General features: G+C 37.6%; 1 protein-coding gene across 1 annotated transcript; it reads left to right on the top strand.

Annotated features, from left to right (window-relative positions):
* The first annotated feature begins 1,048 nt into the window (after window positions 1-1,048).
* Window positions 1,049-57,855, top strand: LOC140240140 (uncharacterized). Its single transcript, XM_072319946.1, has 5 exons — window positions 1,049-1,240; window positions 48,801-48,978; window positions 51,874-51,920; window positions 52,316-52,511; window positions 53,006-57,855. Exons 1-5 carry the CDS (start codon window positions 1,175-1,177, stop codon window positions 53,170-53,172), a joined length of 654 nt encoding a protein of 217 aa, XP_072176047.1. The 5' UTR covers window positions 1,049-1,174; the 3' UTR covers window positions 53,173-57,855.
* The last annotated feature ends 6,782 nt before the right edge of the window (window positions 57,856-64,637 follow it).

Genomic DNA, 64,637 nt, shown 5'->3' on the forward strand with positions numbered 1-64,637 from the left:
TTTTGTCACAATCCCATACACATCTATATTTTATATACTATTTTTACACTACTAATCCCTCATTCTCTTTTTACTTTCATTCCTTCATTACATTACAAATTTTATTAACTAAATCACTAGCCCAAATATACTTTCTTTTCAACATTCATTCAATCCAACTTTATTGAAGTTTATTCTTAAAAAAAAAAAAAAAAAACAAGCACACAAACAAACATAAACCACCCCGACCACCCTTACCCCCGTCCATTCTCCCTCTTACTACCCTACCCCATTCCCCCTCACCAACAAAACCTCAAAAACAACTAAAACATGTATGTCCTGACATACATTGTAACACACATTTCAATACGAGTGCGTGGAAAGGCATTTCCTGGTGGATGTGCTGTAGGCCCTACTCTATTAAACAAAAGCAAAACAAAATCTCAATTCTTTTTCCAGTTTTCCTACTTTTGCAAATGTCTTGACAACGTATTACGTATAACGGCTAACTTTTCTTCTTCTAACTTATCCTGCTCTACAAAGCTTTTAATGAAATATTCCGTTGGGGATATCTTATTTTTCCTTCCTAAAAAAAGCAATTTCTTCACCAAAATCATAACATGGTTGACCAACTGGGCTTTTCCTTTATCTGGTAACTCTATACCAAAAAAAAAAAATCTCTTCCCAACTCAACTGTTGCAAATCAACATAATCAAAAAAGTACTGCATTTTTCCCAAACATTCCTAGCGAATTCACATTACTGAGTATTATCTGTGTAATCGATCAGGTACTAGTAGCCTTTCGCCAGGTCCATGTAGAAATCTACTGTGCATTGCGATCGGAGTTCGTTGCGAAGCCATCGAATCGTCTCCGCATCATTAACCAGCCGAGCGCAGCGTCAAGCGTGTCGCATAGCTCTAGTTGGTGCTCCGTGTTTGACATCGGTTGTGTGTAGGGCTTCCCAGAGAGTGCGCATACAAGACTGACAGCCCACATCCGCACTACACTGCATGCACACACCAAAGCAGAACCTCTTCGATGCACACACACTAACTGCAGCTAGCTGCATGCTACGATTGACTTCATGAGCCACCAAATGCGCCCTGTCTGCTGAACTGAGAATACATCGGTTTTGGACGTCAATATCAAAGGAATTAGGATTTCAGCGAAATTTTCTGGAAACCAGACAGGAAAATGCGAGTGTATTTGCTCTCATGGGCACTTTTTGTGGCCCTTTTAGGGACATGTAGAGGAGAAGTGGTAAGTTCTTGTTGTCGGTCTCCTGTGGCTTTGTTCATAACCGTACAAGTACGTATAACTCACACACCCTATCGTGTAGCCACTGAAAAATAGCAACGCAATTGAATATCAATGCCATTCTTGCCTGTCGTTGATTTCCCATCCGCTTGTGCCAGATCAACAACACAAGCGATCAAGCTCCACATGTACATGCGCGTGTGATTACGACCCCATCGTTTGCTGCCGAAAAGTCGAAAAGTCACTCACTTCAGTGGCTGACAGAATTCAGTAAGCATTTAGCAGCCATTTCTTTAAATAAGTCAATTGTGAATGTGATGTGCATGTGGCCAAAATACATGTGGAATAACAGATCTTCGAGAAGAAAGTCGTGCACTCGCCACACACAAACAAAACAAACAGCAGCAACACTGCCTAAATAATACATTGCATTGCATATTAGGAATTAACTATATACACAGCCCAGTCGCTGTACATACGTAGCGCGACATAGCGTATAAACAGCGTCTGGTCGGGCTAATTAGGAAATAGGCCTGCACACAAAACGGGGGTGTTTCATCAACGTTTGTCAGCGCTGACAACTTAAATCACCATAGTAACAGTCAGTGACCAGAGCATCTCGGCCAATCAAAACCAAGGATTTTGCTGAAATTGGTCAGCGCCGACACTTAGTGGCGACAGTTGTCGGCGCTGACAAGCGTTGATGAAACACCCCCCAGGGCCTACAATAGCTGCACGTACAAATGGCAATACTAAGACCGAAGTACAGTTGTAGAAATTAATTTACCCTCGGTAGTTTTACTCCTGTGGCTGTGAGTGCTGACTAGTACAGTACTGTGTGTAGTAGTATGTAATTTATAGACCGATGGTAACTGCGAAATGCAGCCCGAATGGCGAACACGAAGCTTTCGCTCCCACCCAAACACAGTAAAATAACTACAGTTGGACCTCGATTATCCGGCCTCCTTTTATCCGGAAATCTCTATTATCGGACGCGTTCACGCAGTAAAGGACTTTATTTTTTCATCCAAAAATTGAGAAAAATAGTGACTTTCATGCCGTGGATCTACTATTTCACTAATTTCATAAGATGTGCATGATACTTAGGTTTCTCAATATCTAATGTCATTGTGAGAAATGAGGTAAAACATGTATGATTTTCACATAAAGATGTACTTTATTTTTGTGAAGAAGGGACTACAATTTTGCGCAGACTAGCATACATGTAGATTACACCACTGTTGCGGGGTACGCTACCTGCCTAGCTGCCAGTGCACTGGGACGGCAGCTTGGATGGCAGCTATTGATTAACATTGTGTCTCCCATATCCAGCCACTTGGCTTATCCGGATGAGCGCCGGTCCCGACATGGCCGGATAATCGAGGTCGAACTGTTTTACTGTGTACAACAAGGTCAAGGAGCACCCCGGGGTTAAGACCAATGGTATCTCACTATCTGTCTCTTCACGGTGGGCTTCTTATCTGACGTAATCTACGGTCAGCCCCTGACCATACGATTCATCAAAACTTTTGACATTATTAAATTATTATTAGTATTAAATATTCGACAGCAGTCTGCATTTTTCTACCCATGTCGACAGAGTATGTGCCAAGGCAAATCAACTGCTGGGATTAATCAGGAGATCCTTTCCCTTGTCATTCACCTGAAATATGTGGAATTATGGTACAATAAACAGTCTTGCCATTGACATTGTGTACAAATCATTAGTGCTACTGCTACCAAGGAATTTAAAGAGATAACAGTCACAGCAGTCATATTCCCTTTCATCTCATCCATGTTTGATGCTGCTACTCAAAGATATCTGAAACACAGAGTGGCCTCACAGATAGGAAGGCAATTTATTCATGTGTCAAATTTTACATTAAGACCAGCCACTCGCGAAGGAAGACACATCTTTATAATGGTTATTACTTTTGCCATCCCTTCGTATTAAAGATGAGGGGTAGGCCTATATTGGAACTGACACAGAGATGCGTGAATAGTGTGCAAAAATTGATGAAATAATCAAAAGTACTTGACTTTACATGACTTTACATTAATCTGACATATAAACTAAGTCTAAAGAACTTTGCATAAATAAATGAAGAACTGTACTTGGAGATTATACTATATCAATATAATTTGTCAAAAGTGATTGAATAAAACGATAAAATTGACTTTCCAGTGAGCGTTTAGTTTCAGATATTTTCACAACATACTGCTCAAACTTGAGTTTTGCACATACACATATTTCTGGATGGAATTTATGTTTGCTTTAAAGGTAGGGGATACCTTTTACAGACCTCCCAAAATGCAGCAAAACATTAAATATGAACCTCAGGGGACTTGTTTAGGCCACTGCTGAGAAATCTGGAAGTCAACAGTTATCTACAATTTGAATAATGCACAAACCTCAACTACTCAGTAGTTCTGTGTGTCAGCCACACTTAAGCCTTTTTGTTGCAGTCTTCTGTATTTTTTTTATCTATAAACACAAATCTAAAAGTATAAGAGCTGATGTAATAGCATATAGAGTGTGTGGCAAGAATGTATATAGAAATGTTTGTAAGTTTTGATGAACTTTCTTCACAAATTATTTATGATGGACACACATGCAGTGCATGGGTCTGCAAAGGTAGCCTAGCAATGTACTGGAATTTACGGTGAGCCCCGAAAAAAATTCAATTCAAAATCTAACGGTCAATAAAAATGTACTAAATGTTACCTTCCACTTTCAATACTTTATGGGAGTTTCTAAAATTATACTCTCTTCAACATACCACTGTATTTATACAACTCTTCATTTAAGGCATGCAAATGGATTCCCTACCTTTAAAGCCTTTACATATTTCATTTTTAGATGAAATTTAATTTAATGAAATTTCAAATTAGCAAAATATGGCTGAAATTATGATAAGTTCAGAGAGAATCTTTAGATTGCTTAGAAAGACAGCAGCATCGAACCCCAATCATCAAAGGCACAAATGCACCCGTGGAATTGTTTTGTGCTTCCAGGATAGAAAACTGACAGCTGTTTGAATAATTAGGCCTATGAGCCAGTTGGAACTCTATCTGTAGTACTTCTGTGGTCCTACTGTGTGAGAATACTGTCTGCAACTTACATTGTATTTTCATTAATTGTTGATGTTTGTTTTGAGGCAGTGGAACTGAGAGGATTAAACTTCATGTTTATGTGTGTTTGCTTCTATTTGTTTGTTTTTTGTTATTCTGATTATCGTTATTACCTCCGCCAAGGGAGGAGGTTATGTTTTCGTTACCGTTGGTTTGTTCGTTCGTTCATTTGTATGTTTGTTTGTTTGTCCGTGTGCAAAATAACTCAAAAAGTAGTTGACGGATTTGGATGAAACTTGCAGAAAAGGTTTAGAATGATACAAGTAACAAACGATTAACTTTTGGTAGTGATCCGAGAATTTTTTGGGAATTTATGAAGGATTTTTGATATTTTGGCAGGTAGGGTCAATGAACTTAGGAGTTCAGGTTGCGCATATTTGAGGTTTGCCTGCGCACACTAAAGTGCGTGCTCTAGTTTCTGCTAGAGCGAGGTGCGCCGTGCAGCTGAGGGTTTATGACGTAACAGAGGCTTCTATATTGGGGAAATCGGACGACTTTCAGCACACGATGCTATAAGTACGTATGGGTGTGTTAAATCAGCGATATCTCTATGGAAGAACAAGATCAGTGGTGGAAATGAGCTGCATGCTTGGCGGAGGTCTGCGCTCTCAGAGTGCTTTTCTAGTTTACCCATGTTACCTTTTTTGTCTAACATTGGGCAGAAGTTGGCATATCTACAGTGTATGTTTGGCAGATTATGCTTGATTTCTTAAATGTTTAATGAGACCATAAATTGACCGTTATTATATCTCATTTGATGAATCATCAATTTTGATTTGTTTGAAATTGGTGGCATATAGATCTATTCAACAATTGCCTTCAGTACCTTAGTTCCCAACTGGCCCATGGTACTGAATGCCCTCTTGATATGAAAGCAGTACATAAGTACTGCAAATGTTTGGCATCCATAGCGCAAGATGTGGCCTTTGTCTGATGTGACCGCAAGTGCAATTTATGTCAATGGCAGTGCATGATGTGTGAACTGGCTGGTATAGTTGTTGTTGTTGTTGTTGTTGTTCTTCTTCTTCTTCTTCTTCTTCTTCTTCTTCTTCTTCTTCTTCTTCTTCTTCTTCTTCTTCTTCTTCTTCTTCTTTTTCTTCTTCTTCTTCTTCTTCCATGACTAGTATACAGTCCACTAAATGTGTATCAGCGTACTAGTGTGTGGGCAGGTGTGGTGCAGGCAAGTGTCATTAAAATGTCTACAAAATCACTATGTGCAGCTAAAAACACCCCTGGTTGTTAACGCAGTTGTATGTCTTGCACCCTCTTTTTGGTTGTGAATGACCAAGTAAAATTTCAAGTTGCTCCAAATCATGGACCCCAAATATGATGTCATACAGATTTGTAATAGTTCAATTGGGGGAAAAAAGCAAACTGTAAGATTGTAATAAGTGGTATTACTACCTTAGCCAATTTGTGTAATATGCATTTGAAAAAAATATTGCCATTTAGTGAAAACTCTTAGAACTAACATTCCAGATCACTATTGTGTCTCTTACAATTTTGATGAAGTTTCCATTACTCTGACTGATTTTACTCTGTTTGTTGAATGCCTGTTTTGGGGTCCCATTTTGATGGCTGTTAATCAACTCATTGATACTTACCAGGTTATACAACTTTTATAACTTTCTTAAGACCTATGCAATACCAGTGGAACTTTCAGAGTTACTGGTACTGCTTTGATGTCATCTGTTCTGTTCAAAGAACTGTCTGTTAGATAGAAGTTCTTTTCGTAGACAAATGTCCCTTTTATATAAAAGTCTGACATCAGGAATGGCGAGTCTATCGTATACTGTACTCTACAATGCCCAGTAATGCCATTGTTTTATTAAATGCCCTATTGTTTGATGGGCTAGTGTGTGGTCATATGCTCTGAGATCATGGTGGGAAAAAGACAGGATGTTTCCAGATAGTGGGTACATACAGATAAGCATAGTAGAATATTCTTTGTGAGTCATCAAGTCCATTTTTTTTGCAGTGTTTAGTGGGGGGAGGGTGGCTAATATTTCTTCTTGGGAAAACAAAATGTGTGGTCTTTGTGTAAATAAGGGAAAATACTTGTATTAAGAAAAATATAAAGCAGGTGAAGATGTTGATCCTGATCATCACAATTATAAAGCTGTAGATGCTTTGTGTTGCATTTTGTCACGATCCAAGACAATCTGATGCAATGATAAAAATTGATGATTAATAATGTCAAGCATAGACATTTTTGAATTGTCCAAAACTTTTCTAAGATCAACATGATGCTATGACTGACCTCAAGGTCTTTAGATGAAACTTAATAAGATCACCAGGGTTGCTGATACTTCCCGATTAAGATTACGATATGAATCCTTGACCAAATTGTGATAGTGGGACTGTAGCATTACTTGGAACAATATTGAGACAGTGGACCTGATACTGTGTGCACTGCATATTTTGCAGGGCTTTTATTATTTGTAAATTTGGAAGTTGGGTGCTATTTGCAAATTTTGTGTGTGCTTTGATGGCCAATTAGCTCAGAAAACCCTGAGCATTGTACACACTGTCCAGAGTGCCTGGCACAGAAAGGGCCAAGAGGGCGCATTCTCTCAAGTTATTACTGTCAAACAGCACTGTACATGCTATTAAGGTAATATTATTCCCTCTGCTTTTTGAACAAGGGGCCAGTCAAATGCTCCTTCATTATGCTAGAAAGTGAGAATACGTTCACTTCTCACTATGTTATATACGTGTATAATATACAAGGTATATTTTGTGCAGCATTGTAAATCGTTCAAGCACTGTGACATCTCAAACTTTTAGCGTTCTGATCTAGGAATGACAGCACATGAAAGCATAGTAGTGATGTCAAGACTCATGAACTGATTGTTTGATTTTCCTCAGACTTCACTGATAGTGTTCTAATTAGTCATCTACATTAGATACTGTATCCACAGACATGTGTACTGTATATTTGAGAGGTAAATATTCCCTCATGAGATTCTTGACCATACTTCAAGTCAGCAAGGGCAGCAATATGTGTGTTTGTGTTTTTTTTTTTGTGTGTGTTTTTTTTTAAGGGGTAAGGAAGCAAAGCCATTCATTTCAATCTTTAAGGGGCTAGTATGAATAGCACCACAAGCTTCACAAACTTCCAAGGCTATTCAAGTCTTATCCAAGAGCCTAGTTTATCCTCTTCAGTTGGAGGCCCTTGTATCCTCCTACTGATGATTGCTGGTTGCTTTAAATAAGCAACTCATCTGCAGTAGTTTGTATTCGTGTTAATTCTACTTACTGCCAGGTACTCTTGTACAATACAGATTATGGAAACTCATACGCTTTACCTTTAGTTTATTATTAAGTTGCTAAGTAGTGAATGCTGTAAAGATAGCTGGTAAAGAAAGGAAACAGTTTCAGGTTTCTTTAAGGGGAGAACAAGTTTCATTTCACCAGGTATCTTGTTTGGCGCCTTTTTTTTAACAGCTCTGTAGATTCTTTTCTGCTAATAACTCTGCACAGTTGGTGCTCTATACGCTTTTAAAAAAGGCCATTGTTACAAATAAATGCACACCAATTGAGGTAATGATGTTGTTGCCTCGAAAATTCCAACTGACTTGCACACATTGTATCATCATTAAACTTTCCCCTGTACAATCAGTTCAGGAGAACACATGAAATCAACTGCATAATATTTCTAGACATGTTATGATTACTGAGTGAGCAATTGTGAATTTCAAAGATGGCTGAACTTTAAGGAAAGTCTTAGAGAAGGCAATTTAACCCATAGCATGACCAAGGAATTTTATAAACAGGAATCTACAGTAATTTGGATTAAAAGGATTTGAGTAAATGTTTTGTATTAGTATTTCTCTCGTGTGAGAGTGTTATGGGTCAATCCTGCAGGTTGAAGTTTTAAGTCGGTGTACTTCATATTCATGGTATGTCTATTAACACAGCAGACAACCTAAGTACAATGTACGTGTATAGACCAATTCGGGTTCGTTGAGGGCAGCAGACAATTTGTGGCACTGGGCGCAGCCATAAGCTCATTTTGAGGTGTATTAGCAGACCTCCCCTCCTCTCCCCCACCCCACGGGCAACATGTTTATTGCGCACTTGTAACAAAGGTTCGCGCACTAAGCAAGCATTCGCGCACTCAGTACAAGGCGCCCATTGGCTAAAACAACCATGCATCAGTTTTTCATTCCGTGCGCGTGAGAGGGATGGGGAGAGAGGAGGGGGGTCGGATGATACACCGCAGTAATGGGGCTGCCCATGCCAAAAATACACATAGCGCGTCACAGAATCGGTCTATAGTAATGATGTGAGAAGGCTGATGCATCTCTTTTTAGACAATGGTAGTGTATTCATGTGACAGTAGAAAAATTTTTTGTTGATGACGTGTTATTAGTTTCACAATCCTACTTTTTTTTGGTGATAGAGTATTATTACATTAATATACAATATGCATGATCTATGTTTATTATATTACATCATAATGTAGTGTGAGAACTGCATGATTTCAATGTCAGACAAATCAGCAGTACGTGAGAAATAAAATGTAAGAATTGTGATGGGCATGCAATGTGATAGTGTGGTCTGTAGAAGAGAATTATTCACCTAATTACAGGATGCAGATGCATAATATATTAGAATTGGCAAGTTTAACAGCTCAGGTGAAATATCAAGGTCATATCATATAACACTACGCTATCATATAACACTACACTAATGCTTAATGCCAGTTTATAGCCATAGATACCTGTATGTATTACCTGGTAAGTACATTGTAGCAGTGACAGATAATTTGTATTTGTGCACACGAAAAGGAACTAGACACCAGGTTAGCTTGTATTCTTCTGCAACAGAAGACATGAATTGTCAAATTGTCTTTCATGTGACACCTCTGTCATCACCAACTTACCCCCGCTTACTGTAAAACCAGAAATATCTGCAGCATGAAATTTTCACATATTGCCACTGGCATTCAGTGCACAATGGTGTAAACAAGAACTTTCGCATGCATTTTGATTGCAGGTGTCTTGGCTGCTTGTGAGACACATAAATACTGTAGGGCAATTCCGCAGTTAGGTGGACATGACATGGATAAAAGAAATGTGCCTCTTTATCTTACCCTGTAATCTAGGTATCAACTAATGCCATGGATGTTCACCAATCATTAGGGTCTTTCAAATTCAGTAGATTTTATTTTTCGTATTCATTAATTTTGTGAGATCTAAAACCATCATTTAAAATGTACATGTGGGACTGGGGACGCTGAAATTCACTTAAATGCAAATTACAGTGGGTTCCTTTGAAATTTTTTCCTCAAAGTTTTGCTAAAGGGTAAAAGATGAATGCATTTAAATACTCCAGAAGTCATGTGACATTTTGTCAATTACAAAAGGGTGAAATGACCCTGCGGAATTACTCCGGACAAATGTAACATTACTAACCATGCTTTTGGGGGTCTAGCTAAAAAATTATTGGTCGAACTGCTAAAAAAATTTGCATGAACATTTGTCATGATGCAATAATTGAAATTAATGCAACACTTTGTTTGAAGTAACTTGAATTTTTGCACACTTTTTGTTACAAGACATTGATTTTTTTTGTCATGTCCTTTTTTCGTAACGTTACTAACCAGCCCTTTAAGTTGCTATAGCAATTCTAATATTTCTTGGATTGTGTTCATTCTTTTCTGTATCATAAACCTGGGAAGGATGAACATGTTTTTGACATAATTTTGACTTGAAGTGAATAAATGGTAATTTAGTGGTAAAAACAAATATCTAAATTTGTTCAAATGTAACGTTACTAACCGCGGAATTGCCCTGTAGTATTTCATGCACTAAAGATATCTGTTTTTACAATATTTTAAAGGATTCATAAAATGAGTACAGCGTGGACAAATCTTTTACCAACAGTTAGTATGATCTTTTGGATGTGCTTCATCATCGAAAGCACTATGAAAAATGAGTTGATGTATAGAGTGAGTGTAGTATGCAAATGTCTCTTACCAAAGCAGTAAGTAGCATTTGGATGTAACTTTGTGCTCTAGCTCAGGAGATTATTGAAGTACTTGTATTTAATATTCAAAGGAATCGGAAGTAGTCCGCAATGTGCACATGTCTGAAAAGCATACTTCTCATATTTTGGGTATATTTTTCTGTTGATTTGAAGGTTTCATTTATATGTCTTTTGAGCAACTCGTCTAAAAACTACATTCATCTCTGTTACTAGACTGATTGTGTGCTTACATGTACTACATAACAGTATGACATTAGTTCATTATTTTGTGCATTCACATACTGTATACGCCATATATTTCGCGAGTCTAAATTTTCGCGAATCAGGAATTCCCAACGATTTCGCGAGTGGTTAAATTCGCGATTGTGGAGTCCTGTACTGAACAGAGATTTATGTACACACATACGTCACATAACATCAAGAATAGAGTTGATATTTTCGCGTGTCTTTCATTTCGCAAATAGTACCTGACTCGCAAAATTCGCGAAAATCAAAACCTCGCGAAATATTCGGCGTATACAGTACTCTTGAACTTACATTCAAGAGAAATCTAAGAGCATCCTATCCTGTCTTTTGTTAGTATAGCACTGCCTTGTCAAAATTGCTACATTTATGATTGCAGCAGTGTAAGTAAAATGAAATGCAAGAAATTTTAGCTCAATGTAGACCTGTAGATGCAGTAGGTGGATTTTTTTTTTTTTTTTCATGGGAGTGTTAAAAATTAAAGCACTAGAATATTGGAGGAAAAAAAGCAATATATGAAACTGCTAGACTATATATATCCAAAAACGTGACTCAAGGTTTTTGTTCATTGTTCATTCCACTGAGTTCTGTTCCTCAGTTATTTAATGTCTACTCTGTAGTGAGAGGAAATGCACCAGTAGTTCAAGTTTGTGTAAACAGCATTCCCACACACACACACTCTCTCTCTCCGTCTTTCCTCTCCCTCTCCTTGACTCTCTTTCACCCCACTGCCTCACTGTGAAAATAAGATCAAATCAATATGCCTGGGATGCAGACCTTGTTGTAAAGCATTATGCACAGACTTAGCTACTGTAACCCAATGAGATTTTCTACTTGGTGTTGGAGCTTGTCAATGCTAGCATACAAGCATCCCTAGTGTTGAAGGTGCTCTTGTCAAGAAGGGCATGGATGGCTTGGTTGTATTAAATGAAAATAGTTCTATAGGCCTGTATAGTCATGACTGAAATATATGGCTGTAAATCAAGGCTCACATAAGCTATCACAATGTACAGTCTGTACATTTATATTTCATCAATTCATTGTCTGTTGTCCAAACTGTTTTAAAGATCTCAGTCTTGTTTGAAAACCCCTTGGTTCAGGGGTGTATATCCAGGATAACAAACTGTTAGATCTAACGTTAGTCCTTGGTGTAAATAACACCACCAAGAGATTTATCTTGACTACAAAAACATCGGAAATCCATAAAGCAGATACCTTACCTAAAAAATTCAGCACAGGAACAACAGTGCCTACAGGACAAGGGTCTAATATATGTTAGATCTAACGTTAGATCTGGAGTCTGGACTTTCGTCTGGACTTTCTTCAACTTCTGGCAGCAGAGGTATGTATACTATAATGTTACGCTGTGCCTTATTAGCGCTGTGCACATACAGCTGCAATGTCGATGGTTAGTGAGTATACTCATCAAAACTTGGACTGCCACATAGAATCTACTCCTTGACTGCTCAGTAGTCCTAGTCCTAGTTCTAGTATATCAGAGTCTATGTGTACTGGGTGCCGTCACAGTCACAGTGAAATGTGCAATCTGTGACTGTTTCTATTCATGCTCACATGACTTTCACAAAGCTACATGTAGATTCACAGGGAGCTGCTCAAATCTAAAGTTAACCTGTAACTATACCTGTAGTTAGTTTTGTTGATAGCGATACCCTAAGGGCCTCTAACTTTACGTTTAGAATGTGTAAAGAGAACTTGTGGTTGCTCTAGCTACATTGTAACTCCAAAGCAGAGGGGTGGGAAGAAAACCATAGCCACAAGAAATTGTGTGGATAAGATGCTTGCAAATCAATAATAATGGCATTCCTATCAAAGTGTGGCAGTAAGTGGGGTCAATGTGAACTTGAATGCAGTTTACAATAAGCTCATGCCATGGTTACAGATATAGTAGGCTTGACCCCTGTGAGAACTGAATTACTTCCTATGATGACAGCTACTCACAAAATAGCTCGTATGCATGTAATTGGGTTATTGCATGCTGGGCTTTGCATAGCACTTCCGGATTTCATTGTACATTTTAGCTCGCTGTGATCCAACTTTGATAAGCACCGTGTGAACATTACATGTTCAGTTGCTAGGAGCTAATTTGCATATCATCGATGACAGCATGACCTTGTGAACATGGCTAATTGTACTTGAGAAAATCTGCTTGGCAATTTACATGCAGCTCTGGGACATTACACAAATGCTAGCCTGTCCAGCTCATTCAACTCTTGTTTCTTGTGTGTCCATGAGGAGTAATCCAGATATTGAATGGAAGTGTTGTTCCAGGGAATAATTGTCCAACTCAGATTTGATTAGCAATTTCAGCTGATGAACAATATTTCACATGGTATCCTGTACACTTCTACGGAAGAAAACTGCTACACAAAAGATAGTTTGTGTAGCAGTGGTGTAAAAGTGCATAGCAAATTGCGATGCGATACCAGGAAAATCATTCCCTGTGTTCCAAATGTTGAGATTTTGTTTTCACTGCAGACAGCCCAGAAAACTATTCACAAAGTTAAAAAAAAAAAAAAAAAAAAAAAAAAAAAAAAAAAAAAAGTTCTGTGATGTATATCTGGTGATATTGTGGTTTTATCTGGTGAACTTTTGAAACAATTAAAATAAGCTACTCTAATTGTAATGTTGTGAGTTTTCTTATTTCAATATTGTGCTCTATTGAATGTGTACTGCCTTCTTAATGTTAAGGTCTAGGGTTTCAGCCCTTTGACAGTAGTTGTGTTGGTGGACAAATAGCTGTTTTCTCTTTATATAGATAGGTATGTGGTGGGAACCTAAGCCATAATTTTGTTGGATTTAGCATGTGTGTGCCGCTTGACTGGAATGCACCCTGAGGAATAGAGTGTGTAAACAGGTTTGGTTCCACAGACAGCAATATGCAAATGTTTTAAGTAATATGAGTACCACAATTGGCAGAAAAGCACTATATTGAAAACAACTACAAATTATTATTATTAATTTGAATACAAACCAAGTGACATGGATATGGTACTGCAAGTTGAAATCATCTCTTCTGGAAGATTTGATGATGGTAGCTTGCCCAGACACTGTCTGTAGCTTAGACTAGGCTATCTTCAGTGCCATGGTACTCTGATGCATCTAGTTCTTGTCTCTCCTCCCTGCTCAATATTTCATCAGCCTTATAACAGGCTCATTATTGGAGCCCTTAGTTGACATACGCAAATCACTACACCAGAGTCAAATTACATGCCTAATTTCACAAGCCCTCTTATGAATTTTCCACACAGGCATCACTCCAATTTCTCCAACATGGATCAATACTACAGGCACTTCAGAAGGTTTGATAAAGCACAAAGAAATTCATGAGATCATCAGACTTTCAGATATAATCATTTCAAGATATTAATGTGTTGACACGTTGTGTTTCTGTGTGTGCGACAGAAAGGCCAAATTGCGGTTGACGTCTGGATAGACCTAACTAATGATACATGACAGATGTACTTCCTGCTACGTAGACATGCAAATCTGTTTGAATGCAAATTGCTAATGAGTGTTATCAGAAAAGTGATACGAGTATGCTGTTTTATTTGAAGGTCTCATCAAGACATTTTTAAAACAAAACATGAACACTCATCATGACTGAAAAAAAAAAATCATGACACTTCATTGAAGTTTCAAGTTTGTTGCATTGATTTGCAAAGAGAACACTCACTACGAAAAGACTGATTTGTCACTTTACTCTCACTTGGATTGGATCTTTGCACTCCTTTATACGACCACCAAAAACCAGGCTATTATTTGCATCATTTAAAGGCAAATGGCATAACACTGTTCTTTATTATGACATGTTCTGACCTGTAAAATATTATGCAAATTACTGCAAACTAATTTAAGATTAGCACAATGGTTAATTCTCGTCAATTGACACACATTTGTATGTTACACGAATCTTTTTTCTGAGGTTGGGAGTTGTAATAACTGTTGAAGTCCATTTGCAACTTCATAAAATATTATTCATATTTAACTCGTTGAGGACGGGCTGATTTTTGCTACAAGACGCATTTCCCATAGACCCTTGCCCGAGTATACTTGGGACTCGTCCTCAACAGGTTAATATCTTTGAATGGACACTTTAAAGAAAAACAAGTCTGTTAGTGACATTCAATGCAAAACAATGAACTGGATGCTTCCGGAGGGTTAATTAAAGGACCATTCTGGTCGCCTGGTCAAAACAAGTTTATAATTTTTTGTTTGAACACAAATTCCATGAATCGTTATGTTGGGCAAGCTTACCAGTATGCAGCAGCAGGGCCTACAATTACATATACGTCGCTGTGATAACGAGTGACGTGCCTAACCTCCCGAGAGAGAAAATAAAGGGTTATTTGTACCCCACTACCAATGTGCACATGAGCTGATTACGAACCAGCTTATTGGTGAACAAAGCAGTTTGGGTTAATGAAGCACAACCTAATGTTAGTGTAATTCCATACTGCACATTACAATTATTGACAAATGCGCAAACTGCCCTCTTTCCCTATACATTCTGATGGCTTGATGAGCTAGCTCTCTTTCTCTTTGTGGGAACTTCCCACAGGTTTGTCAACTCAAGAGGCCTTTCCAGGAACAGAGGGAAACTGTATGTTGCTGTGATACTGACATTGCAACTATGTGAATCATTGGTGGTTTCTGTGCTGAGTAGTACTGTCTAAAAGGTTTCTCTTTTCTGTGTACAGAGTTACTCATCATTGTGCAAGATCTGTCATTCACGTGACACATAATGTATGGATGTAAGCCTACAGGTTCTTTGTTTAAAGTAGGTTATGTCTACAATTGATAATTATAAATTGTGTGAGTGTCAACCTATCCCATATCCTTTTCGACATTACAGGATTAAACTCCAGTATTAAATACAAAGACACAGGCTCAGAGAGAGAGAGGGAGAGAGAGAGAGAGCTCAGACACAAATCTACACACTGACACACACATCTCCTCATATCTACATGTACCCTGAATAGAACAGCATGTGATACAGCACCACATGCATACTCCCATGTTCAGAATGTACCGGTACATGTCCATGCATTACTGTCTTCACAGTACATGGTACACATTTGTACCTAGATTTCTAGGTTGATGTGTACTATTCTAAACTGAAGTTTCCTGATGATGATTTAATAGTCTGTTTTCTCCTTTTTGGTAGTGAGTGTGATATCTGTGGGTTTTAGATCAAGGCCATGAATGGTCTGTTGTATAATTTTCTTCTTTTTCATGTCTGCTCAGTGACTGTGCACTCAGAACGTGATTTCTTCACTGAATTTTCAGGCTGTGGAGTTTCACAGTTGAATTAAGCTACATTGTATTTCAAGGACGGGGTCAACAAGTGAATAGTAGGAAAGGGAACCTTTCGGCAGTGGGTCAAAAGATAGAGCTCTCTGGAATAATTCATCAAATTACCACTTTTGTGTATTAATATCAAAACACATAACAAGCATTCAGAAAAGAAAGTGACCTGTAACTTGTTGCCTTGAGTTGTTTGAAATACAGATAGAGCAAGTCATTGAACAGTGTAGTTGCATAATAATTGTAAGATATGGTTCAAAGCTCTTCATCAAAAGCCATTCTGATGCAGTTCCAGTCTGCACAGGTGTAAGGCTACCTGGGTACAAAGTTGCAGCATATGGCCCTTGTGGGTGCTGTGAATAGTGTGTTAGTTTCTTTCTCACTCATTTCTACATACTGTAAAACACAATATTTTAGCGGCATGAAATTTTCGCAAGTTGCCTCTAACATTCAATGCATGTAGTGTAGACAAGAACCTTCATACTGTATACGCCAAATATTTTGCGAGGTTTTTATTTTTCGCGAATTTCGCGAGTCAGCTGCTATTCGCGAAATTAAAAACACGCGGAAATATTGACTCTAATGCCGATATGAATGTGACGTACACGTATACATTTCTCCGTTCAGGACAGGACTCCACGATCGCGAATTTAACCACTCGCGAAATTGTCGGGAAGTCCCGATTCACGAAGATTTAGACTTGCGAAATATATGGCGTATACAGTATGCATTTCAATTTCGCGGATCTTGGCTCTCGCGAAATTCCCGAAGTTAAAATGCACCCGAACATTCCTTGTTTTACAGTATACGCTTGACTAAGTGCTATGTTTGTATCATACCCAATCGACTACTGTGTAGACTTGATTGACTTGTTTTGTAGCCAGCCACAGATCATTTGCTTCTGAATGTAGTGATTGTTGATATTAATGGTATCATGTAAATAATAGGCCTACATGCATGTATTGGACATAGTATCGTACTTTGTCTCTTTACTGTATTATAGTTTGTGTGAGATAAATTTGTATCTTGGGACTCTCTCATAGCTGCTATGATTTGCCAGGCACTGCTGTGGTGTATGATAGGGTATACGGTGTTATTGCCATGTCAGCTGCCTGGGCAAAGCTGTTTTGCATTAATGCATTCGGCAAATAGATGTGATGGCATCGCCAAGGACATAAATTCATATTGGGTGTAGCATTCCAGTGAATTGTTTCCAGCTTGATGCCCAGTTGAATTGTCCGTGCATGTGTGTATACGATATGCATAGTGTACAATGTATGTGTGTGCTTCAAAGAGGAGAGAATTTTGTGTGCTTGTTTGTTTGTTTGTTTTTTGGGGGGTCATAAAAGTGCATAGTTGTATACATGTGTCTAATGTTCTTTAGAAAAAAAAAATCAAAATCAAATTGACATTGACATTGAAATGTACCACAGCAAACATCTGCTGTATACATTGTACATCTACAGTATACAATATGTATCCATCAATAAGTTCATTATGGTTCCTGCACTTTAGTCAGATTGCTTGTTGCTGATACCTGGTACAGTTTTATTGATATCCTTTTTATACATAAGAAAATGATTGTGGACATGATAGGAAAACACACTTCTCTGGTTCCTGCAGTTAATGGCTTGTTCTTTAAAAGATTGGCTGCAGTCACATCTTCAAGCTGTTGATGGAGTCTTTCCCCTCATGGTTTAGATGTAACTTCCTCTTTGCTTTTCGATGGTCAAGGTACAATACAATCAGACAGACATTAGAATAGATGCATACAGTGTATATCATTGCCCTCAGCCAGCTGTCAAAGTGCAAAGGGCTATCCCATGTTGGTATCCCAGCATTCACATTGGTCCCTGCGACGTGGGGAAAGTCCCGTGCTGTGGGACTTTCTCCGTGAAAACCATTGTGTGAATGTTTGCTGGGACTAAATGTTCAAAATTGACTACTTATTGAAGTCAGATAAAGTGAAATAGTAGAACTCTCTTTGAAATCAGATGTAAATATTAGTAATCACATGGAATTTTACACTGTCTTATTTCTATTAAATAGTGACATTGGTCATAATGACCGTATCCGGGCAATTACCCCCAGAGGGCAATAGTTGATGTTTATTTGTTAAAACCATCAGGTAAACAGTATTATCTCATTTGATATGCATAATTGTAACTTTGGTGATGTGAGAACATGACAGACTTTAGGGATGGTATGGTATTGGTTGAGGTGAGGATTCAGTTTCAATATGTTGCGAGATACTTAGAAACCACTTAATGAAATGTTAAAAAGCATTAGGAATTTGCTTAGTTTTTAGATAAAAAGTGGTTTTGAAATGGCAAAGATATCCAAAAAACAAAGTAAAACAAAACAATTCTAATTAAAAGGTGGGTCCCAACTTTTATTAGGATTGCTTTGTTTCGGATATGTCAGCCATTTCAAAACCAATTTTCATCAAATGAATAAATTAATAATAAATTATCATAATAAATATTGGAAACCTGAAGCCCCATCTCAACTGAAATTGTATCATCCCTTTAAACATCCCATAACCTTCTCATCTTTATGTTTGATTTTAATTTAACTGCTATCAGTCTTTGTGTGTGCCTTTACTCTATTTACAGACATAAATCTACCGTTGTATTTATAAGTGGCGTTTTACAGTAAATCTGCTATTAGGCCAAGTATCAGAGAGATTGGCCTACTATAAATAAGGCACATATACATGCACTGCACACATTTGATATGGAAAATACCCCCCCCCCCCCACAAAAAAAAAAAAAGAAAAAAAAAGTTACACAAAGAACTGGAAGTGTGTGGGCCGAAAGCCAAAGTTCTGACCAATATGGGAAGCAGGCTCATTTCCTCTGTGGCTAGTGATCCTGGAAGATGAGGGAGTAAGTCCAGGAAACTGGCTCATCCTCTCATGGGTACAGCGATATGTATAGGATGTGCTTTTAGGTGACACCCCCCCAAAAAAAAAACACACACACACACACACCACACACACACACACACACACACACCAGAAAAAAAAAAGAATAAGAAAGAGTTGTTGACCTCATGTCAGTGTCATACAGAGTCTGTCTGTGTGAGTCTGGATTTGTAATAAAAGTGCTTCCTCAAAAGTGGTAACACACCCTTCCATCAATCTGATGTCAAAAAACTTGCCTGCTGGATTCTATGCTCTGACACATTAAGTCTGTGACCCATGCTATTATTTGCTCTTGAGAGATTATACATTCCAAAAGACATGTCACAGTTTTGGACAAAAATGTTAGATTTTAGTTAATCTTTAGGACAATCTGAAGTGTTCCTGAAAGCACTGGGATGAAAGCCTGATACTTTGTTTCTTATACTATTTAGCTATATGAATATTTCACTGAAAGCATACTGAAAAAGTGGAAATTTTTGTGCATTTTGTGCAGACTGAAACTAGCGTGAAAATAAAAGCAATGAATATCTTTGCTTGCCATATGTTCCAGCAGTTGATGACTTGATTCCGCGGAATTAAAAATGCACAAAACTCTTCTTACCCCGCCAAGCGCGAAAAATTAGTCGCGAGAAAATATCTACTTTTACAGTAGGCCTATAGTCAACTTGAGATTTACAATGTAGGCCAAGTAAAAAAGAAACTACCGATAGTTTCTCGTCCTCATGCCCAACCAATTTTGGTGCAGTGTCATTTTTTTAAAAAACATTTAACTATTTTTTTAAATGCCCCCCAAAAAATATTTAAAAATGTGTGTTTCACATCCCTGTTTGCATCTATTTTGAATTGCTACATCAACTTCTTGATATGTACTATGGCACATTGCATAGTCCCATACATAATCATGAGTGTTGGTTAGGCAGGTGATTCTCTTAAAGAATAATTTGCTTCTGCTAGCATATAGGCCTCACCCTGACTTCACTGCTTTATTTTTGTTAAAGATAGTGTGGCCTTATCACTGGCAAAAACTGTGTTTTTTTCCTTCTAGTAACAGTATTTTGCACTGAAAGCATAAAGACAATCTTGTGCCAGTCCATGTGTGGATAATAGACAGATTGGGAAAAGTAATGGCTAGATAACCAGAGTTTGACTATAGCCCTATCTTATAGTGGATGATGGTGCTGTAGTGGGAATTGTCTACACTTTTACTTGGCAGTCATTGTCCTCTGCAGGAAGTGACCTCTAACAATAGTCCTCTTCCACAGACAAAATTGGTTCACTACTCCAGAAAAGAAGCTTTCTTTCTTTTTCTTTTTAATTCTTTAGAATACTGCAGGTATCAGAGAAAGGTCTTTTCACCAAAGCTGCTCAGGGGAAGAATTACTGATCCTTGAGAGGATTTAGATCTTGAAGTCTTTGTAAGGTTGCAAGAGACCTGTGCTCAGCATTGCCTCATGTAAGCTTTACGATGTAGTTTCCAGACTTCTTTGTCTGATATTATAAAGCTTTTCTTTCAGTAAAAGATAATGCTGTCGAAGAGGATCTAGAAAGAAGTTAATTTGCTGGGAGATGCCAAAGTTCATAAATATTCAAACCTGTTCAGCAGTGCACTGAATGGTAACTTTGATATGACTTTCACTGAAACAGTGCATGATGAGAGCATGATATCAAAACTTGTCATATATTTGATGAGAAAGCTTACAACAATGCACAGAGAAACTTTCTTAACATTCAAAATATCATTGTCTCTGCAATGGGGTTATTTTTTCATGCTAGCAATTGTTTAAACACAAAGTTTGTCCATTTGTTCGCAATTTGTCACTTGAAACGTTATGAACGGACATTGATGAAACTTTCAGATTAGGTCCATTGTGGTAAAAGCAATAGGTGATTGGAGTATAGTGGTGATCAGGATTGTGATCTAGATCTAGGATAATTTTGAATGTGGGAGGGGGTATTTTTAGACTTTCTGCGTATTACACTGGTAAAAAGGGATGCAGCGCAAAGAAAGAAAGGGGGGGGGATCACAGAACAAAATCTCCAAGAGGTCTGTAAAATAAGTGGAATTCCGTGGGGGTGTTTTAGTGCAAAGAAATATGGAGCTTTAATAACTCATGCGTAAGTCTCCAAATCATGCGTAACTTTATGCACTGATTTAGCTTCTGTTTCACAAAACTCAAAATTGTGTGTAAGTCCTGTGTATACTGCATACAACCAGTGTAAGTCATGCAAAACTGATGCATGATCTAAAACCATTCATTCAGTTTTTGAAGTTAGAAATGGGCAAGGCCAGAGCAACGTCCAATCCAAAACTGCAGGAGTTTAGAACCAACACATACAAATTTCATATCAAGACTCTCATAAGCTCAATTCTCAAAGATGCAAGATACTAATACTATTATTACTCTGTTATTGGAGCAGTTGGGCAGAATTGCAAAATATTCACTACCATGCGATAAGAGCTATAGGTATAAAGGTGCATCTAACATCATCTTGCAGCTTAATAAATTTAGAGTCATTCATAAAGCATGCACAGTTACATTGGGTTAGCAACCCTGTGGCCTTGATGGAGTTTGATCTCTGTGGGGGCTTTTAGTGTTTCAGATGGTTTATACCATTGTGAGAAAAACCTAAGTTTTAAAAGAAAATCGCTAAAATTTTGGTGACTTTTATAAACAGAGCAAAATCAAGCAAGCAGAATTCGGTCAGACCAAGATTGATGTATAAAAGCTGTGCAACCTTCAGGTGAAACTCTTCTACATGTTAGTGTTGACAATGATAGCTTGAGTGAAAACAAACAAGAGTGAAAGTTTCATGAAAGCTTCACAATTGAGATGGTGATTATTGAGGCCCAAATTTTCATGCATTTTTAAGAAACACTGATAGTCAAAGTTACATTATACAATTTCATCACATCACCACAAATATGTGTAAAGTAGAATTTCAACAGTTTTGTATTATGTCACACAATACCAGTGTTCTTCAACAAGGCAAGGAGGAGGATGGCTGTGCTGTATAAAAGTTTCTCACCGCATCCTTGTATGGGATGATTCATTTTTCATCATGAAAGAGGACTGTATTAGTGCTTATTAAAATGTGTAGTAATCTGCAAAGTGCAGATAATCCTGTCTGCACATAGAGAAAGTTTCAGAGCACAAATGCATCCAAATTATAGAAAGACAGGACACTACCTACATGACAATTTCCATGCTTTCCATTATGATTTCTCTCTTGTCTTATTTTTGTTGTTGTTGAAACAGAAGAGAATTACAAGTGTAATTCTAATATTGGCACTAACTTGATTTATTTATTTTACAGCAGAAATTTCTATATAGAAATTCCTCTTATTGCTATTTCCTATGACAGTTGTTAGACATTAGTAGAAATTAAAGATTATGACAAAGCAAGAAAAAGAAAGATGATAAAACAGTCACCAAATACTAGCCTTTCATTACTTTGATTGGAAATGCATGAATAATTTATAATTAATGAATGCATACTGAGTTGGCCTTTCCAAACCCTGTGAACATTACACCAAATAATGTCACTTTTTGGAATAATTTGTAGTCTCCTCTGGTAGTAACTAGTGAGAGTTGTTTTTCATCTTTGCACAATTCTATGAGAATACTTCAGTGGTGATTGCAGATTTGCGTCAGGAGCTTGTGCAGTTTTCAAGGAAATCACATTAGGGAAGACTCATGATGAACTCACAGTGGGGAAGGGAAAGTCTGTTTCTGAGACTCTGAAATAGATGCTGTGAGGTTTTGGGGGTTTTTTTTCAGGAAAATTGGGCAAGCTTTAGGTTTTCTGTGTCTTGTAGGCAAGCAGCCAGCAGTCTTACCCAACAGCTTTGCAGGCTGTGTGGGTTGACAACAGCCTAGAGGTCAGCTGAGGTCAACCCCAGCTGGCATGAAGTAGGAGGAAGTTTTATATTGTGAAGAGGAAGGTCTGCTCTCTGTGGCTCTGGACTCCATGCCTTTTCTGCAAAGAAAACATGATGGCCAGCCATTTGCAACAGCCTCCATTTGTATTTCCCAAGCTGTGTATGAGCACAATTTAGTATCTTTTGATTCAATTTCAGCCAGTATGATTAGGTATTATGTGTATAGTATGTTTTATTTCCCTGCCAACTTCGTTTTGCTTTTGTTTTCTTCTTCAAAGGAAATTTACTCTACATGGACAACAGATATTGCTTATCGTTTCAGTAACATTTGTAAATCAAGTCACGATGCATATGACCCTGCCATAACTGAGAAAGAGGCAGCACTGCTAACTTACACATGTTTCTATTGCACATTTTGAGTAAACAACATGTACGGAGCGACACTTCTGTGTAATAATAGCTCATATTCATCCCTCCTTCACAGTCTGATACTAAAAATGGGGATGGTGTTATGCAGTAACAGTGAACTTGAAGAACCTCCCCTGTTCTCTCAATAGCATTCTTACTGAAGAAAAAAATACAACCCATGCTCTTGACATTTTGTAGTGTGAACAATAATTAGGGGCAGATGCTCATGTAAGATTGTATACCTTGTAGAAAACACTAGGCCCCTATATATTTTGTCCACCTCCTTTGTGTCAACCTGCCATGAGTTGAATGGCAGTGTTCTGCAAAGCTGTAGATGTGTGATACAGTTATGGGACTCAATTGTGTCATTTACTGGTGTCAAATGTTTCTAGTGGTATAACAAATACCTTGTTCCCAGGATTTAAAATCTAAATGTACAAAATTGGAAGTGAATGCTTTATGATACAGTGTATGATCCATTTTGCTCATTGAACTCTTTAGGCAGTGGAAAACCTGTGATTTACTGATTTATCAATACTTTATGGCTATTATGTGAGAACACCTTTAATTGGCTATACAGTCATTCTCATGCGATGAGGTCTGTAACAACTCTTCAGACGCATTCTCATGTGACTGGCTCCATAACTTTTTATCGCATGTACTGAATTGACGATCAAGTGCAGCAGGAGAAATTGAAGTTAAATTTAGCATGTAGCAGCAGGCCATTCTATTTTTGTATTCTCCTGTGTCATCGTTACAGGTAGTAGCCTTCATTTGAGAGCCTCTGAGAGGATCTGTGAAAAGACATGCACTCATTCTATCTTTACGTCCGTGCTATCTCCATCAGAATTTAGGCTGGACAAGATAGCAGAAAATCTAGTTTGTCTTATAAGTATGAAAGTGTAGAGCTTCAGTTTTATTCCAGACTCTCGTTTGTCCATGACTGAAAGTTGAAAACTTGCAGCTAGTCCAGAACTAAGCTTCTGTAAATGCATTAAACAGAACTACTGCATACTTGTGTGTTGCACTTTTATGAAATTGATGCATGTCATCACCTACATACACTACTTTGATAGCAGTTGGCAGTGGTATGCACTAATTGAACTTTATTTTTTGTTTCTCTGCCCTCAGAGTCCCTCTGCTCCAGTTTTTACTGATATTGCAGTCTTAATAGAAAAAGCAGTCTTAGATTTTATTATTATTATTATTATTGTTATTATTATTATTATTATTATTATTATTTGAGAATGTAGCAGATTTTGATACAATGTACTAGGCTCAGTAATACCACATCAGATGGAGATGTGCTATATAGATTTTGTACAAATTGCATTGAAGTCAAAGATCACTGAACATTGGTTAAAAGTGTTCACTAGCCTAAATATCTTCTATGACTGTCCAATGGTAATATATTAATAGAAAAGATAACAATAGGATAGTCAAATGGAGGAAGTTCATTTTGTATTTAGATTATATATTGTAGAATACATGTTTATAAAATTTCCCTCTTTTTTTGTGTGATATGTTTTGTGCAGTTATATTCTTTGTTGAAAATGAAAACAAATAATTGAAATGAAATAAATGAAAAGGGATAGAGATGATTGGTTCAAGGTTGAATTTGATATGCATTTGTATTCTATTTCTCTTTTCTTAACCTTTGGCCATTTTTTTTTTTTTTTGTTGGCATTAGAGAGGCAACTTGTCAACGACATGTTCTCGACTCCAAATTAATCATCATGAGATACACTTTGAACTATTGTATTACACTTGACCCCCCCCCCCCCCCCATCTGTGTGTAAGGTTGAGTAGTAAATATTACCGTAAACATTGAATTCTTTACAGTACTGTATTAATTTTTGCATATTTTGTGTTACTTTTGGCTAGCATGAATTCTAAAACCTGCCTAGATATCTTCACAATTTTCTACACACATTTTGAATGGGTTGACAATGGCACAGTGCGAATCAAAGAATCTGTGAATGTGTTTTTGAGCCGCTCAGCGCAAAAAAATAATAAATAAATAAAAAATAAAAATGAATCACGTGGAAATATTGATGTTAACAGTATGTACTTTATTGCTAACAGACATTAGTAGTTACATTATAAGTGACCTATCTGTCATTGCCTGTGATCACAAGTTTATGAAGATGTATTATATAAATGTGATTTCATGTATTAGAGGATGTGTTTTTCCCCAAATGATAACTTGGTGGTATAGACTGTCTGGTCAGAAGTATTTTCTGTGTTTTTGTTGTTGTTTTTTTTCTACTGCATTAGTAATTAGTGGGATGCTCTATCTTTTTTTTTCTCTTTGTTTTCATGATAACAAAAGATCATTCATTCTGACCTTCAGATAATGGGTGAGTCACTAAATGAGTAATGACGACACACACACTGTATGTACATGGATGAAGGTTGAATGGGTTGAGTAGCAGTACATGGTGAAAGATAGCCTAGTTTCAAGACTTTAAGTTTTCCTACATTGTAGCCTTCGTAGAACTCTGATTGCCTTGACCCTTCATGAGTCAAGTTGATGTTAGCTTTACTAATGATAACTGCTGACCTACATTGTATCAGTAGGACAGTTGCATCTCAAAGAAAAAAAAAGTAGCTAAAAACAAGAGTCTAGAGATGAGAAAAAAAGTTGAATCTCAAGGAGAAGAAAAGGAAATTGGTAGAAGAAGTTTGAAATGGACAGTGTCTGTAGGAAAGGAGTGAATGAATTTGCCATGCGAACAGTGAGGAGATCAATAAAATGAAATGTTTGTAAGTACAACTGTATGTACAATGTGTGTTAATATATGATTCAGAAGCTGTCCAAAGGAAGGATGGGTTGGTACACTGTATACTGGTAAAGATAGACAAAGAACTGCTATGAAAGTAAGTAATAGATGTCAACATCGGTTGATGCAGAGGGAGAAAGGTGAGCAGCTTAGGGGTTACAGCTCGTTATTCCGAAGGTTCGTTATTCCGAAGGTTCGTTATTCCGAACGCTCTTTATTCCTAAGATTCGTTATTCCGAAGGTTCATTGTTCCAAATTTCATTTTCGGATTTACCAATCTTCGGAGTAACGAACCTTCGGAATAACGCCACAAATTTTCGGATTAACGAACCCTTTTTCATTTTCGGATTAACGAACCTCTAGGTATAGGGAATTTGCGTGTTTCGGATTAACGACCCTTCGGAATAACGAACCTTCGGAATAGCGAACCTTCGGAATAACAAACAGCACCCCAGCTTAGGATGCCATCCTTGCATGATGAACAGGCGCTGATGACACGTTGCCCTTTTTCTTTACTTGTTGAGGTTCATACTATCTATTGATCGTACATTGCATTGATTTTTCCTGCAGCCTTTCACACAGTCTTCATTAATTCTGTGCAATGCATGTCTTATGAGTACAACTAGATGTGATTGATTTAGACGCCAGGCTGTGATCAAATAGACTTCTCTTGTCACAAGAATGATTGCAAGTATGAATTTATTTCTTTCCTTGTACTGTGTTGTATCTTTACTTCTCTCTATTTTCCTTTCCTCGGCCTTCTAGGAAAATTCATTGTTGGGCAGGTTGGAGTAATGATCTTGATCAGAGTGTGGAATTAGATAATGCAAATTATCCAGAATAGGTGCTATGAATACAGTAAGATATTGAAGAGTAGACTTAGGTACATAATGCACACTGTAGGTGGACGGGAAGGAGAGAACTAGCTGTGTCCAGTGCAGTGAGTGGATAGATGACCAGAATATCAGGAAGGATGGAGAACTTGGATTTGTATGAATGATGATAATGATTATTGATTTAAGATTTATCATGATCATTGTTATCGGCAGAAACTAATGTGCAGTTCTCCAAGACCCTGGTGGCTTTCACCAGCATTTACTAGGAATCAGTCCGTTCAAACCACAAGAAATTGTGTGATTGAGACCATCAACATTGTTACTGAAGATAAAAAGTAAAACAGCAACAACAAACAACAACAACAACAAAAACCAACAATAGTGTTACCATGGTTCCTAACTTGAAGTTTAAGTTTCATTGTATCCCAGTCAACTACTTGTATTACCAAACTTTGAGATACACCATGTATAAAGTTGAATTTAAGCCAGCTCAGAATGAACCTCAGTGCTGATGCTGCATTCTTCAATTGTTACACTACCAAACAGTACTCTTAATAAAATGCAGTGGCAGTGTAAGATCTCATTAATGATTTCTGTTGGTACCTTTAAAGGACAACTTCCTTATGTGCAATTACTGCTGCATGGAAAGACTACTACAGGTAATGATGTCATATGCGTCTAACAATATAAGGAAAATGTAGAGAGAATTCCTCAAAATTTCAATTTTTGATGAAAGTACACATTCCCTCAATTTGGTACTTATGATTGATTTAGGAGAGTTATCATTGATTTCTGGGACATAAAATCAATTATAAGTGTTGATAAGATGGGATCTAGATATCATTTCATAAGCTAAGTGAACCACTTAATAATCCTATTGATGCAGGAATGCATCTCTGTGGTCCCTGTAGAAAGTGTGCCTCTTCAGCTAATAGGCTGCTCAAAGGTAATTCATTGCTTTGGATTGGTCAGTCAGTGCAAAACAGGTAGATTAGCGTGATAAACATGAATAATGCATACATTAATAGAAATTGTAATTCATGTACATGATTCTTGAATGCATAATTTGTGGTCTGCAAATCCAAGTTTGAAAATTCCCTGTGGCAGCCACCCACCACTTGCCCACCCATTGCGTCTTGTCTTCCCTTTTCTCAGCCAGCACAAGCTGGATTTTAAAAAAAAAAAGTTACATGGCTTGGCAGAAGGCTTGCTGCACCCTGAAGTTGTGCGTAAATAGAAAACTAAACTGAAGCTTTTCATTATCCTGCTTGACTGGTCATGTGATTACTTATGTGGTCATGTGATCACTCGTTTGACATAAACTGCACAGTAACTCTTCTGCATCAATGAATGTCTTGTGTATTGTTATAGCCTGATATTATCTGTGATTAAGCTCAAGCAGAATTCTTCTGGTGTATAAAGATTCCTCTGCTCCTTGTCAGCATATTGAATGTGTTTACACCATATGATAGCAGATCTGGTATGGTATAAGGGTAAAGAGAATAATTGGGGTGTGTTTTCTTCGTGATGTGATCAATTTTTTTTTTTTTTTTTACTATCTTACTTGTTTTTATGTATCAATCCCACTCCTACAGATTTTGAGATCAAGAAATACCAGAAATGCAATGATGTGTATGCCAATTGTCTGTCCACCAACAAAACATCTCTGTGGCAGATTTTGGCATGCCAGCATTAGGGTGGCGAAGATGATCATGCCACATCCCAGCTGCAATGTGTACATTTTTCATAGAGTAGCTGGGATGTGGTCGTCAGTCAACCATGAAAATTAGCCTCACCAAGCCACTTCACGTACAACAAAAGGTCCAAGGACAATGAAGGTTACAATATTTTTTGGTACAATTTGTAGACTGTGCTTTTACCACAACTTATTGATACTGATTGCAACAGACTGACAGATTGCACTTCATCTGCATAAGTACCGGTAAGCAGTGATAATATTCATTGTTTAAGTACATTGTAGTAGCCATGATGAAAAATCATGGGCATACATACATACTTGGGTTAGATTCAAACAAATGATCTATTGATTACTGGCAATCAGTAAATGGCAATCAGGAGATCATTAGCTGTGAATCCAACCCGCATACACTATCTACTGTAAAACACAATATTTTTTGCGGCATGAGATTTTTCGCGAATTGGAGCCAGCGGCCTTTTTAGCTGCATGAAATTTGTGTGAGTTGCCTCTAACATTCAATGCATAGTGTAGACAAGAACTCTTACGTGCATTTTAATTTAGCGAATCTTGGCTCTCAAGAAATTGAAATGTACGCGAACATTCATCTTTTTACAGTATATGCCCATACATATATAGGCCGTGACAGGAGAAAAGGGCCCTTAGCGTTGTCGTGCACAAACGCCATAAAATGGTGCAAAAGTTTGACAAAGCAATATGGACAAAAAAAGATTTACTAGTTAACTGTGTGTGCATGTAGGAGCATCAAAAACTGGCAATGTTTGGGCAAAGCATGCTTTTTAAAATTTCATGATTGGGGCACTTAGGAGTGGAATTTCAAAAAACAGTTTGCATGTCTTAATACTTCAGGATTCATTCTACACTCTAGTGAAAACTCAGTTACAATATTTTGTCTCTGTCTTGTCAGTATAAATGGTGACGAGACACAGCACAAACATGAGACAAATACAGCACCAAACGAGGGGAAAATCATACTGGACTGTCTAGCACAAAGACAGGAACAACCGTCAGCTGTGCTGAGTTACTGTCACATAAGACTACCACACACGATACAACTTTCAGTTGCATTATGTATCTAAAGCGACTTTGGATCTGAAATAAACTTTTTTAAAGCGTGTTCATTCTAAGGCTATCATGCTTTATTTCGGATCCAAAGTCTGTCAGTCATGCGACTGAAAGTCATATAGGCCCGAATTCACGAAGGTGGTACAAACAAAACCATGGTCTAAACCATGGACAAAAACCATGGAGCGCCAAGTGTCAAACAGAATATTTCGTTACGAAATTGGTCATTTCGTCGACAAAATGACTGTTTCGTTAACGAAATTATCACTTCGTGGACGAAATGTTCATTTAGTTACAAAATGTTGTCATTTCTTTACAAAATAATCATTTCATCGACGAAATGACTGATTTCGTAGCGAAATATAGCATGCGACACTTGGCATTCCATGGTTTTTGTCCATGGTTTAAACCATGGTTTCATTTGTACCACCTTCGTGAATTCGGGCCATAGTGTGCGGCATTAATGCTGCGTTTATTTACTGGTAACTAAAGAGAGAGAATCACATTTCAAAATGCATTTGAATGTTGTTTATGGATGTGGTTTTAAGCACGTAGCGATGCGAGTGTTTTCACTGCCCAGCTGCTTTGTGCCGTTTGTTTTGTAACTGATGGTGTGTATACTGGAAGTTGACTTGGGCAGCTCAGAGATATAAACACTTTTTAAGATGGCATTGTATTAATCTACTAGCATAAAGGCGATCATGGTCTCTGACAGTTATACTGATATGTAGCCTGTAAGTTATTAATTTCAGACAGCTTGTCAAAATGTCCAGAATGTCTACGTATTCTTCATATGAAGCTTTTGTGTGCTTAAGATTGATATCCAAGTGAAGGGGTTACTGTATTTCAACAATAGTTTGTTGTCTGACTTGAACTTGATTTGACTTTCTCATGTGTGTACATACAACTGCATATGTTTCTAGATGACAAGCCGAGCTAGATGGATATGCTGATGTGAAAATAGCATCATGTTTTCATCAGCCATATCTTGATTTAATACCCCAGAGGTCAGTGTTAGGCGGAAAGTGCTTTGCGTGACTCATTAATTTGATTTTTTTTTTTTTTTTTATAGCCATTTGGCTGTCTGAGCTGTTTTACTTTCTCTTGTCTCCCTTTTTTTTTTCTTTGCAGTGATTGCATATTTGCTAAACTTTCACATGCCTTCTTGTATATTCAGAATTTTGTTTCATTGTAGTTTATCCCACTGAATCACATGACAACCATGCTTGAAATCTACACTGCATAAGAAAGCTGCTGACTATGTAGCTTCCAGTTTTCTCTGAAATAACTAAATCTGTTGACTTTGATTTGTTTCCAAATCCATAGTACTTTCCTTCTTTCTTGGTGTCCATCATAAATCCAAAACTATAACTCTAAAAATTCTACTGGTCTTGTCTACCAAAGGAGGTCAGTTGAGGTGAAAGTTGTTTATTATGCAATCAATTCCATCAGCACAAGAGTCATTGATTTGTTCTTCCATTTTAATGCCACAATTTGTTTGTCAGAGGGGACAGGAAAGCTTGAGGCTCTTTCTACTGGATTTTATAGAATATGTTTGTGTGGGTGGGGGGGGGGGGGGGGGGGGAGTAGGTTTTAGAAATTCACCCTGTCTTTCCCATACTCTGGCTACATGTAGCTGGTACAGTGATGGTGGTGGTGGTGTTGGCAAGACTAATCTAGGAAGTGACACATTTGGGAATGGGTGCCAATTTGGAGGCCTAGTGAAGTAGGGTGGGGTGCTTGGGGTTACCATGTGACAGTGTTTTCACTCAACAGTAATGGCCTTGAGACATGCATCTGTGGATGGGGTTGATGATGTTGTTCATGTGTTGTTCATTCCTGTTTTATGTGTATTTACTTGACATGAGCATAACAACTAACGGTACTGCCAACTGTGGGAGTAACTCTTTTGGGCAACACTTTCAAAGTGTAACATTTTATAATATGGAACAGCTGATCCTTGCTGAGTTACAGAGAAAACCAAGTGTTTAAGAATCTCTCATAACATCTCTTCTCTAAGTGCTTACTGGCATCTTTCAATTTGGGCAAATACCCATTTTCCACAGACTATCATGTCATCCATTCTAATATGCTATGATTCAGTAGATCTAGGAGATAACTGATCATGGTTTTGCAAATTTAATGTATTCAGATAGATTGTGTTCGTACAGTGCACTCCAGTTATAACGAACATGGTTCTAATGAAATTCAGGTTACAATGAAGTAAAAATTCAGGCTGCAACATTATCTGCTCTAGGGTTTTTATTGTATAGGTACCTATTTGTTTGGTTATAACGAAATTTCAATATAACGAAAGAAAACAGCGGGCTGTCCTGAGGACTTCATTACAGCAGGAGTCCACTGTACCCTCTTCAAAGGGAGATACCATCCTTGTGTGACTTTTTCTTTTGTCTTGTCTTTTTCTTTTTTTTTTGTCTGTTAATGACATACTGTTTGTCCTCACTTTTCCTTATAGTTGTATCTTCAGCCTTGGTATAAAATGTTATACACATGACAAACTGGTTCCATTGAAGACTTCTACTGATTTTATTCGTTTGACTTTCAGTGCAAGTAATACTTACATCATCTACAAAAATAGTGAATTATACAGCATGTGTGCTTAGGCACATTCTTTAGAAACAAGTGCTTGTGGTGAATGCAAGGAAGAACAAGGTCAAATCATTGCTGAAATGGAATGCTTGTGATTTATGGTTCAAAACCTTAATTACTACAATGGTAGACAAAGACAACAAAAAGGGAAACAAAAGACATAAACTAATGCAGTAGCATGGCATGTATATGGATAAGCATGAAAGCACACATACACTGTATAGGGTACATGTACTAAGCAGCAAGACAAAAGTTAAAGGGACAAAACAAAAATCAAAGCAGAATCGATTAGAAACACTGAGGGGTCAAAGGAATGAACAATGGTAAGGCAAGACATCAATATCAGTCCTGGAATGGGATAGTCCCCAAGGTACAACTTGTAGTCCAGGACCTAGGACCCTCTGTGCCTGTCATAATAGTAATATTGTACAACCTGTGTTGAGCCAAGAAAAACTGGGCTTGAAATGAGAAGTTATGCCTAGTTCATGTGTTTGTACTGATTTGAATAAAGTCAGAAAATAAAGGAAATAGAATGGTACAAGTGGGCTTGATTTTAAATGAAATTATGAAATGTTATGTTCTCACAATTATTCATAGATTACAATTGGTCATAGCCACATTTATATATTACAATAGGTGATGATGTTACCTCATCATTCTACCATTACCGGTACTGTGTACATAGAGTGATCCCTGCTGAATTGGGAGAGGTTGGGTGGTAAACTTTTCTCCTGTTAAAGCTGGGCTCCTGCTTATAAGGGGTGCTGGTATTGATCCTTTAATCACCCCATACAGTGTATGTAACCCAGTCAGTGGGCATCATACAATGTACAAAGCCATGCACAGTCGTGCTATCCCATGTTATCTGCAGTGATAAGTACAATGTACATGTGTGGGGTATGACACTTGAAGACAAAAACTCAATAAAAATTACACAGCAGTCACAAAGTTTGGGAAAATGTATCACTAGAACATCTCTTTTATTCAATCATTATGTAATTCTGCATGATAATCCTCTTCAGAGTTTACAATGCATATCAAGTTAGGATGCCTACAATGTATGGCAATGCAAGAAATTGGTGGTTCTGCTAACTTCAATTGAATGCACTTGTTCAAGTGAAATATAGGCCTACCCTTCAAATTCTAGCATCATTTTTTTTTTCTTCTTTTCTACTGATTGATTCCTCCTCTCTCTGTCTGTCCACACACAACACATTACATCCACAAAACACAGTGACTACATGTACAGGTTTGAGGGAGAGCATGGGGTGCACTTGAGAAAGGTGACGCTTGATACAACACTGGTGTGCACTTTATGAGTACAATCTGAGAGGCACAGTGCCACCCTCCTTCTGCCCAGCTGCAAATGTTTGACTCTGCAGTTGGCTGAATCTGTCTGAAATTTGTCACAAAGCAGCCGTAATGATAATTAAATGAAAATGCTATTATCTTTTCTGTGGATGAAGTTATTGTTTTTAGACATCATTGATCGAAAATGGACATGTTTTAGCCAAAAATGTCTCAATAAAATGGTTTGTGGTTCCCATCAAGTGGTGAAAATAACACATACATGTAGAAAGTTTGTTGCATTAAATTTTGTTGCACTTGCGCAGTGTTCCTTGTAAAGCTGTTCCCGATTTTTGGATGAGCACCACATGTCTTATATATCAATAAAATCATGCCTTTGGGCCATGATTCATCAGCTACCACCTACTCTGACTTAAAGTGATTACAAACTTTTCATGACTCGAAGATGTGCCATTGATAGCATGAATACTGATTTCTTTTCAAAACATTTTGACTCGGTGAAGATTTACATGCAGTTCAAATGGAGACTTGTGACTTGAAATTATCATGTCATCTAAATCTATGGATGGGCTAGAGTAGAATGACTGGTTTACAAATACATCTATAGATATTGCAATTAAGAACTGTCTTGTATGATTTCACAAGATTTCTGCCATTCTATTTATTTGATGTTTCTCCATTCAATATAATCAACTGGAACTTATAGAGGTTTTTCACTTAAATGACCTCTCTTCTTGTATAGGCTACTAGTATGGTCACGTGTGTGCCACTGTACCTCCCCTAGAGAATGCCACATTGTGTACATCCTGTGAGATGAAATGTCAGTAATTGGGTTTCAGCTGAAAACATCCTGTTCTCTCACAAGGTAGGATGGAATCATAGCTCGTGATCTGTGACTGAGGATGAAGTGGTGGAAACACGTATTTATACCCCTTTCAGACCGAGTTTTTACTCACTGGTAAGAGGTTGAATTCCTATTAGGTTAATGGGGAGATTTCAGCTTATTCAGGTGTGAGTTTCTTCAATTTGTCTCCCTCGAACAAATTGAAGAAACTCACACCTGAACCTTCACCCCTCTGAATAATATCTTTCTTTCATTCTGCTTATTGTCAGTTAATAATACATTTTCCATCAACCTTTTAGACCAAAGGGTGATAAAACCTGATGAGAATACTAAGCAAGCTTATACTGTATGAGTACCTCAGGTTGGTTTGCTCCACGTATGCAGCATCTTCATCAGCACAGACAGTACAGCAGTGCACACTTCTCTTTGTGTTTGTGGAACATAATTCATGTGAATTCCGCTGTCAAACTTGCACACAGCAACCACTCAGGAAATGTAGAATATGGCCATTATAGGCAGGTGACTGCTGTAGACAGGTTTGCAGCTATTTTCTTGCTTATCATCCGTGCTGAATATACCCTGTATGTAACAATCCGTGTCTACCATACACACGTCAAAACAAAAGGTCCCAGTTACTAATCCATATCTCTCAAGATTTTCATGATGGTACGCGTAGAACGTTTAGTACATGTAGTAGAAGGCTTCTCAGTGCATCACATATTTTTTTGTGGAAGATGTATGTAGCCCCCAAAGGGCCTACCCACTCTCAACGTTTCGTTCTTTACATTTTCAAATGAATGAAAACAGTAAGAACATATGCCTACTGAAATGTCAAAAGCAGGTAAGCCCTCTTCAGGGCCACACACATGTACCCAAGAAAGAATTACTAATTGTTATATCACATTGATTTTGTTTTTAGTCTTGGTTATAATTTCATTTTCCTCTTAAAAATTAAAGAGCGAATGTCAAATTCAGCATTGCTAGCAGAAAGAAAAGTTAGTCAGTATTGTGGATAATGAAAGGGGTCATCTTGAAACCTGTGGCAATGACCCTTCAATCACATGTAGGCTACAAGCTGGCAGACAATTACATGATATCAGGATGATTTGGGCATCCTTTCATGGTGGTTGCTATTAAACTGAGAAAGCTGTTTAAAGAATAAAAGCTGTTCATGTCCCTGACCACAAAACAGTGCTAGGGGTGGGTTAATGTGCTTGAATTAATCTCTGACTCATTGAAAGCCCCATACATCTATCTTGAAAAGTAACTTCTTAAAGGGACTTTACAGTACTGGTTGAGGTGGGGATTCATGTTTTGAACATTCTTAAGTGAGATAATGAGAAACTTAGAACTTATAAAATATGAAAGAGCATGTAATTTTAAGAAGGATTCAAAGTTTATTTGATAAAAATTTGTTTTCAAATGGCTGAAATATCCCAAAAAGTGATAATAATACTGTATACGCTATATATTTTGCGAGTCTAAATTTTCGCGAATCGCAAATTCCCGACGATTTCGCGAGTGGTTAAATTTGCGATCGTGGAGTCCTGTACTTAGGAACGGAGAAATGTACACGCGTACGTAACATTCACATCAGGGATCAGAGTCAATATTTTCGCGTGTTTTTAATTTCGCGAATGGCACCCGACTCGCAAAATTCGCGAAAATAAAAACGTTGCAAAATATTCGGCGTATACAGTAAAAGGCGACAGGCCACGCCTTTTATTAGGATCTCTTTGTTTCACCTTGTTTTTGGATATCTCAGCCATTTCAAAACCGATTTTCATCAAATAAACTTTTGATACCCCTTAGAATTGCATGCTCTTTGACATCTCATAGAGTGGTTTCTGAATATCTCGCAAAACATTCAAAGCAAAGTCCTCGCCTCAACCAGAACTGTACAGTCCCTTTGAAACTCAGAGGGCTGGTACTTTCTTCATTATTCAATGTATTTGAATTGGTTAGGAATGCCTAACTCTTCTGAACTACGTATAAATGTATGCTGTAAAACCAGAAACATTGGCAGCATAAAACTTTCACAAATTGCCATTGGCATTCAGTGCATTGTGTAGACAAACACTTTCACAAATCTTGGCTTCTTGCAAAATTCGCAGAAGTTTCATGGATGAGAAAATTTCTGGTTTGATAGTACCTACATATATCTATGATAAAGGTAAAACTTGCACTTTCATAACCGGGTCTCGACAGAAAATTCATGTCTGGCAAATTTTTGATGAGTTGGTGATGCAGGGTGTGACAGATTATCCATTGCAGAAAACTATTTCATCATCAAGGTATATGATATACAGTTGCATGTACAGTAATCATGTAGCACTTTTTCTGAAGATAGTGTGAAAGTTGACTATGGAATATGAATAAATATTCTGCATCAGTTTTATTGTGCCTGAATAGTAGACTAGGCAGCAGAGTTTATCTGAGGGTGAAGGTAACACTGTGGCTTACAACTATATGTACACTTGTCCTGTTCACATTTGCTCTTCGTAATTCCAAGTCAATATTCCAAGTTGAACATTAAAAATAAGACACATTTTTGTGAGGCTTTTACAGCCTAGCTGCCATTTTGAATTTACAACATATCTTGTATCTGTTCCAGACATTCCAAATAGGAAAGCTTATACAAATCCTTACAAATGCACATGTATAGAAGACCTCAGAACTTGGAGTTGCGTGATAGTAACAATGATATTGTGGCAATCTGGTATTAGAAACAATAGGCCCTATCTGAAGAACAAGTCATTTATGATGGGCATGCTCTGTGTTGAATTCCCAAGGTACATGTATGTACATGCACAGGGATATATTGAAAGGCATGTCCATGATTAGAACCAAGGAGGTACTAGATGAGCTCGCCTGCTACCTCCTCGATTAACTAGATGAAAAATCCACACAGAACTTGACGTGACAGTGTGTGATTGGCTCTTTCTTTCCCTTCAGAGCAGGGGGAGAGGGGAAAGGGGATTGTTGGCCCATCTGAAGTGAAAAGGACAATTCACCCTGCCACCAGGGATTTAATTTAAGGACAGGTTCATCCTACATGTGGTTTGAGTGAATGCAGCAATATAAGTAGATCACATCAGATAAATTTTAAGGAAAATCAGACAGTCCGTCCAAAAGTTATGAATTTTTAAAGTTTCTGCACAGTTACTGCTTGATGAGAAGACTACTACAGTTTATGATGTCACATGCATAGAACGTTAAAAGGATAAAGAGAATTTCACAAAATGTCATTTGATGAAATTTAAACACATTCCATTGTCTCATCACTGATGTATATTAAGGGTAATATTATTCCCCCTGCCTTCTGAAAGAGGCAGGTCAAGTACTCTTTTATTATGCAAGAAAAGTGAAAATAATTATGTTGAATTTCTTTATCTTTTATATTGTTCTACACATAGACATCACGAGCTGGAGGAGTCTTCTCATTCAGCAATAAGTGGCACTGCTCTTCAAAAATTCATAACTTTTGAACACATTGTCCAGTTTTCACTGATGTGTTCTATTTATGTTGCTGCATCCTCTCAATTCACGCTAAAGGGATCGTATAGTTTTGGTTGAGACTTAACTTCAGGTTTTTATCATTTTTTGGTGAGATAGTGAGAAACCTCTTATGAAATATGAAAGAGCATGAAATTCCATGAGGATTTCAACGTTTATTTGATGAAAATTGATGTTGAAATGGCTGAGATGTCCAAAACCGAGTGATCCTAGTTAAGTGTGGGACCCACACTTTACTACGATCTTTTTGTTTTACTTTGTTTTTGGATGTTTCAGCTATTCCAAACCCGATTTTCATCGAATAAACTTTAACTGAACATAAACTTGTTTTCTTCTTTTGCTACTGTTTCTTCACTCTGAGGAAGTGAAATGATAGGTGTGTAAACCCATAAAACACAAATACAATGTACATGCAATCTCTCCCTCTCCCTCTCAGACTCGTACACATAGGGTTGTATTATCAATTTTGCAGAGGGAGAGATGATGTAAGCTATGATAGTCATTACCATAGTAAAGATATTGCATTACTATCCAAGAATCCTTCAATGTTATCAATGAGTATTCTTATTTTGGTTCGCGTTAGATTTTGAGTATTTGGTAAAATGCAGAGTAGTATGCCTTCGTAAGGGTTTTTGGAGATGGCATGCCTTTTCATTTGTAATGTCATGTCAGAGAATCCATATGGCTGAAGTGACAATAGGCAGTATGATTTTACCAGAATTCTTCCTGATGGGAGAGGAATAGCATGAAGTCCTAGCCTGGGGTGCTGATGTCATGCCTCTATCTCTTCAGCAAACACAGTTGCATTGTACTGTTTGTTAGTGATCTCCCTTTCCTGCCCATTGCAGAATCTCTTAACATCTGAGTTTAGCATGAAATACTCATTATGCTACCAGATGGGGGACTACTTTCTTTATGTGAGACTTAATATCTCCATGAGAAAGAAAGTTTTTGACAAAGCCCAAACCTGGCAGTAGAATGGTAAAGCTGGTGTGTTGGATGTTTTGCACACAAGTTCAAATTATGTGTACATGGGAATATTAGATGTCCTTGTTGCAGGAGTGGGCCATGTGTGCATGCTAATTCTAGTGAATACAAATGTCTTGTAGTTCTTTGAATGTTACCGTGATGACTTCCATCGCTTTTATGTGACGTCAGCTTGAAGCTGGCTTGATGTCAAGTTACTTGAGGTTTGCCAACATCAGTGGTACTCCAAATGGAATGAAGTTGTATGTTTGAGCTTGTATGATGCTGTCATTTTTTTTTTATGAACTTCAAGATATCTGGAAGTAAACTAGTTGTCAACAAACACAATATCATTGACCTAGTGATAGGCAAGCCTGGCCTACAAAGTTCATATGTTTCCGCTGAATAACTAACAGCAAATGGACACCTCAAAATGTTCCCATACAAGCTAGCCTTCTGTCCATTGAGGGGCATGTAAAAAAGTGTTGCAGTGTGTTTTCATATACAGAAGAAACATGTACACTATTTGAATAGCTGCCTTTGGTCATGTTCCAGGTAAAAGCTGCACTGTCCTCTGGTGTGGGGATCAAATTTCCTAAGAATACATGCTATGCATAGTTGTGTGATTATCCACAAGCCACATCCTGAAACTTCTGACTATCATCATTGAGTGGTGCTTATCAATAGCAGCTATCACCAAGATACGTAATGCATAACTTGTCTTTTCTGGCTGAAGAAAGAGGAAGAATGATTTTTCGATGCCTTCTGAACATTAGGTAGGATCCCTACATGCTGATGACCATCCTGTGATTGGCTCAAGTGGTAGTCTATTAATAGTCATTTCCCCATGGTTAAAAGAAAAGCAATCACAATTTCTTTTCTTTTTTTTTAACTTGGAGTAATATCATGGAATGTTACATGTTTAGGAGGAGTCAATCTAAAATCTATCACTGTCATCTCTGTGGAATCATTTGTTTGGACAAGGGTTTGCAAAAAAAAAAAAAAATAGACCTTGGGTGTGTCCCTCACAGGGGCCACAAGTAAGCCATAAAGCAGGGCTCAAAAGGCCCAAAGTGTTCTCTAGAATGGACAATGTTCTCAAGACCCACATTAAGTAGTTTTCCTTCATCAAGTGTGGGTATACATTGAAACTTTGTATGCACTAAAAAGGTTTGTGTATGGTATCGCCTTGAGGAATGCCCCATAGGTGTCCAAATGGAACCTGCTCGAAAAGTTAACCTTTCTCCATCTTTTCAAGTGTGATCTGGGGTTGACCAAACAGGAATCATCCTTTGGGATGGGGATTGTGAAGTAGTAGAAGGTTCCTTTAATCCGTCAATGGGCCCAGGGTAGAGCTCCTATGGGCCCACTTAGCTACTTCTTCTGACACTTGAGTGCAGAATATTAGTTGCCAGCCACACACCGAGAACAGGTCAGTGATTTTTGGACAGATGATCTGTTTGATATTCCTTTTACAGGATACCGGAAGTGCACACAGCTGCTGCACACAGCTCCAATTCTTTAGTGGTTACGAGGCAAACATCCATGAAAATGTTGCCAGTTTGATTTAGTATAGAAACGGTGTCAATGTACATCTGGGTATCATCCACATGTCATCGGCCACAAATCCACTTTCTCTTGGATTACACATCCTTGCATGAAAAGCTACCTCTCTCCAATGTGAGGATTAGTTACCAGTTAAAATACATTTCTCACCAATGATGGTCAACTTTTACCCGCATATTGCAAGGGACACTTATGCTTGTGACATGGATGTTATTTTACAGTGTAGTTGTCTGTAAAGCAAATGTGAACAGTTACTGGTTTAGTTATTTACCAGTACATTCCATGTCTTGCTTTGCTTTGTGGATATTTCTCTTATAGAGTAACAGAAGTATTGTGCCATGTTCTGTTTAGGTGATACATTGAATGCATTTCAACTGCAAGAATTTATAGTTTCAGTTATTATGAGAACTTTTATCCTAAAATCCATTGGTTTAAGTAATAGAGGAAGAACCAATATCTCGTTGCATAATTTTCAAACTCCATGTGTACTCACTGTTTAACTTGTTGAGGACGAGTCCCAAGTATACTCTGCAGGTGTGTATGGGAAATAGGTGTTGTAGCAAAATCAGCCTGTCCTCAACCATTTAAAAGAATCGAGGTCAAGTGTAATATAATTTGATGTATCATGCAATTTTGTCTCCCCTGCGGGAGACAATTGAAAGCATCCATTTCAAGGACACTAGATTGTTGAATTGGGTATCAAATTGTTAACTTTGTTTACTAGACTAGTAGCAGAAATCTCATTGTTGTATAGATGTTAGTACTGTAGTATTCATATCTGATAGCCACTGCTGTAGAATTTTGATGCTATGCCTTATTTCTTCCTTGCTGCTGTCAAACATTTTTTTTTTCACTCTTTTAAAGTTTTGTGGCTTGTCCCAAGTGAATTATTTCAGTTCTTTAAGTGACATGATGAACTTCCTGTGTTTGGCCTGAGGAGAAATCGGGGATGAGATAAGGATGGACTTCAGAAGGTTGTTCAACTTCCACTTGACCCTGACTCTAAGGAAGGCAGGAATACTGTCAGTCACACCACTGCAGTGGGTTCCTGTACATATCATTTCTATAGCTTACTTTCTTCCATCACACCTCATTCTAAACTCCTTTTCTCATTCCTTTTCTATTGTTCATTATTACAGCAAAGCCATTGTCCTTCACAGGAGGTTATCCCTCCTGCCTATCAAGTATAATCCAGAGAGTGCTGAGCCGGTTTCCTTATGTCCCCCCCCCCCTTATTTTGTCATTGAGTAGTGTTATGGGATAGACATCGCAGTTCTTGCCCCCCCCCCCCCCCCCCCATGCACACACAAGCACACACTTATTGGAATTGGCACGTCATAATACAGATTCCAAGAGGGCCAGTTAAATGAATACATTCACAGACAAAAAAACCTTGCATGTTATTCATAGTGACTAGTACTCGATGGTCAAAGATGGGGCTGGGTGAAAAAAGTTCTTTCACATCTCCTAAAGATTGAAGTTACACCTTATTACACATTAGATTTTCCTGTTTCATTATTCAAATGGTAAATTAAATTACTTTGTCAAAGAAATCACCAGAGCCAACATATGAGGCAGGGCCTCAAACATTTGAGTGAAAACAGCTGTTTATCAAAACCACATTACCCATAAATTGTTTGTGTACAATGTATGACACTTTCAGCAGGTTATTTCTACACATTACATTGTCCTTATGTTATTGTGTTTTTAGTTTTCTTGAATAGATAGCACATGTGCGCTTAGAAACACCCATATAAAGCGCCATATACATGCAGTTATTATTATTATTAGTAGTAGTAGTAGTAGTAGTAGTAGTAGTATAGTAGTACTTTGTATGTGAGTGAAACACATAGATACATTAAACAGCATACAACTCAAACTCTATCAGTTGGCAGCAATGTTGTTTTCACACCATTGCAGCATGATTTAGGAATACAACATATTCAACACATATTTTGACTGCTTTTGTTGCATTTCTAGAGAGTACCAGACAGATTTAATAGTTCATAATGGTGCCTGCTTGGTACGTTTCTGTCATGGCTGACAGTTTGTAACTTCAATTATTGATCTCCACTCATTATAGTCAGCAGTGAGTTGATAAATAGATAGGGCTTTATACCAATAAGGGATTTGATTCTATTAGTCTACCTTGCTTGTCTTCTTGAGCCGTCAATTTTCCCCTGAAGCAGTTACTTTCTCAGGACAGTTGTTTTCTTTTCTTGCTATATGACCAAAGTAGCTGAGTGCCAGATGAGTTATCATATCAAGTAGTCTCTTCTTTGGGTTGATCTCTTGAAGGACACTAGCATTTATCTTTCTTGCAGTCCAGGGGATCTTAAGCAGTTTTTGCCAGCACCACATTTCAACAGCACTTCAATAGACAATCTGATTTTGTTAGTGACTGGCTGGGTTTCACGAGCAAATGTGGCATTGAAAAATACTAGGACCTGAACAAGGAAGATTTTTGTAGCTTTTGAGACTCCTCAATCTGCCCATACTTTGTGGAGGTTCACGGTGGCTAATCTGGTCTAGCTGATTATGCCTCCGCCACGAAGTGGTGCCGGAGGCATTATGTTTTCGGGTTGTCCGTCCGTCCGTACGTCCGTCCGTCCGCTTTTGTTTACGCGATAACTTGAGTAATATTTGCTGGAATTTTACCAAACTTGGTCCAAGTATGAAGTATGATGGGGCAATTATTTGATTAGATTTTGGGTGAAATCGGCTGAAGGTCAAAGGTCAAAGGTCAAGGTCAAATCATGAAATTGTATCCGTTTACGCGATAACTCAAGACTGGATGGAGCAAATTTCACCAAACTTTGTTGGAGGATGATGTATGATGGGACAATTACTTGATTAGTTTTTCAGTGAAATCGGACAGAGGTCAAAGGTCAAAGATCAAGGTCAAATCCTAAAATTTATCTGTTTACGTGATAACTCAAAACTGGATGAAGCAGCTTTCACCAAACTTGGTCCAAGGATGATGTATGATGGGACAATTAGTTGAGTAGATTTTAGTGACATTGGCAAGAGGTCAAAGGTCAAAAGGTCAAGGTCAAATGCTACAAATGTTGCAATTTCCCCCATATCTATGCAATGCCCGAAGGTATTTTCTTGAAACTTGGTGTGGACATGTACTACTGCGTAAAGATTCTCCAGAGAGAGTTTCATGTCATAAGGTCAAAGGTCAAAAGGTCAAAGGTTAGGTGAAAATGTTGCAATATTACTTTTCTCTCAAATGCTTCAATGTATCTTCGTGGAACTTGGTACATATGCATGTACTGTCTGGCAGGGATTATCTAGGGAATTTAGGGGTCATGGGTCAATAGTCAGGGGGTCAAAGGTCAAGATCAACTCCTCAAAATTTTACTATTTCCCTCATATACTAGTATATGCAATGCTTGCATTATTAGTTTCAAAACTTAATACATGCATTACCTAATGGAGATTCTCCGGGAAATTTCCAGCCAGAAGGTCAAAGGTTAAGGGTCAAAGGCCAGGTTTCAATGCCCCCCCCCCCCAAAAAAAAAAAAAAAAATCTATTTTGTACCGTCATCACACTCTTTCTTCGTACCTTGGAAATTACTCATTGCATAAACTTTCACAAAATTCCCCAAATATGTGTACCTGCACTCTTAGAAACTTATAGCAAACCCAGTTTAAGACATTTCTGACAAACCTGTCATTTCAATATTTTGCCAGTTATGTGAAACTGTCATGGATCACACATTGTGAAGACATTGTACTATACGCCTATTGGGAGAATCATGCATTATGGCGGAGGCATCAGTCGCCATAGCGACATTTCTAGTTTTTTAATGTAGTTTGGGCTAAATTCCCCTCTGATTGGGACCTGGATAAACAGGAACACTGCTTTAATTGGGCAAAGTCAGAAACATTTTTAGGGCAGAAACATATCTACAGCTTTAACAGGACAAGAGATCAGTCACACAGTACACATTTCTCATCAGACATTTGTACAAATAGAAATAGAACTGTGTAGAGATAGAAAGTAACAGGTATCACTGGAAATCTGTCTTACATCAGTGTGCAGTATGAAAAGATTAACGTTTGTAGCCATTCACCTGAACTTTCTACCTCAGTACGTGTTCAGTCTTATTCAGTTGGGGGTAATCTTTGTCTGTTTGGGATCTTGCAAGGAAATCACAAATTGGGGGCATACTGTACAGTCTCTGGGTGTGGCAGCATAGTGATGCTAACAGATGTCAATTAAGAAAGACTTCCTCATCATGCATGTATTCATTAATATTTTTGTCACACAACTTCCTCCTCCCCCACACTCTTGTGCTGGAATGTATCACAAAGGTAGGATGATATAAGACTATTGCTTGAGGTGATATTGGGCTTTCTTCTGGTCCTTGGCTCTCCATGGATGAGAGTAGTGCATTGTTATGGGGTGGGGGCTTTTCAAACAGCTTTCATCATTTGTGACCGGCGACAACGGTTTCAGGCAAAAGTCGCGAATTTTGAAAATTCATTTTTTCACTGAATCACATTGCCCATTTCGTAAGCTTTGCATTGATATAAAACACTTGTATTCTCCGGCACCATAAGTGGGCATAGAAAGAGAAATAAAATACACTTTTTAAGTTGTTTAGCCTGACAAAATTGCGAGAAAACAGGCTTTGAAGATTCACCTCTTTCTCAAAGACAATGTCCGAGCGGCGATGCGAGGGGAGAATCACCCATCCGTACGATGGTGCCAATTGATGTTAAGCTCCGCCTCTAGCAACCACATCGCCTTCTGATTGGCTCACTGAGAGAGTCAAATTTCCCGGGCACCTTCCTCGGAGCTCAGCGTATGGAGCCGAAAAACAATGCGTTTCGCTCGGGTTTGTTTACCAGTACGTCTTTCAAGATGGCGAATACGATAATTACACGTATGGTGTACATGTACATGTGTATGGTGCACGCATTACGCAATGGCATCCACACGCCATGTCCGTGTGCATGTAACAGGAGCGGTGGCGAATCCACACATTTACAAATCGCGTTTTCATTGTGGTTGATTTGTCTTTATCATTGGCGACCCTTTTGAAGGCAGAAAATTGCTAGTGCTGACAAGGGTCACGCTTCCTGTTTGTTTTGCTTTTACAAGACATGCATATCATAATAATGTTGCTTTGCTCGGTGGTGCTAATTGAATTAAAACAAACAAACAAACAAACAAACACGACTCGTAAGTTTGGTGCGAACTTGACGTGTAGTATTTGAATATAATTGGTCACATGTGACCGCTCCTTTCCTCTCATCTACCTTCCATTGAGTCAGTGTGCTGTCATAATTTATACTACATATACAAGTAGACAAATTTGAGAATAATTACACTGTAGTTTTCTTTTCACACGATTATGTTATGCTACACGATTTTTGTTTCACTTCCGTTGTCAAACATTGCGGTAGAATAGTTTGGATAGAAAGCCAAATGAAGAGCACGCACTATACAGAGCGAGCGTATATAAACCGCTATACCAAGAACAATGGAGCATATAATCGTGCACGCGTGGACAAAGCATTCCCCAAACGCTGCAACTGGTGTCTCCGAAAGCCGAATTATGTAAATGTGTGCGACGCACCAGCCAATCGCGTGCGAGACCCTGCGCCGTAGCAACGCTGGGGATATTGGCGCGGCGTTCGAAAGAAGCTCGAAACTGACGAGTGCGATCCAACATAGGGTGCTTAAAATTCCATTTTCGATAGGAAAAACTTAGTCTTATGCAATGAAATTTAGTGTAGATGTAGAAAACATATCAAAGATTCGATTTCTGCAAAAAACCTAAATCGACTAAAATAATGGTCAAAATCTTTGTACCCCGCCTAGGAGGGATTTTGCTCTTGCGACTTTTGCCTGAAACCGTTGTCGCGGGTCACATTTTGTTTTTCAGCTAATTGCTTAATCAATCTGCTTAAAAGTTCAAAACTTTGCTAACTATACTGAAATTCATGGTGTGCTTGAAATTCAGCTTTGGTTCTAATTTTTGTGAAATTGTGCAATGTGATTTATTGCACCCTCTGCACTCTCACATGCAAAATAACAATGGCCAGAGAGCCATTGTTTATAAATAGGAAATCACTGGGTTAGGGAAGAATCACTATCAGTGAAGTAAGTTTTCTTCTATTGTAGTTTGTATATGGGGGGTAAAGGTTAGGTTAAAGCACTGTATCCAATATTTGTTGTAAATTAGTGCCATGTACTGTACAATCATGCCTAAAAAATAGAGACATTTGTCTTTACAGGAGCTCTGTCTTTATAGTTTAACTCTTTATGTGCCATGGTGGAAACCCCCTGTGTGCCACGTTATTCTGAAACACGAAGATAGTCATGCTTAGAGAACGAATTCTGTTTTTCCAATCTGTATAACTTCTACAGATTTCTGTTAAGCTAGACATAATAGTGAGCAAAGTTAAAGAGGAATGCCAAACTTTGCTTCCATATACAATGTATAACAATTCTATTTTCAATTTTTCTTTTGAATTACCAGTTGCTACATTACTGTAAAGGAATGACTTTTGCACATAAAATAGTGACAGAAACTTAAAGTGTACATGCAAAATCTAGTTGGGAACACCGCTTGATAGTCATTCACCACATAGAATGCAAGCCATATGTGAGATGAACAAAAGCGCGAGAAAAGCTTTGATTGTACCGCAGGATTAGCGATTTATCGATCGGTTTTGGTGGCTTTGTTTGTTGAGTAGAATATGCGAGTTGGCACGCCGTCGACTGAGTCGGAGGTGCGAACGTGGCACATAAAGAGTTAATGTGAAAAAAAAAATGTTGGATGGATGAACCTTGCTCTGATTATGAGCTCATTTGACAGATTAAAGACTGGGATTGCTTGGTGGTGGTTTTCACTCGAAGGTACAGTAAGTGTCACCTGCACCATTGTCTATTGCTCTGCATTTGACAGTGAAGCATACTATAATGTACAGATCCTGAGTGTTCAAGAAAGGAATAAGAGTGTGGTTGAACAGGCAATAAGCAAAACAAAAACAGGAACAAAAAAGGCCGGCAAATTATGTAACACTGACAAATTATCTGTAAGCTTGAAATGTTCATTGGAGTGGTTTTTCTTTGATTCCAGAAACGAAACATTAGAATGTGTCATGTTCTCAGCAGTACGGAGCAGTATGCTAATTATATAGACATGGTCCCTGCATAATCGGGAGGGGTTGGAATACAAACTTTTCTCCTGTTTATTTAGTGACTGGTATTGGCCTGTGCAGATCACCCAACATGGAACCCAGTATGTGGGCATGACGCTGAACCATTCACATACCTCCGCCAAGGAAGGAGGTTATGTTTTGATCTGTTTTGTTTTGTCTGTGTGCAAAATAACTAAAAAATTTGATTGAAACTTGCAGGAAAAGTATAAAATGACACAAGGAACAGATGATTTTATTTTGGTAGTGACCTGGGAATTTTATGGACTTACGAAGGATTTCTTATTCTTTTTACATATATAAAGGGTCAATCACTAAGAGTTTATGTGCACTAAAGCGCATGCTCTGCTTGGGCGAGGCACCATGCAGCTGGAAGCTGATGACATAAACAAAAAGCATCTATTGTTATTGCGAATTTACATGCGTGTATGGGTGGAAATGAGCTGCTGGCTTAGCAGTCTTCGTTCTCCGAGTGCTTTTCTATCCGTGATTTTCAAGGGAGGCAACAAGTACTGCAAAACATGATTTCATTAATGGTACCTTTATTTCCTCAAATCATTGATCATAGCCAGAGGCTGAATTACAAATGATTTTACTAAAAACAAAACAAAACAAAACAAAACGAAAAAACCCCGATATTTTCGCAGCGTGACATTTTCGTGAATGGGAGTCGACAGCCTTTTTTGCAGCATGAAATTTTCGCGAGTTGTCTCTAGTATTCAATGCATACTCTATAGTGTAGACAAGACCTGTAGCCTGCATTTTAATTTTTGCGAAACTCGGCTCTCGCAAAATTCGCGAGATTAAAATGCTTGTGAACATTCCTTGTTTTACAGTACACAAGAGCTACAGTTGTATGACATGAAGCACAAATTTAGAAAAAGAAAATGACTGCGGTTTCATAGTTTAATAGGCATATGTATCACTGGAAGAAAATTTTTCTTTATCCATGCTTTCACACAAACCTTATAACCAATCTACCCAGGATGTGGTTAGAAAATAAATGTTCTGGTAAGAAAATTAAACTTTGCAGATTATTTCAGTGGATTTTTGGTTATCATTTTTAGACATTATTGAGCAGCAGTGGAAGTGTTTTGGCCAAAATTATGGTAAGATTGCGGAATCTGAGTGTTAACAAGTTACTGGTACCTGTGTGTCAGAAAGGAAGGAAAGCTTGTGTCTTCAGTGGACTATTACATTAACAACAAAGCATTATTATAGCCTCATCTTTGTTTCTTGTTCTTTTACTTGAAACTCCACAGGGTGATGGCACCATTGACATTGACAGCAGCCCTGATTCCATGCCAGCTGCTGTCCTGGGTAATCCGGACATGCCAGCAGAGGAAGGAAGTGGGACAGAACCAAACAATGCCGGCTTGACAACAGATGATGAAGATCTCAACGGACCAGAAGAAATGGGCTCTGGGACCACTGCTGGTAGTAAGTTTTGTGATAGTCAATGCAGTAGTTGATGGGAATGATGCAAGGATAGTTGATGGGAATGATGCAAGGATTTCAATTGGTAGGATGAATGTGTACAAAGTCAATGGCAGAGGTTGTGTGCAAATATTCAGTGTGTGATGGTAAGAACTTTTATGCTCTTAAAATATCAGTTTACAAATGAGGACAGATCTTCATACTACTGGAAAGAAAATTTAGAGTACTTTGGGGTACAGTTTTGGGTGTGTTTTTTTCAATTAAACTAATCACAAGCACACACACACACACACACACACACACACAAATGTGCACTTTTGTAGTCACGGACTCATTGTATTTATGAAGGATGTTCGCAACCTGTTGGCTCGCTTACAAAGTCTGGAAAGATTGGAGAATGTTACTGGGAAGACGCTATCGTCATTTTGTAACCAGTGATGGTGCTGCATTCAGTAATTCTTTACCTCCCAAAGTCCTCTCAAGTCTTGCAAGTGTCCAGCTACAGTTTCTAATCAGGGGTTAATTTTCTAAATCTTTAGGGGAAAGAGGATGATTTACAATTCAAAACCTCTTTTTCAGTTGTTTGAGGGTATTAAAAAAGATCATGCAAGTTGGAGCCTGATAGCCTCCAAATGCCCCCAAATCCCCCAAAGTTTTGTTCTCCATCTAGATCTCCTGGGATTAGAGAAAATCTCACAGCTACAGGTTGTACTGTTACTTCTTTTCCAAGAAATCTGATTGTACTAGGTATTCATAATGGAATAACACATGCTTACAAGATCAGACACCCCCTCACAACTCTTGTCTGTTCGAGCTGACTAGATCTGAATAGTCAAAAGACTCTAGAACCTCAAGAGGTGCTTTCAGTCACCAGGTTTGCTGGTACATGTCTAGTGCATTATACAGCAAGTGATGCCTGGATCTCCTTTGTTATATCTACTCAACCAACCTTGTGATCTTCTTGTAAAGAAATATCTTGACGGTCAGTTCAAATCTGTGAAATGAATAAAGCTGCATCCCCTCCATGACCACTCCCAGAAAGCAGCATTATCAGGCACGAGGTCAGTGCATGCAATCACACAATTGATGCTGTTCCGCATTCTGTTTTATGTGCAAAAAAAGAAAATGTTTTTCTTTGCTTGCACTTTGGGATGTAAGCAATCAATACGTCTTGTTAGTGGATTGGAACTCTGAATAAAAGTTACTGCATTGATGTTTTTTGGTCGGGTAAATCAGGATAACATGATAACTTTGAATTTGTCTTTATTGATGATTAATCAGAGAATATTACACTTCGTTTTCAACATTGATATAAATGTCAGTTTGCTATGACCACTGGCATTTCATAACCAAACATAGTTATTCATTACACATTTTCAATCTTTATTTGCTGGTATGTGGAAGGAATTTTATTTCTTTTCATTTAGATTTCCGTCCCTTAAACAAATGCACAACAGGGTATTAAGTTTTCTGTCTTTTTTCTTTGCATGTTAATGGTCTGTAAAATGTACCAAAGGGATTGAAACATGAGAGATCAATGGGATTTTAATAGTTCTAATCCAGTAGAAATTAAAGGGGGAAAAAAAGCAATTTGAAGAAATTCAAGACAGTCATGGGGATTTACTTTTTGTTTGATACAACAAAATGAACGTGGTGTATACCTCCTCATCTATTTTGCATGAAGTTTACCAGACGTTAGAACATTTAATTTTTGTGGATCAATGAAAACAAAAACCTGGAAAAGCAGTGCAATTTTTACTCATATATATTGTAAATGATGACTTTTTTGTATTGTACATCATTCATATGCCAAAAAGGACTCAATGGTAAATGGCATCTCTTTTGTGTTATGGTGTGGTCAATATGACTTGAAGAGGGAGAAATATCGCACAAAGTCTGAATTTGAGAGAGATAATAAGTTCCTGAAATATTTGCCCGAATTTAAAACTTGCACAGTTGTGTAACTGAGCAAAAATGATTTTGCTGAGGGTCTCTTTGTATACTAATCAGTCATAAAGATAGGAATACTTTTCATTCATTAATTAGTACTACAGGGCAGAAGCTTAACTCTTAATGTGTCGCGTTTGCATGCCCAACTCAGTGGATGGTGTGCCAAGTTTGTATACTTTGCTCAAACGCACAAACCAGCCCAAACTGCATGATAAATCACGAAATTCCGCAGTACAATGAAAGCGTCACTCGTGATCCATTCCAGTCACATGTAGCTTGCAATATGTGGTGATTGAATATCAAGCAATGTTACCTGAAAATTTATAGAAAATTCTAAGTTTCTGTCACTGTTTTGTGTACAAAAGTCATGCCTGGTCAATAACAAAGCTACTGGTCATTTGAAAGAAAAATAACCACAGCTTTGTTATAAAATTTACATCAAATCAAAGCTTGGCAATTTCTCTACAACTTTGCTCATTACATGACCAGCATAACAAGAATCTATAAAAGGTTACATGAGTTTGAAGAAAAACAAAGAATGAAAGAAACTCACATCAAAAACCAAGAAAGTTTTCAAAAAGCATGCTTATGTTGCCGTCTCAGAATAATGCGGCACAGAGAGGGTTTACACCATGGCGCATAAAGAGTTAAATTGACCTACAACAGTGTGTCACACACAGTATTGTCACACAGCATTGTCAAGACTCCCTGATTCTGCAGGATGCTTCCTGAAAATGGAAATTTTTCTTCGTGCCCTTAGCAACAGAATCCTAAAGTTCCCCTGATTAGGATGCTCTTTTGGCTGATTGAGATGCATGTAATACACAAATATCTTCCTGATTGCTCTTTGGAATCTCCTTAATTTTCATGTGGAAATGTTGGCAAAGCCCTGTATACAATATTTTGTGAAATATTCTAACAATTGCCTTTATTATTTTCTTCACTCAGACAATGAGATTAACAACCCAGCTGTTCTGCTAACAACAATTTCATCGGTAAGTACGATGTGATATTTCCAATGAGAGAAGACTCTGAAACATATTGTCTTGTGTTTCTTGAAATTAAGATAAGAAATTTTGTTAACGAGTTCAAACTTTCTTAAAAAGTGAGTGTCATGTTAAAGTAGGGAAGACTCAGCACTCATATGAACACAAATACTTAAGAAGCTGGTATAATTGATATTGATAATTAGTAAGTAAAAGATAAGATGCTATTTAGATTACACATGAGCAGGATGCTGCCAACTCCCCTCCTTCCTCTTTTCTATCTTCATCATGTCTTTCCATCCCAGGATTCACTCTCATCATATTCTTCCACAGTATTGTGAAGACACTTTGTCATTGAATGTCATTACTATGTGCAGCATCAAAACTCCTTGTTCTTCATGCAGGATGTCACATACTCCAATGTGATTCCTGGTGACAGGAATGCCCAGCCAGATGACAACCTGTCAAATAATGTGAATCCTGTATATGACCCAGCTAATCCAGCAAACATAAATGGTGCCCTTGAAGATCCTGACAAACCTGACCAGGAGCCCAAGAATTTCATGGAATTGGTGTTTGGCAACCCAGCCATCTTAGCAGGTAATCTTTGCTATGGAGCCTTATGTTGTGGTGTGGGCGAGTTATGAGAGTTTGCATTGATTGATTTGTTTTGGATAGGAATATATCCTAAATGTTGACACTTTAGCAAAGCTGCTTTTTTATGTATGTTTGAAAAATGTGAATTCATAAGCTTTATAATTCATCTGAATTTGATGCATACATCTTTTACGCTATATTAACACATGTCAACCTCGAATATTGTCTGTGGTTTATTGGAAAATACTAAGGAGAACCAGCATGTTATTCTGTTTTCTGCTTTGATACAGAAGTCCATGGGAGAATGATTTTTCAAGGAAGTTCATCACATTTACATTACCATGAAGGAGAGATAGATAGATAAAGATAGAGAGAGAGACAGAGAGAGAGAGAGACAGAGAGACAAAGAGAGATGTGAAGACACAAAGACACTGCCACGATTCGTTTTGATGCTGACACCCAAGTTACCTTTCATTCCTGGTTTCATCTTCCTCCAGGCATGGTTGGAGCAGTGGTTCTGATTCTCCTGACTGTTGTCCTTCTCTTCCTCTTCGTTATCTACCGCATCAAGAAGAAAGATGAGGGCAGCTACTCCTTGGATGAGCCTCACAAAGCCAAGGACCCAACTGCCTACTGGAAGGACACTAAGGAATTCTATGCTTAGAGGAGTGCTTCCCTTCAGCCTCTTTTTATTTAGCACCTTTAACAACCAGCCCCTCTTTGGCTTCTTATCTTTTGTCTTCTTGTCAAGGGGAATTAATTTATAGATCCAGTGGGAATGACTCCATTTATCTCTTTTATTTATTATTTGTTTGTTATATTAAGTAAGGATTACATGACTTTAAGGGAGGTATAAAATACACAAGGTCACAAGCATGTTGAAAAATAAATTGAAGTTTTATTGTTCGTGACCTATTTACTGATGCATTCATTTGTTTTATTTTCAAACAAAGCAGAAACAGAGGGGAACAAGTAAGAGTGCATTCGGGATTGTTTGCAGATCAAACCTCCCTAAGTTATACAAGTTAGAAATGTTATTTGGAGCATCAAAAAATAGGGTCTTGCATGAAGTTGAGGAGATATGTACATGTATATTTATTTGTGGAAGCTGATGCTTGATAAAGTTTAGGATGTCTCTGTGAAGACAATCAGGAAGACAGTAGTATACATGGGGAATAGAATGCACTGCTTTTTTTTTTTTTTTCATTGCCAGTGAAACCTCTCCACAAACAGTGAGAGATATTAATACCTCTGGGTCTGATATTATGTTGTTATTTTGTTTGCTATTATTCCTTGGTTGGCTGTTGGAGGGTGAAGCTATTTTATTTGTTGCCATCTTACTACCTCTCAGGGGCACATTTTATTGTATTGTCTTCTAAACAATGCAAGAAATGTCAGAATGTGTTAATCAAAGTTGATTTACAGAATTCAAGCATTTTGGGGTTAACTCATCCACCTGAGAAAAATGTAAAGTGAACTATTTTTCATGCATATTACAAAGCACATCATGAAATAAATTGATATTGATTTATAATTTATTTTGATGGTTTGAGAAAGGAAGTATCTCTTATTCAAGCAAAAGTTTTATTTGGAATATAATGTTTTGTTTTGTTTTTATTCTCAGTGGAACAAATAAAAAGTTAGGATTCATCAGTGTGTATTGATTTTCTAAGTATATTTCTTTTAGGTATTTTGCACTTTCTAGCATATCTGTACACATTTTGCGATATTACTTTATATATGTTAACATTTCCTTTTCATCCTCACCATGTAAACACGAGGATTGTTTGATGACAGTAGATTGTCTTGTGAAGTTTAGGATAAGTTAAGCTTTGTGGATTTGTTGACTACTATTCCTTGCTAGGGAATGAAATAAAAGAAAAGCCTTTAATATTTATACTCTTCTTCAGCTTCATAGCTCATGGAGGAGCATGGGAGGAGTGTGATACAGCAACAAAATATTATTATGTCATCCTCTTTCATCAGATTATCCTTGGCATTGTACTTAGTATCCCCATCACCCCATCCCAAAATGTACTTTGAAGTATCATTGAGAGAAAAAAAGGCAACCTACTTTGGCCAGAAAACTCCATCCCAAATCTCTTTCTTTCATACTACGACCACAAAATGTGCCTCCAAACAAAACAAAAGAAAACAAAATAGTATTGTTTGTAAGATATGTAAAATATTGTAGACAGAAGTTCAAGCACTGAGGACCTATGTTGAAGTAGACAAGTTTTCTGAGAGTCAGCTTGGTCTGTTACTGTGCCATGTACAGTAAACAACAACAAGCAAGGTTTGATGACAAGACTTGAGAGTACTTCCTTTACAGAGGTGAAATGTGGCAAATGTCATGGATAGCTAGTGAGCAACGAGAGGCAAGGGACAGTTGTAAACTACATGCCATCAATGTCTACTTTTCCATCGCAGGAAAGGACCGTAGCATGTAGGTATGGATTGGAGCTCATAGCATTTCTTTCTCCATGTGTTAGTGCATCTTACACTTTCACCCACTTATGAATATGGATTCTTTTTCCTTATCAAGGAGAACTGATTTTACATTTCAGTCCAAAATCGAGAACAATGTCAACAATGCCATGCAGTGGAGGACACTAATGATTTTGTGGGTTAGAGGGATACATGGATTTTGCTTCGAGGCATCATTTTGGTTGGAACCTTTGGCAGAAAGTTGATGTGTAGGTATCAAACTAGATAGTGTTTGCGATAAAATTTAAGTGCTTGTCCATTTGTTACTTTAAAGAGAAAGAAAATTCTTCTTTGATATCATGACTAGTGTAGGATGTTTTTATGAGATGAAAATCCTGTATTTCTTACAGAATGAATATGTTTGTTAGTACATTGAGGTTTTGAGGTATCTGACAATTCCAAGGTATCTTCAGTAGCATTGATTTGTCATACTCTTGGTGTAAACATGTGTGTTTGTACTGGAACTCAATATTGCTCTTAATTCGCCAGCTTTTGTCAAAGTTTGAAACTATTCCTAAAAATATTTAGAAAGGAAGGCATGTTGTGCGACCGTCGACAAGGTCATGTTCACACTGACATGCTCAAGTCAGAACACAGTCATTGTCATTCTTTTTAGGCAGGATTGATTAATCAGATGAGTGCACATGATATTCCAATCCCTCTGTGATGAAGCAAATAGAAACTTCTCCGTGGAGGTGTACTGCAAAGGAGATGGGGAGTGAAGTATAAATCACCTTCTAAATGATTGTGTCACCTAGGAAGTCACATTGAGCTTCAGAAAGAAAGAAAGAAAATGTGTGGTTGAATTGTAAGTTAAGTGGGATAAAAAGAAAAATATATATATATGCACAACAAAAATATTTTTAGAGAAACTTTGGGAATTCAGCACCCTTGTCTTGTATTTAAGTTATTGTGTAGTGTATGTGATGTGATATAAGCTTGTGGAGAAGGAAGAGAGTGTTTCTTATATTGATCAATTGGAGGAAAGTTACTTTTTATGTGTCATGTACACAGGTTTCGTAAAGGCTTAATATCTGCTAATAGTCATGTACATACAAACTGTAGTGTAAGCTTGCTGATTCTTTGGCAGAGGTGAAAATAGAGCAAATATTAATGGTTGGTTGTCAGAGAAGGTTTAGAATTCAGAGTTCCATATCTATGGGTGCGAGACTGTACATAGGCTTACATGCTTGCTTTCAGTGAAAATATCCAGTTTTTCTATAACAACTTTAGAGGAGAATGTATATGGTAAGTCATTTTTAAGTACAAGCCCTGCCAGTTTTGTTTCATGTAGTATCGCACTGATATCAGTCATTGGTCTATTGCACTGATTCGTTACAGCAATATGCATGACAGCAAAGTTCAGTGTTTCTATACTCATTTGCATAATGTCAGCTTTAATGAGTAAATCTAGTCAAGACTCTGTGTCTAGGTAGTGACAAATGTGGAATAGAGGGAAGGAGAGTAGACCCTAACCTCCACTATCACTGCTACAGTATGAATACACTGTAGACACTAGTCAAGAGCATACACAAGTGTGAACTGAGATAGCTGAAATCATTATCATGTTCTGCAGATTCAGTAGTATTCCTGTCATGTTTGAATGTGATTTTTTTATTTTAAACTTTGTATGAAAGATTGAACTATGCACTTGTTTCCTCCCCATTTTTTTTTTCTTTCCACGTCTATGTAACTTGCAGTGGTGCTGAAGGCATTATTTTCAGTATGTAGAGGTAAACGTGATTTAAAGTGTTCTCACAACAGATTCTCAGCATATAGTGAACCATCACTATGCCTTGATTACTGCAGGGGACATTTCTCCGCCACTGCCAAAAACAACCTGCTTAATATTTTGATGGAAGCACCTGCAGTAAAAAAGAAAGAAGGCTACATTTGCTTCTTGTTCATACAAAGTGAAATGTCAGTATGGTATGCAACTGCCATGGGCTTATCAAGAATATATGTAACTACAGTTTAATACATGCTACCAACACACAATTTTCAGTCAGTGCTGAGTATGTGTTGCTAATTTCATTGTATTGTAAATCATTCTAAAAGTCACTCAAGTGTGGGTCGTTTGCTTAAAGCCACACTTTCCGTTAGTGTTTGTCAGGAGCTGTGGTTGAGAGAATATATACAGTACAGTCAACATCAAAACGTCCTTACTTCCCATGTACCTGTTTTGTCAGTATGTGGTAGATGATATATATATAGCAGTGCCATTCATGCACCACTTTTTCTTTTTAATGTTATAAAATATTGGGTTTAATCTTTTCATGTGGTTCACTAATACCTTCATACTACACCCCATTCTTGTGTTGTTGTTGTTTTTTTCAGAAACCATTGGCATCACATGAAATTGTGCAAAGGTGATTCCCAATCACTTTCAAGGAGAAGATAAGCAATAACTCTGTCACATTATACCCTTTGCCAAGGATATATGGATATTGGCAATTAATTTTGGACTCAAGTTGCCAATTTAGAGAGAGAGAAAAAAAGAATACAAACATCAAAGAGTAAAGATTAAAATGCATACTTCTCTGTATGTACCCGAGGTATGAGTCATATGGAAACAAGTATTATCGAAGCACTCTTACTTTCAAGTCTAGAAATTATTTACAGAGAGAGAGAGAGAGAGATTATCAGTTAAATTGTATCTTCCAAATATTTCACTGAAATTTCTTGCAAAGATGTAGATTTTTTTCCCCCCTAGCAGTTTGCTGATGCCATGGTGTTCTTTCAGTGCTTTGTCCAGACATTGTTTGTGCACAGTTGTGTGTTACTTCACCACTTGTGTTTTCATCCCTCTTCAAAAAGTCTGCCATCTGATATAATAAATTCACCAGCATTTTTTCATATATGTGCAGTTGTGAGGTTTGATTTATTTCTTGTCTTCTGTTACAAACACACAGTGACATACTGTATCAAATTTAATGAAAGATTTCCTCTTGCATATTCCAAGAAAATGAATACAAGTTTATTCAGTCATTTCTCACTTCATCTTTCTCAGCTGCTGGAATCAGTTTGGGGTGAGAAACTACTCAATATTCTAGCAACAACAAACTTAGGCAATTGGAATAGTAGATGGTGCCAAGTTTGATTAGGTAGGGATTGCCAAGACTTTTTCCAAGGTTCTCTGAAATATTCAGCTATTACTGACCATCTAGAAAGGTACTCACTCAGTGCTCTAGAGGTTAAAGTTTGATCACAGGTGATATTTTTGTGGAGGAGAGTCTAAAGGATTTGAAATGAGTCAGTGGTGGATACTGCTGCAGCAAAAGGGAATTCTTCAGATTGATCTGAACATCAACAATAATGGAGACGTGGCAATCACAGCAAGCATACAGCCTGTTATTTTAAACTAATACATTCCACTTCATACCACCTCATATTTTCCCTCGGGTTGAGTTCATGCTCTCAGAATATTTTTTTTTTTCAGTTGACATGTCTTTTTGTTTTTTTTTTTCCCTCAGTTAAGTGATTTAGACAACAAAAATACATGTTCTTGTAGTTGGAGAAATAGCACAAAAAATACAGAAGAGATGACTGTCAGAAAATATAAAATCAACCATTTATAACAAGAGAAATGTCAAGGAAGGCACAAATAAGTACTGTAGATACAAATATCACTTAAAGTATAATCTCTCAGTCACTTGTCCATGAAAGCCTGGAAACACTCATATTTTTTGTTTGCTTTGTTTTGTTTTGTTAAGACTGATACAGTCAGTGTGTAAAGTCATCACTATAAGATGCTCGGGCTTTAAGTTGAATATACATAGAATTGCAGATGCAAGTTTTGATATGGCTTTCCATACAAATCATGAATTATTCATAATTCATGGTTGACTTAGTCTTAAGCCCAGGAAAACCTGTGCATGCAATGTGACAACTCCACCAAATGGCTAGTTGCAGTGATGCTTGAAGGATTGTTGTGCAAGGTGAAAGTTAGCAGAAATCCAGCAAATCTTGGATCCATAATTGTCATTGTGGAGGCAAAGAGGTGAGCCTGAATTACTGATGTATATTTTGCAGAACACCCAAATTATGGAGAGGGGACAGTGTTAAGTATATTAAGTTGGTACTTGGATCAGCACAGGTATGTGAAATACATCATGTAAGACAGTGCAATGAATGGGACACAGCACCTTGAATACATTATTTTCCTTTGGTCAAGGACATTTAATTAAAGAGAAATATTCAAGGCAGCCAGAGATTTTGTGATATAAACCACATGTGAGTAGTCATGTAAGGGCCAGGCCTTCTCAGTTTCCACTGTCAAATTTCGGGTAGAAGTTACCTTTCCCATTATTCTGCCAGACACCTACTACAAGTACCAGAGAATAGAGTCAATAGCTTGATTGCTGTCATTCTTATGCTGCCTGCTGGATATATTGGTAAATTATTTTGATAGAGACCATGATCCTTTGCCAAGGACTATTTTGATTGACTGTTGGGACAAAGAAGTGCATACTGTACGATTACCTTAACGTGCTTGCAACAGCTTCTGTTTGATCAATTAAGACAAACATGCAAGCTAGTTTGCTCAGTTTAGGAAAGGTGCACTCTTTTACCTTTGTTAATCAATATGTAGTTTAGCAGTTTTTGACAGATGATGTCATTGGTAGACAGAATCGTGAATTGCAAGTTTCTTTTGTTTCCTTTTGTATTTTTGTGGATCACAGTAATGTGAACAAAAAATAACTAAAAAATATAACACATGACAAATATTTAGATGGATTTCATCATTTTTTTTTTTTTTTTTTTTTGGGGGGGGGGGCACAAGTGATGACCAGAGTATCATAAATCAACACTAGTCAACATACATTTGCATATTGCATAGGTCTTTTACCTGAAGATGTGACACACACTTCCCTCTACCACAGTATATGCAAATTTAGTGAGTCTAATTTTTCAGAAATCTGGATTTCCCAACAATTTTGTGAGTGGTTAAATTCGCAATTGTGGAGCTCATTGCTTCCACACCTACCACATGAATATGACTCACTATTCCCCTTTCCAGAGCAGGATCCCTGCTACAAAGTTTCACTAAAGTTTACAGAAAGAACATACAAAATTCTCGATTGTATTGGTAGAGACCCATGCATCAATTCATACTAGCCGCATGTTTGATATCACATAAAGATCGGTTGCGATCACTGGCTACGGCCACTGTAAACATGCTATCACGCACATGTAGCAAAATAGTTTTGAGCACTTGGCAAGCAACTGCACATGTAGCAAGAGATGGCTGTAGCTCTGCATCCAGTAATAACAATTTAAATTAGAACTCTAAATTATTTTCAAATTTTTACATTTGAATAACTGTAAACTGGTCATACTGAGTAGGCCTACAGAGTTTTAGAATGCATAATGTTTTGGGCAAGGAATAAGAATGTTTTCAAAGTTCATATCACTATATATGAACAATAGTGATGACATAGTAGCCTCACCATAAGAATTTAGGAGTGGGGGCTCAAGGAAGCAGAACAAAAGAAGAAAGCATGCATAAATTCTGCACAGGTGAACTAATAAGCAAGCAGTAGGAATATTGTATTGATCAATTACATTGCTACATTTCTGAAATATGTGAGGCTCTACTGTATAATCGTTTCATTATCTTTGTTTAGTGTAATTTGTCTTAGGGTTTTCAGAGTATTGGCTTTTCCACTCAAGGACCATGACAAGTTTCACAAATCTACACATGTTCAATGTAACTATTGATTTATGTACCGTAATACATGATGTGAAATTATGAACATTTTCTGGAATTCCCCTTTAGCAGGAGTTTACAAACTTAGCAGTGCATTCACATATTTAACAAGAGATGGCTAGCAATATATATCCAGTAAAATTTCTGCATGTGCATCTTGTAATTACTGATGCATGGTTGCATCTATGACAAGCCAAAAGGAAATGTCCGGTATCCAGTAAATCTGCCATGTACACTTTGTCGATTTATATTAATGTGAGAATGTTAACAAATATGATACCTCCTTAGAGCCCACATTAGGCCACTGTTGCTACTGTCACAAACCATAGATTCCTAACCTGGGGTGTATAAGAGAATATACTCCTAGGCTATTTTAGGTTACAATAACATAATTGATGTTACACCTGATGTTATGCCTGGTGACAATAAAAAAGAGGATGAAATGAAAAATTCTACAAATTTACAGATGACTAATGATGGATGACAATGTCAGACAATGTGCAAATACAATAACAATAACAGATGAATTTTGCAACACACACAAAAAAAATCCCCCCAAAGATCAGAAAACTGCATTCCTATATAAAAACAATTAAGGCTTTTGTTAGATTGTGTCTTACCAACTAGGACAATTGTAAATTCCAAATACGAAATGGATGAATGGAGCAACTAGTAGAGCTATTTGGATAGATCTCCACCACAATCTCAATCACTATATACATGTATTCTCCCAGAAGTGTGGTCCTTCACAGATGATTGACTCTAGATCATCCTTGCACATTATCTAAAGTTGTAAAAATGAAATATTCCCCTGTTTACTTTTATACATCATAACAAATCACTTTGCCATTGTACTTCCCTAGCTAAAGGTATGGTTGAAAAAGAAATGTTAGCAAGTTCATACAGTTACCTTTGAAGTTGCGCTTTGACCACTATTATCTTATGAAAGTAGTTTTCTGGGGTTTTTTTTTTTTCTATCCTTATATCCTTAAAATTATATCAACACTGGACATTCTTTTCTGAAGTGGAGAATTACTTTTTTAACAAGGTGGGGCAATTAATGTGAGTTCTGCCACTGAAATGAGCATTTCACCCAATTGATCACTTCAAGATATAGGTTCTTCCTACCAAGTACAGTCATAGGTTACCTATATCACAATGTCCTGCAAATTCATATCACAACTACTGTATAGACAAACCTAGCTTCGATAAGATACGGCTGGAAAACAATTTTGTTCAAATTTACATGACATTTTGAATAAAGTCTAGAATCATGCATCTATGTAGCATACACATGTAGGCCTACATGAGCCAAATATCTATAAAATCTGTAAGAGTTGTGTAAACAGGATCTGGAATGCACCCTTTTATTGGCAAATGTACAGACAACCCTTAAACAACGCCTTTTGGGCTCTTTTTGGCTCTTTGGGGGCAGAGGGTGTAATGTGAGTTTCCATAAGAAATTGGATTCATTAGAATATCACTTCATGGTCGCAGAATTGGAGCAAATGTCACCATGCAGAGAGACAAGGTAAAGCATTACCTTTGATATTGACATGCTGTAAGTGCATGCATGGCTTCATACAATGCACCTCTGATCGACACTTGATTGTACTGCATTGAAGAGTTATGGAAATGGTCAAATCATGGTTCAAACTCTCACATAACATGATGTGACCTATAGGCACCCTAGTGATCTTTCCATAAAATCTTCAATAGCACTATGACATGAAGACCCTTGATGAGCATCAGTAACCAAGTCAAGTCATAATTGGTGTGACAATTTTTGTCACAATAGACTTGAGGATCTCAATGTTTGTGACAGATGACAGACAGACAGACAGTGGATAGACAAGAGACAGACTCTGTTTGGATCCTTGTCCTACCTCAACTTCCAGTAGGCAAGACGAAGGTCTACAATTCTATCACAGAAGTTTCAAAGAAGTTAGCCAATTCCTTTCTTTCTTTCTTTTTTTCCAGTGCAGTTTGGGAAAAATCACAGTAGAGTATTTCATTCTTTTACAAACAAAGAAAAGATATACTAGTACTAGTACTAGGATTGACTAGTTATGCTCATTTATTTCAGTTATTTTCAGTAACTGCAGTGTTGAGCAAGGCTTTTCATATTTCAGTTACAGTTATATTTCAAAATAATCTTGCAGCATGAATACGACCTTCCAACACAGAAAAAATTGAAAGTCTTTCTAATTGTCAATTTTTCAAGTTTCCACCATATCTTGGCAGTAGGCAGCTTCCTGTATCACATGACTTGTGCAAATGTTACGAGCAATTCCTAATCATATTTAAGTTGACTTTATGAATTAGACATACAGACTGCTAGAGGCTGGTTCAGAAATACAAAATATCAGTCAAAATATAATTTTCATGATACTTTGTGTTCAAACCAGGGTTTTGGTTGCTACTTGTATTACTGATTTGTGACAACATATGGAAATAAAGATTTCCACAGCATGCTTATTTCATGTCCTACAATGTAATTTGATAAAATGTATATCATTTTGTTTGACTTTTACTCCCGTCTGTTACCGGTACAGTCAACTTGAACATAGTGAGGAATTGCATTTAAAATGCAACCTACAGACAGCTTAAAGAGTGACACTGGGTAATTTCAAATTCAGTGCAAGTGCTGGTGTTAGTGTTATCTCAACACTAGCATCAGCAATAATCTTGAACTTCGAATCAATCGGTGCCCATATTGTAGGTTGGCCTCAACACTTTGTGTTCGTTAGAGCGCTCAAAAGAGAACCAAAGTGAAGCGAACCAGAGCGAACTGTACCATGCTGTGCTATATTTGGAACGTTTCAGCGCTCTTGTGAGAAAACGCACCTCACGAGTTATTTTTAGAGGAGGTCATGCATTTTGTAGCAAAAGGGTCATTCACTACTTCCAGATGTCCCGAACAAAGAGAATGAACTCTTTACATTATGACGTATACTAGTATATGTCTTATGCGCATTCTTCACATGCGAACTTTTGTATGTGCATTCTTCACATGCAAACTTTTGTATGCGCATTCTTCACATGCAAACTTTGGTATACTCCTTTTGGTACCCTTTTGGAGCACATCGGGAAGTGGTCAACTTTTGGCTCAGCTCAGTTCAGTACACTTATGGAAGGTTTGAGTGTTCCTCTGGCACGGGTTTGGTACGGTACAGTTCACTTTAGGATCGCGCGAGAGCGCTCGAACGCACCCTTTGACATCCTAGTCGTTCCCACAGCTAGTGTTGAATGTTGTCTGATGAACCAAGCTCCACAATTCTGTTGAGAATTTATGTACTCTTTCCCCACTTGATAATACTATAGTCCATAAGAATTATTGAATATTGTAGCTTAATATTTTTGGTGTCAACTTCGCTGCACATAAAAGTCTCACATTCATATCCACAGATGAACATCATCCCCACTCACATCAATTGAGTTCATTCATACCCTATAATGTGCAATATAGAGGCCTGTAACAGTACACACTCTGGACATGACCACAAAAAAAAAAAAAAAAAAAAAAAAAAAATCTGTGCAAAATTAAGATTGTATTTTGGAGGTGTTAACACGCACAAAGGGCCGACCATTTGAGTCCTTACCCATCATTTGTCTTATACAAAACCTGGCTGCATCTTCTTGGCTTGGACCAAATGCAACACTTTTCTTTTTAATTATGCAATTCCAGTACAATCCCATGGACTTCATAATGGTGTAAAAATAAAACTACAACCTAGTGTCATGGATGGATGAACATGATAGGTAGGCCCTATTGCTTGCATTTATCTGACTGTTGGTGTTGGAGATTGGTTTAATGCAGCAGTTTGGGAGATAACATCTAACTTGAAATCACCCCATGAATATGAGTTTTGTTTTCAATATCAGTCAGGTATACAAAGGCATTTGTAACACAAAAGACTTATAGGACAATG

Source organism: Diadema setosum, chromosome 16 (assembly GCF_964275005.1).
Source record: "Diadema setosum chromosome 16, eeDiaSeto1, whole genome shotgun sequence".
Lineage (NCBI taxonomy): Eukaryota > Metazoa > Echinodermata > Echinoidea > Diadematoida > Diadematidae > Diadema > Diadema setosum.

What these genes read in the sequence shown, in the direction of transcription:
- LOC140240140 (XM_072319946.1), top strand. Translation starts at nt 1,175, where the DNA reads ATGCGAGTGTATTTGCTCTCATGGGCACTTTTTGTGGCCCTTTTAGGG. An exon ending in GGACATGTAGAGGAGAAGTG is followed by an intron (nt 1,241 to 48,800) that starts GTAAGTTCTTGT and finishes GAAACTCCACAG; the next exon opens with GGTGATGGCACCATTGACAT. An exon ending in CAACCCAGCCATCTTAGCAG is followed by an intron (nt 52,512 to 53,005) that starts GTAATCTTTGCT and finishes ATCTTCCTCCAG; the next exon opens with GCATGGTTGGAGCAGTGGTT.